The 52241-nt window shown below is 37.9% G+C and overlaps 5 protein-coding genes across 5 annotated transcripts; 2 read left to right on the forward strand and 3 right to left on the reverse strand.

The window, feature by feature from the left end:
- Window positions 1–13075: 13075 nt before the first annotated feature.
- Window positions 13076–15113, reverse strand: mcl1b (MCL1 apoptosis regulator, BCL2 family member b). Its single transcript, XM_079469253.1, has 3 exons — window positions 14411–15113; window positions 13904–14151; window positions 13076–13778 (listed from the first exon to the last, which is right to left on the reverse strand). Exons 1-3 carry the CDS (start codon window positions 14778–14780, stop codon window positions 13662–13664), a joined length of 735 nt encoding a protein of 244 aa, XP_079325379.1. The 5' UTR covers window positions 14781–15113; the 3' UTR covers window positions 13076–13661.
- A 97-nt stretch (window positions 15114–15210) lies between these two features.
- Window positions 15211–21527, reverse strand: ensab (endosulfine alpha b). Its single transcript, XM_079469254.1, has 3 exons — window positions 21339–21527; window positions 19602–19724; window positions 15211–18218 (listed from the first exon to the last, which is right to left on the reverse strand). The coding sequence occupies exons 1-3, from the start codon at window positions 21393–21395 to the stop codon at window positions 18045–18047; spliced, it is 354 nt and encodes a 117-aa protein (XP_079325380.1). The 5' UTR covers window positions 21396–21527; the 3' UTR covers window positions 15211–18044.
- An 853-nt stretch (window positions 21528–22380) lies between these two features.
- Window positions 22381–25319, forward strand: hormad1 (HORMA domain containing 1; the record flags this gene model as incomplete). Its single annotated transcript, XM_079469004.1, has 14 exons — window positions 22381–22413; window positions 22539–22683; window positions 22776–22836; window positions 22909–22945; window positions 23092–23112; window positions 23223–23249; window positions 23393–23460; window positions 23626–23777; window positions 24003–24160; window positions 24286–24372; window positions 24465–24516; window positions 24674–24768; window positions 24842–24922; window positions 25239–25319. 14 exons carry the CDS (start codon window positions 22381–22383, stop codon window positions 25317–25319), a joined length of 1098 nt encoding a protein of 365 aa, XP_079325130.1.
- Window positions 25320–38526: 13207 nt separating this feature from the next.
- On the forward strand, window positions 38527–47418 carry onecutl (one cut domain, family member, like). Its single transcript, XM_079470107.1, has 3 exons — window positions 38527–39013; window positions 39269–40588; window positions 44151–47418. The coding sequence occupies exons 2-3, from the start codon at window positions 39550–39552 to the stop codon at window positions 44459–44461; spliced, it is 1350 nt and encodes a 449-aa protein (XP_079326233.1). The 5' UTR covers window positions 38527–39013; window positions 39269–39549; the 3' UTR covers window positions 44462–47418.
- A 268-nt stretch (window positions 47419–47686) lies between these two features.
- On the reverse strand, window positions 47687–51216 carry LOC306901915 (cathepsin S-like). Its single transcript, XM_079470110.1, has 8 exons — window positions 51011–51216; window positions 50028–50153; window positions 49707–49829; window positions 49070–49222; window positions 48570–48794; window positions 48270–48435; window positions 48078–48180; window positions 47687–47934 (listed from the first exon to the last, which is right to left on the reverse strand). Exons 2-8 carry the CDS (start codon window positions 50145–50147, stop codon window positions 47835–47837), a joined length of 990 nt encoding a protein of 329 aa, XP_079326236.1. The 5' UTR covers window positions 50148–50153; window positions 51011–51216; the 3' UTR covers window positions 47687–47834.
- Window positions 51217–52241: the final 1025 nt, after the last annotated feature.

Raw genomic sequence — 52241 nt, forward strand, 5'->3', positions numbered from 1 at the left:
ACATTTTATTGCACTAAAGTCATCTAATTGTCATAAAGCTCAATGTTTTCAGGATATGACGAAGTGCAATCTTATTACATTGTTATTTGTTTGTAAACATGGTATTTTTCATCATCTCACTTCCTGGGGAGTAATGTTGATGGTGTATTGTTTATTCTCTCTAGGAAAATATTTTTAAGGTAAACACTTCCTCGGAAAGGGAGTGTACAGGGTAAATATTGATATCTTATTGTTTTTACAAATGAAAACAAAAACAGAGCACTCACTCCTGTTAATGTCCTCCTGTAGTACAGGGGGGTTGAATTTGTCAATCTTTGCCTTGTCTGTCCTCCTGGGCAGCTCAGTCAGTTTCCTTTGTTTTGGTTTCTGCCTCACAATTTTAACAGGCTCCTGCACAAACAAAGCCCTCTGGGATTACAGGAACCATATGACATGACAAACATAAGCAAACAACACTATTTATTTAAGGATTGTTGAGAAATCCATATTATTTAAGACATGATTCAATACAGATGTGGTACTTTGCTATGTACCACATCTATACCTTATCTTTACAACAACGACAGTCTAGCGGTTCTATATGCTAACTTAGGGACTAATGTGTGTGACTGGTACTAAAGACTGATTATAGACTCCACAGGAATACCTTATAGGCTTTGGTCACCACTCTGCTCTTTTTGCGTGGTCCATCTTCCTCCTGCTCGCTGTCAGGTTCATCACCTTCATCAATGTCAAAGTCACTGTCCACCTCGTCCTCAGTTTCAGACAGGTCACCCTTATACTCTTCATCACCTGACACCTGCACAAATCACAAGTCACAGGACACAGGTAGCTTAATGTGATTGAAAACTTAAACATATCGTCTTAATTCTTATATATTATAGTATCATACATGCATATTGTATGTATTACACATATATTGTATAACATAGGCCTATGTGTTTTTCATGGTGTCAGTGTATGTATATTTGTTCCTTTCACACATAAGTAGTTGTAGGTACTATCATACATGTAGCCTATATACATGTATAGAATTACACACGTGTTGTTCCAATTACATATATAGATCCATATATGTGTATGTGTTTCTATTATACACATTGGATATGTTATAGGCAAATGTATTAATATCACAAGTCATCTAAATAAAACACAATGACTCATTAGTCTGCAGTGCGTGATATTGTCATGCCAAGACAAAAAATGTGACAGGGCAAATTGTCATAGATAACATTCCACGCGTTCATCGTGATTATGTGCCATTGCTTAACAGCTTGAAGTATTTATTTATTGTGTGTCAATGAAAACTGTGATTACAATCCTCACCTCGTGAAATCCTCCGTAGGTGGTTTTGTAAAACTCATCTTCCTCTTCTGCATCCACCAGTCTGGACATGCGGTTTCCCGCAGTCTTTCGGGGAGCCCTGCTTAAAGTGAAAGCTAAACTCATTCTAACATCAGCTACGTAACGGCAAAAAGCTATATTATTAAAAATAGAACCATGAGAAGTTATAATAAATCAGCGTCTAAAAGGGAACAGAAACCAAATGTTAAAGAATGCAAAGGTGCTGCGTAGCGTCATGAACAGAGCAAATTATTATGTATAATTTGTATAAACGAATAAAGGTTTTTTAATATTATTAGATCACACCAGAATTACAGCTGGTGTGATGATGTCATATCAGACTTGTTAGTCTAATGAGTAATCGATATAGAGATCTTGTTCAGACCAAACTAATGGAACTGCAATTCGCTTCATGGCCGCCAGGTAGAGACAGAAGTCAAGTACAGCTGACAACCTCTGCACTAAAGCAAAAGTAACCCATGCGTTGAAGTGATTGTACAGGTGATTTTATGACACCAGCTGTAAGAGCACAAATACAAACACACCCATAGGTATACGCAGAGAGACTGAAAGCTAGTTTTACAGGAGGGCAACTCATATGTAAACCCAGAGCAGCTGACTGCTTAGCAAACATATAACTTATTTACTACATTGGAAATTGCTGACAATATAATTTACAATGAAATGCATGAAGCCATTTAAAATGCTAAAAAGTCTGTAAAAACAGTCTTATCAAAAGTTTGTAAAAGTCCATAAGGAAACGAATGATCATTGAGATCGATGCACTGCAAGACACTATGTGAAACAATGTATAATCACAAGGAATTGTATAATCTACTCCGATTGTTAAATGTACTGTGTTTGGGAACCAGCTGTGATTAGTGGCAAATAGCCCAAGGGGTCAAGATCACATGGATTCCAAGGTCTTGTATTTGTTTTCCTTTCCCTTGGTGGGAAAGGTTAAAGTACACTTGTGTGTTTGGCCACCCGTGAAGATCTCACACATGCACACACTTGTTGATATATTATTTCAAGAACTTTCCCCTGGGAACCTCACAAAAATATTTTTTCATTTTTCCAACGTCATCATTTAGTAGGTTTTATTCGTTGGTTTATTTTGAGTGCCAGGTACTTTTGGAATGATGTCCACACTGGTTTGCCAACATTGTACAGTTAACCTTCAGCTGAAACCGAAACACACCCACACACAGAGAAAAGTGGTTAAGGTTTACTTCTACGGCCCATTGCTGTACATGCAGGGAATTTTAACAAGTTTATATAGCCTGTAATATAGAGTGCTGGAGTTGGAATATATTTCCTTAATTTATTGTGGACAATACGAGGCTTGTGCTTGGAAGGTAATAAATGCAGTGTTGACAGAATGCGGATGTCCTTGGAACAAAGCTGCAGTGTGTGTTTTGAGCAAACATTAAAAGCCATTCCAGACATTTACATTCATTTGAAAACCAAAGCTAAACATGTGCACACACCCCTGCGCTGTCCTGTACTCTCCCATGCCTAACTATTATTATCCAATAGCAAAGGTTTGAAAGAGCCAAGGGAAATATAATTAAACAATGGTAATTTCTCAAAAGGAAGTAAACTAAATGGTTTAACACCTGCGGTGGTTGGGTGTTTGGACCTGTTTTTATCTTTACTAAAGATCATAGGATTAATCCTTTTTAAAACCTCAGACATTTCTTTTAATTTATGATAAACATGCCTTTTCACCCAAATCACAGATTCTTTGTTCTTTTTTAGTTTGAATAGAACCCCTTTTCATAAATGTGATTTACTACATTAATATGAGGTATATAACAAAAATTAAATAAATATTCTGTCAATGTTGTTGGTGTTTGGAATAAAGTAAACATCTGTGAAGTATTTTTACATAAATGTTATTGATTTGAAATTCTTAATGTTCTTGGTCCACAAGACCCACAAACATTGGAGTAACAAAACATGAATACTGTACAAGTGTTAAAAACTTCAGGGTTTATTCATGATAAAGCATTTGTATTGAGGAAACAGTTGGGTTAAACTTTTTTAGATTATTGCCTTGATAACCAGGGAAGGAAGGTGTTTTGTACTCCCACGCTTAAGTTGATTCATGATAGAGGTGTGCTTTCATGAATTCCGGAGCACACCCACAAGGTTTAATATTTTCCTTACATTGTTTGGAATGTAATGTATTCTCTCAAATATCTTTCTCTCAAATTACAAAATGTTCTGGTTCAGAACAAAAATGTGAAGTTTTTATTGAAGTCTTATCATGTTCTACATAGCTGCCTATAGCTTCTTGAACTATTTCGTAAACAATGAGCAGGTTTCGGCCTTGCTGATTTTGAAACTATGCCCTCAAAGAGCGCTTTGTTTTCCGTCTAGTATTTAGTTTCTTGTTTCTTTGATGTCTGGCATTTCTGTTGTCTCTCTGAGGCTGCCTCACTATCGATGTAGAATACAAAAACATCTGTGAAACTGAGATGGGCCCCGTTCATTCAGAGCGACCTCTAAAAACGTTCTGTTACATTGTAGTAGTATTGTAAGTATTGTATTGTATTGTAGTATTTGGGGAACAAATTCTGCTTGTTTTTGTTTGTAACAAAGCTCAAAGGCTCAATGGTACACAGTGTTATTGGTACCATATGAAATACGTAGTTGTTTGGGCCTCTCTGAACACAGACATTATCCTGTGGGCTACAGTGGGAGAGGACCTCATAGCTCAGGAATGTGAAAACACTGCTGCTGTTAATCGAGCTTTGTGTGGGTGGTTCATCCCGCACAGCTCCCCCAACACGGCCCAGTCTGGCATTGAGACCACACGCCACTGAAACGATAAAGACATGAGATGAAGCGAGATCAGATGAGAGGTGATTCATGCAGATTACAGACTTTAATTTAGAAAACTTGTGTTTGTTCAATAGATCGTGTTCCGGAACATAATCGGAGGGTGTGAGAGGGTGTCAGCTTTTATTATTTTTAATAATACTTTCCAGTTGAACAAGAATATGTGCATGACCCAATTAGCATCACACATTCTGTAAATAACAATGGGACACACATTTTGGTTATGCAACTCAGGTTTTCTGTTCTCATGCCTTTCATATCCGTCCTTTTGCATCAGTGTCTATACGTCAAAAGCATTACATAAGGCCAGGGTTCCTGTTCGGGCATGTTGATGGCCTAAATAAATTCTGACCTGAGAACGGAATGTTCTTGTCTGAGTGAAACCCCGGTGACGCAAGATCTCAGACGTCCAGCCCCCCGCTCACATCATGACCTCTTTTTGTTCTGAAAAGAGAGGGCAAAATAGCCCACTGCCTGCAGAAAACATTCCCGTAAGATTCAGAGTCGACACATGTTTATGACTTCCTTTGGTCTCTCATTAACAAAAGAGGTCACTTTTTTTGTATAGAATAAAAAACTTGATTGACAATAAGAATTAAAGACACATACAAGTTATCCTTGTCTATTTTGTCAATTACATGTATTAAAGGATAGACCTGTATGTCAATGCAGAAAGATTTGAAAGAAATTTTACTAAAAATACAGCCGTGGAAAATATTAAAGAGACTATTGGCATTCCAAATGTTCATTTAATCTGATCTTAAATGTATCGTGGTGTCTGTTGAATTTTAACGAAATCGAACCTCAGGAGTGATATAAATTCATTCAATAGCAATGTGAAAGACGGACAGCAAGACATATGAAAACTGGAATAAAAAATGTGGTCGTCACATGTCATGAATATCATGAAACAGAACCCGTGCCGACAGCTCTCAACAGATACTTTATTAGAACATAAATGATGAGACGGAGCTAAAAATCCCTCGAGGGGGAATAGATGAACAAAATATCAAAACCCCTCATAAAACTAAATGGCAATTTAAAAACTTAACTTAAGACTGCCGAGGGGAACCAAGACGAGGGTAACAACGGTACAGCCAAATACAACAAACACAAGGGCTTTAAATAGGGAAGCAACTAAGGAGAGGTAACGAGGGAATACAGTTGTAGTGTGAAATAATGAATAAGGAAACAAGGGGGCGGGGCAAAGAAAAAAACATTGGGCTGTCATGATCCTTTCTTTCCTGTCAGTATTTTTCTAGTTCTGAGGACAGGATCATGACAGTCACATTAAAAAATAAAATTTGAACTTTTCATAAAAACATCCACAAATATTACTATTGTATTGCTTAAATTGAATTTGAACTTGTTTTCTTTGCAGTATTTGAGGTCTGAAAAAATACAGAGGATCTTTTCTGTTATTTTGACCTGTACCTCCAGTTTTTATTTTCTGCAAAGAAATATATTTTTATTTGAAATTTGGGAGAAGTATTGTAAGTTATTTACTAAATGCAACAGAAATAAATAAATACCTAAACACACTAGTTCATTCTGAAAAATGAAAAAAATATTTTGAAATGGCTGTGGCTGCCACAAAAGTGACATGATAAATAATCCTTTATTGTTTGTTTTCTGATAAAAGCTGATTGAATTGAAACTGAAAGAATCGAACACCCTTTGCAAACATGCTTTAAAAAACATCAGTATACCAAGCAAGCAATAAACTAACTTCAAAAAGCAAGTAAACACTCCAGCAGGGAGGTGACGGTTAAAATGAAATGAACGTGGTTCATTAAAGGAACAGTTTACCTTCAAATCATTTCTGTCATTAATTACACGCCCTCTTGTCATTTCAAACCTGTCTGACTTTCTTTCTTCTGCAGAACACAATTTGGTCCCCATTGACTTGCATTGGTATTTGTCCATATACAATAGATGTCAACGAGGATACATAGCTACCATACCTGGCCAAAGGATATGCGGAAGAAAATTTATTTGAAACCAACTTGGTTGACCAAATGTTGAATGCAGATATAGCAGTAGATAGTCATTCAACCTCAAGAAACAATACCCACATACTTTTATCAGCTATAAAATTAAAGTATCATAGCCAAGGTAATGTTTACTTGCCTATAAAGTTTATGATAAACACACTCTGATATGCTTTTAAGACTTTTTGCTCTTAAGACTTAAGTAAATGTGAGTCAGTTTAAAAACATCTTGAACATATCCCAAGAACTAATTGTTCTTTTTTTCTATTAATGCAATTGTTACCATGTTGAGAAACCAATGTTATCACGCTGTGATGATGTTACAATGTATGTGTTGTATGTAAGATAAAAACTAGAAGAACATGTATGCGTATCAGCATTGTCACGCAGCATGCATGCCCCTCCAGCAAAAAAAGCTTTCTGACTGGAAAATATTTAAAGAGAATGTCTAACACAGGGGCAAAGGTTTACATTCTTTAAATATTTAAAGTTTACCTATCACTTACAGGTTGCTGTTGTTTTGTGAAATCTTTGGGTTAAATCAGCTAGTTTGCTTCTCAGGAAAAATGATCAAACAGGACAAGCTGTGTCATGCAGGAGTTCGCTGCAGGTGACATCACAAGAAATGTTGCACTTTGCTTACACATTGTACTCTTCTGTGGTCTCTGAGTAGCCTATGAATCCTCATGCTTGTTATTAACAATATAAAAATGTTCCATGTAAGAATGAAACCAAACCCCATGCTGAAAGTGAGTTTTGGGAAACAGATATATGATCGACTGAAATAAGAGTCGTCCATGAGAACACAACAGTGAAAAGTTCCCACGTGTTTATAGTTGCACCATTTCACTGTCAAGGTCAGGGTCAATGTCCTGTTGGAGTTGAAGCTCAATGAGATAAACGCCATGTTGCTGTCTTTTAAATGTCCAGTTTGCTATGTTGCTATGTTTCTATGGATAGTTTAAGGGGTCACTGCATGGTCAGAAACCAACATATTTAAGAAAAAAATGAAGAATTCACCTCTTCAGTGTTATTTTCCTATACTAACCCTGCAATAGGAAATCTGATATTGACTTTAGCTGATAAGGTGGCTCATAAAAAACTTGAGGCGAACCTCTGTGACTTGTTGAATACAACCTTGAGGAACTTGTAGAGAAATATGTGTTTATGTACACATTACAGAGAACACAGTCACTAACTACGGTCCATACATATCTGTTGCAACACACTTCTCATTAAGGAAATTAATTTGTGCAGGCATCTGAACCTGTAATAGCTTGTTTTAGGAATGTTCCCTACAACAATAACCAGAAATGTAACAATGACATGAACAAATAAAGTGTCAGTGTTGTATAACCAACAACATTTCAATGCAGAATTCTTGCAGATACATAAAGTTGTGCAGATGAGTAAACAGAGAAAGTGATCAACATTTGGGACCGACGTCTGTGTATAAAAACAAACCGAAATAATTTATCTTGATCTTACCTTTGAGCATAAAGAGTTAAACAGGTTTGGCTTGAGGCCAGGGCTAAAGCTCTAGACTCAGCTCCACCACCGCATTGCTTCAACGTAATAAGTATACAGTATGCAAAGCGATTGTGACAAAGAAAAAACAGATCGGCAACGAGCGCCATTAATTATGGGGTTTCTTTGAAAATGCACTTTATCCACTGTCTAAAACATTAAATCTTTATTATCTGAGCATTCATAAATTAGTCACAGTAAAGTTGCTTCCCTATTTACATTGGTAATTGAACCCATCCAGGAACCAGTATGCTGCAGCAGACTTTCTTTGTTGGAATGCTTGTTTTCTCAACCCTGGCACTTTGCATTTGGTCTACATGAGGGACATCTGAATTCTTTCCTGCATGCTGAAGAGGAACTATAAAACAAGCATATCTGTTTAAGTTCATAAACATAAACTTCCTAGTTAATTTATCCAGGAAGTGTAAAAAACGTTTCGTTACATAGGTGATTTTGCTATGAAAATGATTAGGTCCTATATTTAATCCTATTATTATTATATTTATCTATTAGAAAAAGAAATAAGTAACAAATATTTCCCAACGTGTTAAATCTCCACATATTATCAGTATTATCCATCTTTTTAAAATAGTACTGGAGGATCCATTTCCTCAGAGGACTGTGTTTATTTAATTGTATTTCCCCTTGTACCATGATCTCATCTATTAGAATACAAAAATTTCCAATCGACCATGAATAATAACATGAATATACAATTGTTTTGTTTTTACACAAGTGTCTCTGCCATCCTCATCTTAAACCACAAAATAACCATTAATTACTTTATGTCAAGGAAGCCAAAAATGCATTTGAGAAATTGACTGATACCAGACAATTGGGTGATTTCCTAGAGCTCAGGATTTTTTTAGAGCTGTCTGAATCGAAAACAGCTAGCAATTCCTCTTAATATACACTATAGTGCCATTTTTTATCTCAAAATGCACATTGTCTTGTTTTTTGTATAAGGCGTGTTTGTAAAAAGACTTACTTAAATGTCTTACTTTAACTAAGGCCTAGTCCTGGCTAAATCTAGACCCTGTCTGGTAAACTGCCCTTATATTGTTTCGTTTGTCTCATATAAATCAGGGTGAACGTAACTCATAACAACTTTGATTGGAGGGTTTGGGAAGAGCAGTTCAAAGAACAAAGTACAAACCATTCTTTAATTTTATGATTTTATAACAACAGCTTTCAATGTCTGTTTATGCATTTGTAGGACGCTCAGTGATTTCATTTTCAAATGATATCAAAATATCTGAGATCCGTAATGCACGTGTAAAAAAAGATAGTACATTGGTGTTGGTCATCAGCAAATAATTACAAATAAATAACAAGACTAACTAACTCCTACAGATCTGTTGTAGGTTTTTAGACAAAACTCACAGTAAAACACTTTCAATTGTGCATTGAGCATTGTGAACAGAATGCATGAACCTTGTAGAAATTTTTTTGGTAATGGTAGTGGTTTAAAAAACTTCTAAGGAACTGATCTCTTTTCACCAGAATCAAAAGTGAAACACTCTAGAGAAGGTCTAGATTACACCCTGGTTAAGCAATTGTTTGTGTAGCTTTAAAACTGAAATTATTGTTTTTAAAAGAGACAATGGTATTACTGGCATAGTTTATGTTCCGAGAAAGTACAAAACAGTACAGTCTCATATTTTGGTTTCAGAATAAGTCATCGGGTTGTTTTGACATGGCATGTGAATATCCCTTTGGTCGTGTTACCCTCAAACCTTTTACAGACTAAACATCAGACCAGACTATGTCACCACATAGCACAAGTCTAAACCTGTTACCAAGAAACCACACATTTAAAAAATGACCACTGAGCCAAGTGTTAAAATCTCTTTACAAACATTTTGGTTTCTAAATCTACCTGTAGTCATTCATAATAGCTGTACTATACAGCAGACATTTAAAGTAATGTGGCTATGCAATGTAAACAGCACAGGAGTCCTTTTCAGCATTTGCGCAGGCACTATTGATGTGCAACATTCAACCATTTCCAAAATTACAAATTAATTTAATTTAAAAACCCTAAATTTAGATTTGGCATATTTATCCAAAGATGACCTATATTGCTATACATTACAAAATGTGAGTTTTTTGCACTGTTGTCACATACCAAATGTTGGTACTCTTTACAAAGCCAATGACATTTATGCATTTGAAAACACTTTTATCAACTTCACCATTTACATTTATTCATTTGGCAGACGCTTTTATCCAAAGCGACTTACAAGTAGTTTTTATACAGTGACACATTACTGCAGAGCAATCAGGGGTAAGGTGCCTTGCTCAAGGGCCCTTCAGTCATGACCTGCTGGCACTGAGATTAGAACCTGCAACCTTCTGATCACAAGCCCAACGCTCTAACCGTTAGGCCACAACTGACTGATGTTGCATACAGTTTGTTTCTCCTGTAAGTCAACCTCAAGTCACAGTACAGAGCACTCTAAAAACCTTATGTGCTCATAGTCACACACACACACTCTCTTGAGCAACATAAGTTGTGTCATCCATTGTGTCCAAGTTTCAACACAACAGATCCCGAACATGATTTGATAACTTTTACTCTAAATGAGGAATTCAAAAACCCCCATGAGAGGACAAAGCAAGAGACAATGAAGAAACCAAATATTACCACTAGCATGCCAGTGCCTTGAGAGTCCTACCCCGTTTGTGTAAATAGAACGTAATCCCAAAAACACTTATTGCAAGTAACACAAGTCAGGTGACAGTGAGTTGACACAGTCAGATATCCCTGTAGTCATCTGACTGATGTAAACCATCAGACACGGATTACCATTCAATCCAGAAGGCATGTTTAAAATGCATACAGAACACGGAAACCACACACAAAATGTAGGCCTATACTTACAGGTGTGCTTCATATGGTAATTTTACAATGGCATTGAATGTAAGGTCTGAATCTATTTTATTAAATGTTTCATTAAATCTTGTGTTGTATTTGGATCCATTTATGTTTAGGTGATCGCCTAGACACCTACATCCAATAAATAAATTAATAGGAAAAAATCGAATGTTGATACTTGAGAGTTTTGTTCTATTGTTTAGGTTGGAAAGCAGGTTTGAATCCGGTCTGCATCTGTGTATTTGTTTTTCGGCTGCCATGCTTCCTCTTCCCATTGTACTGCATCATAAAAGCCATTAATAATCAATACAGTACATCTAACAAAGATGTTTCTAATATTACGTGCAATCAGCAAGGGGATTATTATCTTTTTTCCCTTTGCTCAAGTCTACTGTGTGTACATTGTATGTATACTGCAGGTAATGTATACAGCAAATGTAGTATTGTATTATATTGAACTTTAAAACCACATAATCAAAAGCACTTCCTATAAAAAATGTTACTATAAGAATTAATAAAAAGTGCATTAAACATTTTAGATGTGGATTGATGGTGTGTAACAGTTAGCAGAAAACACTTTAGCCAGGCCTGTACAACATAATAAATGCAGGAAACTAAATGCCAAACCAATTACAAATCAAATAGTATTTTCCAGGAAGCTTTAGGTTCCTCAACTTAAGCGAAAGACAGCTCAGAACACATGTTGTCAAATTTACCTGTATTCCAGAGAGTTTAACATGCCTGGCTCAGGTAACCACAGCAGGTGCTGCTGTAGTGAGCTGGAGGATCAGGTGAGGCCCTGTGTGTGTCATTACCATAGTCCTCAATAGACCCCACGGATGGCCTGTAACCAGACACGAAGTCAATCTGAGCAAACAAGCACACTCACACTAACACTGTCTACAGGATAAGCAGAAGAACCAACAACAGGCTACTTTCAAATGAGTCACTAAAACCTTTCAGGACAGACATAGCATTTGAATCTACCTGGTGAGCTAAACAGTAGTATCCCGGGTTCTCTTCTTTTGAAGATGTTTAAAATTCTTTGCTATTAAAATAGATTTTTTACCATTCATCTCAGCACCCTTTCAAACAAAAGCACACACTTGTCAAATCATGATGACATAACTGTGATCTCTTTCTGTTCTCTGACAGATATTCATGGGGTTAGGTTGAGCAGCTCTTATTGGTCCCTCACTGGAGATCACTGGATGTTTGGTTTGAACTTCATGGTACACCAACAGGGAACCCATCAATGAAATGACCTTTCCTTATCGAGGGTATGACACACAAATGCAAAAAGATGTTTCCGTAACGTCCATGCATTATGAAATGGAAATTTCCTGTGTGTTTTTTTTAGGTTACTGGGGAAGTGGACGGACAAAGACTCTTTAGTTGCATATTCATAAAATCAATGATATGATGGTGGAATGAACTTTAGGTCAGACTGCTAGGTTCTCATCCCAAAACCATGCCATTCTGCATTTTTAAGTCATGCTTAGTCACACGCTTGCAAGTATGTGACAGTCATCCTAACAGAAGCTGTCAGTTCCACATTACACCAGCTAATCTACTCCAGGCAAAAGTACAAAATGAGCGTACTTCTTCTAAATAAAGAAAACCATGACATCAATTGAAGACATATTTTCTGGGGACTATTATCTCCAGTATTAAAGTTTTCGTAGGATTCTTTCATCAAGTAGATATTCTGAAGAATGTTGGTTACCAAACAATTTGAGACTAATTTCCGTTGTATGGATACAAAACCACTAAGATATTTCACAAGATATCTCCTTTTGTGTTGCACACAAAGTCATATTCAGGATTTGAATGACATGGTGAATAAATGATAAAATAATTTTAGTTATTGGGTAATCTATCCCTTAATTTTTCAGTTCTCAACAGAACAACCAACTCTAAAAAGCAGTAAAATAAAGCCTTAGACTGCAGTGAATAAGTATAGTGTATGAAATTCCTAATTTAGGATAGTTTACGTTTCTTTTTTTGGTAAAAATACAGATTATAGAAGTGGAACAACCAATGGAGTTTCACTAGTTATCAAATCTTTGTGGTGACTGGGGATGACCTGTAGCATATGAAGAGTTTGCAGGTTTACAATCAAGTATTAATGTCTTCTCGATTATAAATATCTTTATTTGAAGTCCTAAGATGAGAGTGGAGACAAAATGTGACTCTTTGAAATTAGATATGTTCATTTAGCCCTCAATGAACTCTCTGTTACACCTCCTACAGAGAGACCAGGCCATAGTTGATCCTATTTTTCAAAGACTGAGACCTTGCCTTCAAATTAATTTTGAGTTTACATCAAAAAAATTTAATGATACAGAACTTAAAAGCTGCAATACTATAGACTTTGAAGTCATGAGTTATGAACTAATGTATTCTCACATTGGAACCTGGAAAATTATTGATGTGTTCGCATTGCTCTGATGAATTGTGGCTACATGCAAAATAATCAATAAATAAGACATGTGCAATTGTTTAATTTAAGAACAAAAAAGTTGACAAAATGTCAATCTCCAAATAAATGTTTAGCAGCCATAGGTGGTGACTGTTATCATAGTCATAGATTAGAAAAAAAACCACATGACTTAAACAAATCCACCCCATTCCGATAATAAACCTTGTAAAACAAGGTTTAATTATCAGCACGATACAGGAGATGACAGCACCTCAACTATTAATAATTTATAAATGACAGAAAATAATTTATGAACAGAAAATGACCTGATTGGAATGAGGATGTGATTAAAGGAAAGTTAATAGAGCCAATTACACATTTGTTTCTGAAGAATGCTGCCAGTAGTAGGTATATCACTAACAAAATGTTTAAACATGTTTAAAAATGTGTAAACTGCAAACAAGAAAAGTGTAAAGGTATTGGCATGTCAGGAAATAAGATCTGCTTATTTACAACTTTATTTTTTATAAAAAAATAGTCTCTGTGTTGTGATAAAATAATTTTTCTTTATATACAGGATTCTGGACTGCGCCACAGAATTGAACAAAAGTCCTGAATCCTTTTGGATTTGTCCACGAAAAACTGAATGGAATCACCGTATCCAATACGCAAGTGCAGCACCGAAAGTAGCCACACTACCAATGGCCATCAGTGTGTTTCTCACTGCTGCCTCTGTGTCCCGGACATGAAAAAAATCCACAAAGCCATCCTAAAGAAAACAAAACATTCGAAAAGATCAAAAAACAAGTCCAAAAGCAGTTTGTGGATAACATTGGCATGCATATTGCACACATAAACTATTTGTCACCCTCATTTTTAAAATGACAAACTCACCCATGATTTGTTTTTGAGCAGCCAGTCCCTTTGGTCTGACAGAAGATAGGCGGATATATTTTCCCCCACCAGACTCACTAACTCACTCCGTCCACTATCATTCAGATGTTTGCACAGCACAGCCCCAAATGCCAGCAGGCTGGCAATACGACCCCAGTTCGTGATGCCGTCGCTGAAGATCTCCGTAGCCACTTTCGTAACGACGCTCAAATCGTGTGTCTTGTCCACGGCGATACGAGATATCATACCTGAGAGAATCACATGTTAGTGCACATCGACCATAAATGTGCTCGAGACATACATGTTGCATTACGTGGCATACAGTGGCGCAACCTGCCAGGCCAGGTGCGCCTGTGGGGATAGGCTATAGCATACCGCAGATTTTATTTTTATTCAAATCATCTCATTAATTCCTAAACAACATTTACAAAATGAAAAGTAGAAAGAAAACGGAGAACCACTTTATGCCATTTGTTGAAAAAGCGCGAGCACAAATAAAAAAATTACCATTATAAGCTATGTCATGCTTCACAACAAGACTATCCACGACCCTCATCATCGTTGAGACGGCCTGTTTTTTCACACATCCCGAGTGAGAGAGTCCAGCAAATTGTTTTAAGAAACTGTCAATAATTTCTCGCGTGTTCTTAGCCAGGGCTGCGTTGGACGACGTGTAGATATCGATTTCGTCGCAGTCAGAGTCGGGCGTGGACGGTTCCGACCCTTGGAGATCGTAGCCTGACAGCTGGTTCTGATTCGGCCGTTTGCTTGTTGGTAATAAAAGTGGTTTGCGAAACCCGTAGTTAGTGTTAAGAGCTGATATTCCGATATAGGGCCAAAATCCGCCGTTGTTTGAAACTTTACTTCCTGGGTCCATTTTGATAGTTTATATCCGTACTTTTAATCCAGTATCCAAATATATGTGGTGTAAACAGTCGTCCTCCCAAAATTAATCTACACGTAAATGTTCCTCTGTTTCGCTTTCTTATTGCGGAAGTGACTGTAGAAGGGTTCTCGTACATCGTTATATAAATGTAATGAGGGGCGGCACTTCTGCTTTACCAATCAGAACCCGCCCATGTAGAAAACGTCAAAAGCGAAACGCGCTTTCGAAAGCCATTACAGTCCCTCTTTCTTCACGTAAATCACGTATCTCAACTTTAGAGCCCTCAAAGTCGCAACCGAGTCAATGCGAATTTTACATTTGTGCAACAACTACACATATGTAAATGTTTAATAACAAACTTCCCATCATGGTTAAAGGGGAAGCGCGCCCCCCAGTGACAAAACAAGCAAAACGCCTCTTTGCTTTGCTAAGGGAATTGTTTATTTTAGAAAGTCTGACCAACTGCCGATCGCCGTTACGTCACCAGACCACGCATTACACAAAACTACACATTGCATAATAAAATCAACCTATAACAAATAAGTGTTTCTGCTATTAATGTAAAACTTTATTTAAGGATCAGACATTGCTCCAACATTCATTTTAACATCTTTCTATGTAGATCCAATTTTAAGTGGACTTATGACACTTTCCACAAGCAAGACATCTAAAATGGTCATGTATTTAAAACAGGGCACACAAAAACACAAACGCAGTATGTATGTAAATCCTGAACACATGATTTACATCACAACGCATGAATATATTTGTGTGTCATAGAATTGAGATGTTTAGAATTAATATGCAGTTTAAAATTAAATCATGTTGCATTGTGGGAGGTTTTACATGGGGGTTATCAGTACAGAGCTGTCTAAATTAGACCAAAACCTTCTTTATCACAATGCAAGAATCCACAGCCTCCGTATATACAAAAGATTCTCTTTTTAGAACTGATGATATTCTTGTCAATATTTACATTACAAAGTATGAAGAAAAAGCTAGATATAAACAAACAATAATACCAAAGGAAAGATCAAACACAAACTCTGTGAACACTGAGAAGAACATGTTCTAAAGACAACTGAAACACATAATAAAAGACAAAATGCACAAATATGACACTGGACGCACAGTTTAACTATTTACAATTTGGCTGCAGCACATAATAAGATTATCTAGCATTGTGCAATAAAGCTTTCCCTAAAGGAAACATCCACACATATCATCAAGTCACAAACATGAAGTGCAAGACCATATTTCCCTGATGTATTGCCAACTGCCATCAGCACCACAACCTTTATTAAAAAACACATTCAAGTTCTTTGCATGTTAGTTCCCCTTGTAGTGAGTATACACAGATCTTTACTGTATTTTACATGGCTAAACACATTTTTACTTAATTTAAATGAGTGTGTGGTTTTAGAGGGCTCACTTTTTCCATTGCGCTATGCAAATCCTGACTCGCACAATGTTTTAGAATCCACATCTTTCACTGTAGTGTTTAGAAATTCTACCACACCTTTAGGGTTGAGTATAGCTTTTTGTTTTATAGCTGAACCAGCATGTTAAGCATTACAAAGTTACCAATGATTTACAACAACCATCCTAAATCTTTGTTAAACTCTGAAGGTACAAATGCTTACAATTTAAGCCCTCTAGAAAAGGACACTTTATAATGTGAAGAGTCAAGACTATCTCTTTAAATACCACAGAGGACATAAAAATCAGTCGTGTGATGAACATTATCTGAAACTATTCTAAAATCTTATGTCAGTTTTTAACTCTTTCACCACATGATATTAATATGCATGTTAACAACTAAAGGATTCGTGGTATTAATGCAATGCTTGGTTAATATTTTAAAAAGTTATAGCAATTTCTATCATGTAATTCATGGCATTTCTATGACAAGTGAAACACACTATTCTGATCTGAAATACTGCACCAAATGTGCTGCTCATTCTCAATGAGCCCTCATCCCACAATTTTTGGACTACACAGACACATAAGACAAACGGAATGATTGCATCCTGTTATCTCAGTTGATCATGTGCATCACACTAAACAAGCAGAAAATATCACAAAATAATCATACAAAAATCCCATTAATAAATACATTGCTGTTACAGGATAATTGATGCCTAATGGCTGGAATACACTACAAGACTTTTAAAATCAGAACAGATATTTTAAAAACTAGACATCATACTCTTGTAGACTTTTTCAGATAGAAACACATTAATTTATCAAATCTGCAGACTGGCACAGACTTTCTGCAACAAGCTCAGACTGAAGATCTGGGCTAAATCTGAGCAAAAGTCTTGTAGTGTAATTTAGCCTTAAGAGAGTTAATGCGGTAACTACCTTTCATGAACATTCCAATGGTTCAGAGTATCACCAGTTGAACAAGCACAAAACCTTTACGCCAATGTTTTTTGGTTTCAAAAGAAAGACCAATTGTGATGATGCGATCATTCTTGTAATCTTCTTTCATTATCAAGACGCATGCAAAGAGTATTTCTGCTGTTGACTGTTATCTGGAAAGGACAACAATTAGTTTACACTCAAAAACTGTGATAAGTATAATTTAATCATCTTGGTTGAAACAGCTTGCTGGGATCCTTCTATGGGTTAGGTCCTAAAATAGTCAATAATTCCTGTATAAGCAGCTGTATTAGAAGATGAGAGGCAGAAGAGTAGATGAAGTCCCCACCTGCTCTTTACCAATATCGACTTGACCATTTGTAAACAGTTCAAATAAAGAAATTCTTAGAAAACATTCATTCTTTGTCATCAAGTGTCACCGTAAATGATTAGAGGGCCGCTAACATACACCGAGGACCAATGACTCTCAAGTACTATCCATATAAAACAATGCCTCCTAAAACAATTTTAAATTATTTTCAAAAAGAATTTTGTGGTTGATTATTTGACATGTTTAAAAGCATCTAACACATTTTTGTTCTTAATAATCACTGATGTACAGGGTACATAAGTAAAGTGCATCATGCTCCACTGGGGTTTTGCAGTACTGAAGGTATAGTTTCTCCCTACCATATGCGGGACACCGAAGAGGGTAAAAGAGCTGGTTTGGTGAGACCTGCTGAAGTGATACGGAAAACAAAACTCTACACCCAAATTAACACAAATTAGACAAATACTATACAACCAGTCCGGATTAATCTGGTCTGGTGAGGTTTTGGGAAACATTTCGGAAGTTTGGTAATAGGGTTTATTCAAGACCTAAGGGTGCTGTTAGCCAGCCAGTTTACTTGTAACCAATGAGGACTTTCTTTGAGGAAGATCTTGTGGGGTTGGAATGTGATCCCCGGTGACAATGTTCTTGTCTGGACCAGCTGCAGCAGGCAACTGTTTGTTCTTCATCTTTGCCTTTGCCATGTTGTAATCACCTGAGTCAAAATACTTTTGCTGAAAAACAAAAGTAATCACATCAGAACAAACTCATTTTCAACTTTAAAAATCTGATTATTGTTACTTCATAATGGTTCTGTCATGTTTATTCTCTGTACTTTGGTAATTCTGAAAATGACATACACAAACTTTAAGGGATAGTTTACTAAATAATTAGCTGTTAATTTAGCTTATGATGCATATATGAAGGAACACAATGATAACATTGGAGGGCTTCCTGCCACATACAGTTAGGTCCACAAATATTTGCACAGAAGCATATTTATTTGTATTTTAGCTATGTTTCAAAGTGTATTCGAGTTCAAATTGTATTCGAAATTGTGAAGATGTTTTTCTTTACCATGGACAGGATAATGTCATCCTCCACCACTTTGATCTAATATGGACGCCCAGGATTTTTTATGTTGCTGAGCTCAGCAGTGTGTTTTTTTTGTTTTTTCGGAATGTTCCAAATTGTTGATGTGGCTGCTTTAAATGTTCCTGGCGGATCTGATGGATTTGTTGCTTCTTTTGAAATCTAACTGAGATCTGAATCTAACTTGAAATCTGTTTCACTTGCATGGAGATCTACCTGAACCCCATGATGTGGGTTCACAGCAACAGCTTCCAAATGTAAAAGCCACACGTAGAATCAACTCCAGACCTTTAAAATGCTGTGAATAAAACAGCTTTTGATTAAACTGTCCAATTACTTAATTTGCTTCCTTGAAAAAGGAGCATAAAGAGCTGTCATTCCTAAAGTCTTCTGCTAATCTGGATTAGATAAATAAAGCTGAAAGTGTGCACTTTAAGACAATGTCCAAAACTGTAACTTGAATATATTTTGTTACACATTTTAAATTACAAAAAATGTGCTTCTGTCCAAATATTTATGGAACTAACTGTATGTGCGGTAGCAAAATCACAAATATGTACAATGTATGCTACAGTGCATATGCCATTATGCTACAGGAAGCTCCAATATTATCATTATTTTGCCTACAAAAAGCTCAGTAGGTGGTAGTAATTTATCAGAAGCGGGCTTGCCAGCTGGATGAAGCTACACAAGATGAAGAAGCTCATGCTCAGGACCATTTGCCTCAGATTATGGAGATAATCTATAAAATGTTCAGTTTCTTGGACAGTCCGATCATTTCCCTTCATAAGACCTCAATTTATTATCAGGAGACGTGGGACTTCATTTTCTGTTGCCTGCATTTTCATTTTTGACTATTAAAGGGACTGCAGGTGAAAAAAGTTACCTACATCATTGCCTAAGCCTGAGTAAAGTTTTAGCACATTTTTATTTTTGGTTGAACTATCTATTAACTGATTAAATATATTAATAATAACGTTAACATGAAAGTGTATTTGCTATTTGCTATGTTTTTTTGCTCTTACCCCTTTTTGCAGTCTCTTCATCAGAAAGTCAGAGCCACCTGGTTTTTGACCCATCGTTGGATACTTAGCTTTCAATTTGGCCTCCTCTGTCCGCACAGGGTTTGAGTTTGTGTCTTGGGACTCCTGTCAAAGATGCAGTTTTATTGGTAGGTATAAGCACACATCAGTACATACACAGTAATATTCAGAGATGGTTTTGTTAAGCAAATTAAATGAAATGTATATTGCAAATAACTTTCATTTAAGCAACTCAGTTTAAAGACAACATTTTAGACAGGAAGAACAATCAGCATGGTAAATAATAAAAGTAAATGCCATAAGCATTGCCATAATCTAAAACCCCCAATATAAAATACACAACAATAAAACTAAATTCCTTTGAAGGTGTTGTTTTTCCTGCAATTTCCTAAAGGCGTGGTCATTATCAAATATCAGGGCAAAGTACAGAACGTATGATTAGTTAGTACTGCGTTACAACTTTATAAAAACATCTTTAACCTACTGAAGGATAAGCATAAAATGCAATGGTAAACAAGAAAGGACAAGGCTACAAATAGACAAAGCTAATCTGAAGGCCTATATAAAGGGTCTTTCAAATTCTCTCTCATTTTACCTTTCTTACATGGTTGCCTTTGAATTACTTTCTGCTTTGCCCTAAGCTCAGTTGTTGTGTGGTTGTTTGTTTAGACTGAGGGACGAATAAAAACAGAGCCTTTAGAAAGGGCAATGATGTAGACTGCACTGCAGAACATACACCTAAAGATGATTCAGTTGATGACTGCATCACAACACAATAGATCCTTTACTGAATGTTAGGTTGACTAGACCAAAAGACAAATGCATCTACTGTATGCTGAAGGCAATTCACTTGAAAAACTGGTTTTTAAGACCTCACTTGTAGAGCTGCAAAATGAAAAAGTAAGCTATGAGTCTCTTTGAGTCAGATAAATCATAGAACAGCCTTAGATATAATTAAACCAGCTTATAATTCATTAGAAAATTTCACTCTACACCTAAAAGGCGAGGAAAGACTGAGTAAATGTCCAGGGTGGGGTGTTGGAGGGGTAATCGTTGTAGCTGATACATGTTGCATCAAGTATGGCAATTTGCTGATTCACCAAGATCTATATCAAGAAATGTATGAGTAGCTATATTCAACACTACATGAAGAAAACGAATACGAGGCTGATACAGAGTCAAAACTACACCTACAAAGCGCCTCGTGATCCATTTCCTGAACGTAGATGTTATTGGAAACACGCAGTTTCCCACAAAATCTACAATAGTGTATGTAAAATAATGTGATATTTAGCATGTGCACATTCCTTTAACAAACTATCCAGTGATACTGCCTGACAGTTTGGCTTGGCAACTTTGCGGAAATATGACAATGAGCGCCCCAGTTATTTTCTTTTATACCTAACTGACACCATCAGGTTAGGGTAGACGTGACAGAAAGAACCAATCAAAAACAGCCATTTCATGACGTCTGAACTCACTAACGAATCAAGAAGAGGCTCGTGCGTGTGAAATGCTCAACTATCACCTTGTTTAACTCAGGCAGTGACAGTTTAATAATAGTAAAATTGCGAGCAATCCGTGAGATTTATAAACAACAGCAGCGACAAATGGCAAACTTGCGATTTTAATAAGAAATGACAGCACAGTGGGTAACAAAAGCGACGGACACCACAAGAGACTGTTACGAGCGGGGCGCAGCCCCAACCTAATTCCCACCTGAGTCTCGTCCAACTGCTCCGAATGCGTCTCTGCCTCCTGGTTATCTGATGACATGGCTGTTTGTCTTCTGCTGACAAATTTGATAAAGAGTTAAAATGTATTTTTCCTTTCTATCGGAGCCTGATCCGATACACCCACGGTGTTCACTATCAAAATGGCATTCGCTGCAGTGACGCTTCATTGTAGGACGGCCACGTTTAGGGAAGCCAATAGGCATCTGGTTTGAGATTTGATTGACGGATGAATCAGCTAGTAGCTTTTCAAGGATTATATTAAATTGAATATGTGACCAACAATCGTCTACAATGTTTTGCGAGCACACTCCAGTATAAACATGTCTTATAAATAAAAACGTGTATATTAAGTGTCATGTTACAGCCTTGACGGTATTGTTATGGACAAGCTATATTTGAAAAGTAATAACAAGGCTTACTTAAATTTAAGGCATTTATGTTTTAATAACAACACTCCAACAATACTATAATTTTGGTAAACAGTAAACACTCACGGATTAGTGTACCATTGTTACCAAGGTTTGACGGGACTCAAAATAAGAATATTTTATTAATTGTTACAATTATTAATTGTTAATCATATATTGTTTAATTAACATGCGTGGGAACCACATAAGCAATAAAATAAAAATAAAACGTATGCAATAAGATATTTTGCATTTTAATAAAAAGTTAACATAGCTTTCTTTGTGTTTTCCGGCGTGACGTCACGTGGAAAGGAGTTCAAAGCGGGAGTCTCGAGCTCGCGCATCCCACCGGTGTATGACAAAAAGCGAGAGAGAGGAAAACGTTGATATGAGGCAGATCATAACTGATATTGTCAATTAAGAATATATGACTATTTATTACACAATCTAACTGCCCCGCGAAGTCTTTATAGATAATTATTGCTGGTTTGTCATCTCGTAAGATCATTGAAAATCTCGCGCATTTAACGTACTCTGATTTAAAAAATGTGTTCCTGCTGATGCTAACTTTTGTTTTTGTGTCTATTCAGGCGTGGCTGACAATCTGTCACAATCAACATGGCATGTGAACAAAAAATGTGCACTGTTAAGGTAAAGACATTTTAAGTTTACGTTATTACTTGAAGTCTCTTTAGGCATTTTCAGTAAATTTAGCAACACATTTCGCTAGCCTCTCCCTGAGGTGTAAAAACTGCACGTGTTTTTGTGTTTTTCAGAGCTGCCAGATGTTGCCAGCTGTGGTGACAACAGAACATCAATCTCTGGTGCTTGTGAAGAAACTTCTAGCCATTGCTGTCTCAAGCATCACTTACCTGAGAGGTCTTTTCCCAGAAAAGGCCTATGGAAGTAAATATGTTGGAGGTAAAAGTGACTCAAACGTGGACCAAGCAACAGAAATCCATACCCACTAATGGCAAAAGTAGTTGTATTCTTTGCGTGTGTTTTTCCTTTAGAACTAAAAGTCCTGATTCTAAGAGAGCAAAGTTGTCCTGGGGCTCAACAGATTGTGCATTGGTAGGGATTTTATAGGCTTAATATGTGCCATTAAACTAAGAACAGCACAGTATTTCATCTCCACATTTTCAGGTTGCAGGGATGTTTTGATGCACTTCAAAGAGGATATGTAAGTCCGTCATTTTATACTCTTTTATATGTCTACAGTTTTCTATTGTTTCTTTGGTTTTTATGGTCATCATCTCTGTTATTACTACTGTTATTACTATTAATATTTTGACCGTATGCATCTGTTTTTGTTTGTTTGTTTATTAGCTGCGCATGGTTATTCTGTCAGTGAGTATTAACTGAGGGATTCAAAACAGGATGGTTGACTTAAAGTGAATATGGTTGCAGCAGGATAAAAGTTTATGTAACCTTTAAAACATATTTGATATCTCTTGTAGATTTACTGTGATCCAGACAATCCACAGGTGATTGTTTTTAAGTTTCAAATATGATCTCCCTCTCGCTTGATACTGCTTAAAATATACAAATAAAACCACTCAGCGACTAGCCTGTTTTCACTGAAGTATCAAAGACCTGTTTTACTTGATGCTTTTCTTTTGAGTTGCAGAAAGTCACTGAATGTTACCAGTTCAAAATCAAGTACACAGAGAAGGGACCTCAGATGGACTTTGAGAGGTGACATATCAGATATATTTAGATGTGTCTATCCGACTGGTTTGCAAAATCTATTCATAGATAACAGTGTTGTACTGTTTTAAGATCACAAAGCATCAGAATGCATTTTTTGTAATAGCATAAATTGTTTTTTTGTGCTTTTGAAAACATGCTCTGTGTTTCCAGCAAAAATGGTCAGAGTATGACTACAATGGCCTGTGACAACACACAGAAATCTAGCACGCTGCTTGTGCGCAAACTTTACATGCTCATGCAGAATCTCGGCCCGTTGCCTGACAACGTCTGCCTCAACATGAAACTCTTTTACAATGATCATGGTAAATCTAAGCCTGCTTTATGCTACAGACCATGTTTTCACAATTTCTCGTATATTGTGTAATAGCATGCAATACTTGTCTTATGTAAATATCAGTTAAATGTTGTTCCGTCAGTTAGTGTTACTTGGTGTCAAAATGAACACATACAACACCCGACCTCTCCAGCCTTTCATTTGGAAGACAAACAAATAGTCCCACTGCACACTCATGTCATTTCTGTTGAAGTGACCCCTCAGGAGTATCAGCCACCTGGCTTTAAGGAAGACGACAGCGGGACATTGGTATTTGAGAGGGAACCAGTGAATCTGACCATGGGAGAGGTGGTCACACCTTTTCACAGCCTTAGAATGAACGTCACGACTGAGCGAAAGAGACTTGAGCCGGTGGGATAGGAGAGCAGCCAGACACAATTGATCTGTCTGGACTTAAGATATCACATCAATGATGTAAACCAGTGTTGTTAGTGACAGCCCCAACATCAAATACATGTGTTTGTATGTGTAAACAGGTAGATGCTGACGACGATGTGGCGGTGTGTACCAAATGGTCTTTGAAGTTTGAGGATGAAGTGATGTCTGAAACCTCTGTTCTGCAGGTTGGCTAGAAAGGATTCATTTATTTCCTATCTTTGTTGGTTTACCTCTATAACATCTTAGTTTTATCTTAGATTGCCTTTTCTGCTTACAGGAGCACATGATGAAAGAGAATGTCATCACTGATGCTGGTGTTGAAAACTCAGGTAGATGATACACTTTGGCATGAAACTCTTAGCAACAGATGCAAAAACCACAATATGATGTATCTTCATCCGTGTTGCTCTAAACCAATGTGACTGTCTGTTTTACATGATGCATATGTTGGTTTGGGTGCAACAACCATTGGTCTGTAATTTACAGAGGCTCAAGAAAGCTCACAACAGGCTCAAAGAAATAACAAAGTGGTACTTACAACAAGTAGATTGGCAACACAGCAGAACACACCGCATGGACAGGTAGTTCACTAGTCTTCTGTCTTAGCATGTGTGTGCGAGGAGGTAGTGTACAATTATATGATTTGTGTTTCAGCTGGACAATCTAGTAAAAAAAACTGCTGATCTTAGGATGGACAAAAGGAAGACCCGGAGTGGACGCATCTTCGAGCCTCGGGTAGAATATTAAATTAATATTAACTTGACGCTTTTTTTCAACAATTTTCTTCATAATAATATGCAACAATAATATGTTTATTTAAAGTAAATATAGCATAGGCATTTGCTTGTTTTCATTACATAAATACATTTTAAAAGTTAAGCCTTATTTGTACAGTGTCATTATTATCATGTGAGGAAAGTGTTGTGTACTGCCAGAAAAGTGTTATGTAAACAGATGTGGTCATGACTTTTAAATCAGGTTGTGATCATAGCATTCTTGTTTTGATGAACTGTAGTGCACCACACCAAAAAAAAACTTTTTCTCTCTGTAGATCTCAAAGTTTGAGTTCCCATTAAGCCAAGATCCTCAGCCATCTGCACCGAAGAGACGCAAATTCAGTGTACCGAAATAATACTAATGAAACATGTACAGTACATACAGCAACATACTATCACATACTTGATGGTTTGCAGTTTTATTTGTTGGATCTTTTCAGTTGTCAAAATGCTTTGCACAAGGTTAAGATTTATAGTTAAAGTAAACGTGACAAGATGAGTGCACAAAATCGTATGTTTCACCTTTTGTTATTAATGGTGATTGTCTATCTGATAAATTTGAATAAAGTCATAACTGAGCTTGAAGTGCCAGAAGAGTGCATTGCTAGATTTTAGTCACAGCAGCCAACTTGTAAAGTTTCTATTAGCCCACCAGATGGCAGCACATTACATTAATCCTGTTACAACTGGATTGAAATAAGATTCTAATAGAATAAAAATCATATGTATTAAAATCAGACAATCTTGTTAGCTGACAGATAAATGTAAAAAATATGAATTGGACATCTTTGAATATGTTTCTAGAGGAACACACAAATTAGACTTTTAAAGCTAATTAAAAATGTTACCATTCCTCACTCGCCGCTAGATATTTGTCATTTGTTTCATTGTCCATGTGTAATAAGAAGTTGGCAAAAGACAAATGTGTTTCTTTTCCATATCTGAAACTCACTTCCAGATCTGTAATTTCATGTTTTGGCTGTGAAACAGTCTTTTGGACCTGATCTGTCTCTTTGATCTGTGACTTTAGAAGCTCCTATGAGAGATTAGAGCACTTGCATACTCCTGCTGCTGTTGTTGTGGACCTAAAGCTGCTAGAGTTAAGATTTTAGTTTGTTGCTTTGTGTGAGAGATGTTAATATGAATCCTGCCTTAACTCATGGAGATGTATTGCTGGGCAGAGGAGGGAGTTGAACTTGGGTTCAGACCAACAATTGAATTGTGTAAAAACTGTCCTAGCTACTGTCAGGCTGTGTATGTATGGGGGGGGGGGATATTAACCCTGAGGGCTTCTGAGAGGGGGAGCTTTGGACATTTAGCAGGGGACTGTGATCCCCTGACCTTGCCAGAAGGGTAGAAAATGTTTTGCTGCTGATTAGCAATTCTTCAGCTTAGCAACAAATCCTTTCAGCATACTTTTTACATTTTGAAAAGAAAACCAACAAATGGGCTCAGACAGGATAAAGTTTTATATATATTTCTTAATTACAAAAGAGTGTTTAGTTGTAATCAAAAGTCGAAATACAAAATATGTATTTTTTGTTCATTGGAGCAATCATATCATTGCCATATATTTTTTAAATATTATACTCTGAAATATAAAATTATTATTCTAATTATTAAGCTGTTGATCATACCCATTTTACCATATAATGATTTCTATATTGATTCACCATATTCTTTCCAAAACTAGAGATAAAATGCATCATGGGTCATCTAATTCTGGGCTTGGCGTCTCTCAACATGACAGAGTGTTTTACACATGTGTTCCTTCTGAAAAAGCAGTAGTGTACACTTGACCTTGGGCTGGATGTATGTGCCAGGGAGCTGCGGACCATCACTCCTGTCAGTGTCTGACCTTGGGCTGTAGTTACAGACTTGGCACTGACTAATTTCAGTGCTGGACTTCATATCGACACTGCAATCGCTAATATGTTGGATGATAAATAACTATTGACTGTGAAGTGAATGAGCTCCTGGACAGGAGTGGCTCACTAACGTGGACATTGAGCTGAATACAGAAGCTGCCCACCCACAGATCCAGGAGTGAGTTTCATTGTACAGTACAACTTGATAATACAAATTTTTGGGGTCTGTCATTATTCACCAAATTGAGTAACTCTATATGGAAAGCTTAACAAAGTTTCTAAAGTTTGAGATATTCACATGTAAATTCCACAGCACAATCATTGACTCATAGATAACAAACACACAAGTGCTTATGTAATCTGGCCTAAGGTGAAACTTGCATATCCATTTACACAGCTAGAAACTCAGTCTGTTTGTGATCAACATCATCTATGATTAATCCAAGTGCTTCCAGAACAAACTGAACGCAATCAAAAGCTATTATTTAAGACGTAGGCGAGTAATATCTCATATTGGAGAGCCAAGTACTTAAGAATAAAGTCTAGGCACCGCAGCTGACAAATTTTGTGAATCCGAAATCACAAAAGACACAGCTTGTATTAAGATGCAGCATGCACGTCTGCTCCAAAGTTTTGAGGTGTGCTGCCAAGTTCACTCCAGGCTCTCACTCTCACAACATATGCAAGAGCGCTGGAGGCAGAGAACATTTCCCTCAATCATTCCTCTCTCCCACATGCCCAGCCCCAACGCGGCTGACTTCTGCCCCAGTAGCTCCTGCGCCTCTCCGAGTGGATGTGTTTTCATCTCGAAGGGATGCGAGGGCAGCTCCTCCTCACACAACCTCTCCGTGGAGCATACTGTAGATTTACATTTGTACCGCTGCACAGAGCTTGGTACTGCATAAACAAAAAAGTTAAAGCGGCTTGAGTCTCCAGAGATCATGGCCTCCCCAATGACACATCATTTTTTGATAAGGCTGTAAATAAGCACATGTTTGTTATTTCATGTATTGGCATTATCAGTTAATTTATTTTATATTTATTTTACAATTATGTATGATAATATTTTATTGTATATTAATCTATTTTAATGCAACTCAACAGTTATTTTCTTGTGTTGTATCTTCATTTGCAATTTTAAAACTTAATCTTGTAGACCTATAAGGCCCTGTCCACACGATCACGGGTATTTTTCTATGCGGTTTGGCCGTTCGTCCACACGCAAACGCAGCACCAGGTCACTCAAGCTGAACTTTTTTGAAAACTCTGGCAAGGGTTAAGATCTTTTAGAAAACGTTGACGCAGGAAAGCGTGCAGCTATCGCCTTTGTTTGACGTCAGATTCCAGGCCTCTGATTGGCCAACACTGCTTTATGGTTATGATTATATCGCCACCTGTTGGTTCGAATGTTTTTGACGGTTTCGGGTTTTTTTGTGTGGACGCGGGTGTTTTTTAAACGAAGAAGGAAAAACTCTGTTTATAAATGCCCGAGTACAGACTAGGCCTAAGTAAGTTTATCACACTTTATAGTAATATAGACTTAAACTTAAACTTACAGTGCACTGGGGTGTTTTGGGGAGGAGAGAGGCAAAAAGATAGATGTAACCGACATCTCAATCATTTGAGTAATTTTTCTGAGCATTGGCCATAAGCAAGGAAAGGGCCTTTGTCCTTGGCTCTGCTTTCATTTCCAGCACTGCAGGAATTGTGATGACTGTGCCTCGGGGCAACAGAGGCACCTTAAGGAGCCCCACCTTTAAATCCAGTGTGCTGTGACTCCAACCGTGACCCCTAGCTGGAGGGATCCCTCAGGCCAGATTTAAACGAGCTCCCGCAGGTCCTTCACCAAGCCTCGCTCTTCTTCACAAGCGTTTGCTGAATCGCTGCAGCCTGCCTTTCTGGTTGTTCTGATTTGTGTCAAAGAAATTGTTAAAGGAAATGGTATCGCATAAGGCAAATGGTGTGTGGCTGATCGCATATGCAGAGGAGGAGATGTGTGGGAAAATCAGATGCGACATTTAGAGTGCTGGAGAAACTGCCATGCGCTGTGGATCCCGTCAGCTGGCTGTAGAATTGCTTGGAATTCTGGACAATGACAGGCCACACGCTGACTCTCCATTGTGTTCAAGAGTGGCTTTCTGTTCGAAATGGAACTCTAGATTTTCCTTTTCAAGTGTGAACGAAAAGTGTTTTTCCTCGTCCTTTTCCTCCCCTCTCACTATCATTACCACTATTACGGAGGCCATGAGAGATGCAAGGCAAAAGAGGCCTACGATATCAGTATTGATCCACACCCGTCACCACACAGAGAAAAAAACTGGGTTCAGGGGCTGCACAATTCAGACTGGACAGTGCGATCGATAGGATGCTCTATCAGCCGTTTCCATGGCAACTCGCCGAGCAAGGACAGAGCCCCGCCGTTTATTTACACCTGTCTCCTACTCCCAGCCACCTTGTGCTAGTCACTGCCAAGCCTGTGCAGGTTAAAGTGCAATCCGTGAACAGTGAGTATTATTTGTATGCATTGTGTGAAAACCATATTTTAATCACTTTATCAAATCGAAAGTATAATTTTCAATTGCTTTCTGAAAAAGCATACTGTATGATTTTGAAGCCGTACTCTATTTGAGTTTCATCGGCCACTATTTGCCTGTGTTCTTTACACAAGTGTACAGGCTTTACTTTGCGTTGACCCCAATTTACAGGTCAAGCAAACATGTTCAATGCTGTGGCTGTTAACTTGATGAGGTCATAAAAGAGAGCGAGCTAAAGCTTTTTTCAATGAGTGAATGAGTGAGCAAAACACTACAACAAAGAGAGGATCAGCAGACAATTTAAGAAGCCATAGAACTTGACATTCAACATAACATTCAAGGAAGCAAACATGAAATAACATGCAGAAGTGTATAATTAACCTGGTTATGTTGCCTCTTTTAAAGATTTACATCTTTAAAATGCATTATTCTATTTGAAGATGTTGTGTTGGAGACACACACAAAAGCTTTAGTTTACTGGGATTGTGTGTTTTGAGCGGTGACGCAGAGATATCGACGGACTAAGATCTCTAGCCTCTGCAATGTGTATGTTTGAGTCTGTCTAAATGTTTGAGCATTGCAGGGTCCATTTTGAACTCCCTTTGGCTGCGCCGAGAATTGAGGTGAGCCCCATAACCTTACATGCATACACTGCACGGACGGTCAGTGCATTCCCTACCCCCTTCAATCAATGGTAGTTTCATGTGGCCTCTGAGCCCTGCAGTGACGTGTGCATGTGTGTGCATGAGTGACCTATTGATTTATTGACTGTCTGGCTCAGCCCGACCCATGCTACTGGACAGCCTGGAGCTGTGGACCATTGGACCTATGCTAGCCCTGCAGTTGCCGGGGTCTGTACACACTGATTTAACTGTAAGATAACCCGCCGCACTATAAACACTCAGTGTTATGCTATGCAGCACATAATGGTGACTGCAATATTAAACAGCGGAGGTTCCCATAAGAAAAATCAGATGAGATCTGGGTACTATTTCTTTCATTTGATTTTCTTTAAATCTCTATAATTCTTTCTCTTATAGACACTAATGAGATTAAATGGAGAGCAAATGGAAACTTTTGTATTTCTCTGCAGATGCAGGAGAGCCAGAATTCTTAATGAGTGCTCAATGTCACAAACACAATGTCACAAAAAATATTTGCAAAGGCAGATAAATAGATAAATTCAGATAAATACAAACGCTATAATAATAATAATTATAATGTATAATAATAATAATAATAATACATTTTTATATCTCAATATAAATGTTAACATTTCTTATAAAATGTACACAAATACAACACATTTTTGCATATACAATCTAGGAGGCAGATTTGATGGACTTCAATAATTTAGAGATCCTCAATAATATTGGTTTATTATTGCAGATTTAGAAAATCTGAGCTAAAACATTTATGAGATTTTTGCCTCTTTTTCTCAGGAAAAGTATCTGAGATGCAGGAGACTTAATACAATTTTTCCATTTACTCTCCATTATGTCTAGGGGAGAGAACTGTGATTTTTCTTTCTTATGGGACACCACAGGTAACTTTGCCACAGTGCTTACATATCGAAGCTTAAACATAAATCAATGAATCAATGTGTAGGCTACCCTAAATACACTTTCCAAAAGCAATTATAAAGTGCATATATGTAATAAAAGTATACAGGGCCTAAAAGGTGTCCAATCAAGCCGTCATCTCTCACATGGTGTGGGGTCTGTGTGCACCAGGCATTCAGGACCATTTTCTTCCCTTCTTGTTTTTCCTAATGCTCTTATCCACACCAGGCTATTTACCTCACCGCAAGCTCCACACTTTCTTTTAAACTTACATGTATACATACGACACCCCCTGAGGAGGCAAGAGAGTGGCGAGTGTCCAGCTGTCCCCCACCCCATCGCCTGCCTTTTCACTGGTCAGTGTAGGCAGATTGAGGGGCCTAAGGGAGTGTGTGTGTGTGTGTGTGTGTGTGTGTGTTTGTCTTAGGGGAGGTACCATTAGCACAGAACTAGCAGCTGCCCTGAAATAAGGGATTTAGTGTCACTGACCTGGCCATAGTGACCAGCTGAGGGTCACTCATCTGCCCTCCTTCGGGCACGTGCTGACCAACCATCTGTGTGTGTGTGTGTTCAGAGCAGTCTTTTCTATAGGATTTTATCAAAGGAGCGACAGTTGCTTGATCTTTGAGCATTTTTTCGACAGAGCAGGTGGCATGTTTGATTTTTATCTGTATACATCATAAACATTTTTGTTTAATATCTGTTTCATGAAAAGACTGTGTACATCAGATGTCATCAGATCTTAATTTAGCCCTCATGTGTCATTCATGCTGAGATGCTTTGTGTTCAGGAATCAGAAATTATGATTCAGCTCCCCCTGGGTGATGTCATGTACCGTAAGTGCGTGCATGTTATCATATTTTACTGCCAGAAATAGAGGTAAATCTTTTTGGTCTTTTTCGTCCCTCCAAAGTTCTGCATGACACAGATTAAACACTGCACCCGCAGGCTCCCATCCATTTCTATCATCCATCCCACGCTCCTATTCCTCCACCCCCTTTTTCATAACCCTACCACCCTGACGTGCTGCCTCGGACTGTTTAAGGTGATTGGATCGTGCCCATCCTCCCTTCTTGGTCAGCTGAGGTCAGAGGTCAGTGACCTTTGCTTGATTGGGCGAAATGGAATGGTCATCGTTGCCCTTTGTTGTCATTCAAGGGATAACAAAGGAAGAGATTTCACCATCAAGAGCGCACGTGCACAGAAGAATGTCATTTATTTATCCCAGAATAACTTTGACGTTTTTGTGCTGAGGTGCTCATTATACTTCTGTGGTTCTTGTGCATCCACATCTGCTGAAAGTCAAGCACATAAACTTACAGCGTGTCTACAGCTGATGTGACTGGCGCGATGCGGCACGACAAAAGAGTAAGACATAAGAAACACATTAGAATCCATTATAATTTTACATTTGTTCACACATGGATGCGGTGCGTCTGGTGTAGATACAGTGTTAGATGCGCTTGTACTCCAAATGAATATAGTTTATGGCATAACTTTTTTTAAATGTGTTAAATCACTGGGAATATAGATTAGGGGTTGTTAGATTGTGTGTAATATCTGTGATAGCCCCTGGTCTTTGACCTCTGACTAGCAGGCCTCCGTTGCTAGGTGACTGGAGCATTTCGGATGGATGTTCGGGTTGTGGGGTGACGGTCTAAAGGAGGGGGTCACGGGTAGTGGTCACTCTAAACCTCCCAAGGGACACCCACACACACGCCACAGAGAAAGCTGTGCACTGAAACACAAGCTTGCATCAGCGCCAGAAATATGATAGGCCTTCTGCCATATCAGAGTTTTCTGGAACATGGCACTTAGGTTTTTTCAATTAGTCATTAATAATTCTAAGCATGTTAATAAGCCACATGTGAATGGGTAAGGCAACGCTGCGTGTTGTAAAATAAATACGCTTTTTTTTAACCTCAAAAATCACAGCATAACATGCAAATCGTTATAGTGGTGGTATTGGTGGTGGAGGGGAGTCAACCACATGGAAACCTAACAGCACCTTCGCTGTGCATAGATTATAAAGATGCATCGGTGAAGGGCAAGTCTGCAGGTCTTTAGACTATCAGCTTTGTAAGGCCACTCAGTGTTTGTGTGTGTTTAATGTTTTTCCCCAAACACTTTCTTCTGTGAACACTTTCTTCCTTTGCCATATCTCTCTTTCCACCATATTGGATGGAAGGCCATTTGTATTAAAAGACCTTACCCTGCAGCAGGGAACACACATACTCACCAAGATATATTTTTACTTTGGGTGCTGATGTTGGAATACAAAACTATGGCTATGTGTTTTGTAACGAGAAAAGCAATCATCTCCTTCGTGTTCGCAGAAAACTTGTAATAAACTAAATGACATTTTGTGAACTATTTCTTTTCAAACATTTTCCACTGTGGAGCCCTTTAAAATGCCAATAGACTTTGAATGTTTTGTTGTTGACATAACTAAATTATAAAATCACATACATTTTCATGCAAAAATAATTGTATGTATTTCACTATAGCTTCCACTTAAATGTGTGCATGTGTCTCAAATAGAGAGGGGAGGGAGGCTGAGATGGTATCAATCGCCAGGCCATTGAACGTATTGATTAGTTACCTTTCTTATTAACATGCTGATTAAAAAGAGCAGAGACAGAAACAGAGTCTAGCCACACACGCGCTGAAACAGGGAAGACACCACATCACTGGACAGAGAAGAAGCAGTATAAACTCGAAAAATCGCATGGATGTAGTGGGGGTGACGGGACATGGAGGGATTCACAAAATGGAAAAAGAACAGTGGGTCTTCTATGGTTTGGAGAACACGTGATGAAAAGAAGATAAGATGGAGGATGTGGATCCATGTACCTTCACACCCGCATGGAACGAAGAGAGAAAGCGAAATGGGGGAAAAATGAAAGAGAGGGGCATGGAAAAGGATGCTAACCGACTGCACCACAAAGCCTCCACCCACCCACAGAGCTTCTATTAAACTGGATATACCATTGCCAAGAACACAGGCTTGTAAACCCATAAACAATGCTGTGAGACCCTCCAATCACACTTCTATACAGATGAGGATGCGTGACCGTTTTCCATGGACCAAAGAGCAGATCATTGTTTTGCATTGATGTTTGCATCATGTGTATTTAATTTGCTAATTTCTACAGGTTTTAATGCACGTGAGTGGAAGTGCACCGGTGTCTTTGTGTGCTTTAGTTAGAATTAGGGAGTCATGGAAATGTATAGACAGAATAATAAGCAATGTCAGGTGTTTGTGTTATTTGGAGTCAAGAGGCAAGATTTTTAGCATTGTTTGACTGCAATTGTTTGATAATTTGCTGTTGACAGTCATTTCCAAATCTTCTTTTATTTGGAAAAGGCTTGACAGTCCAAAGAGTTTTTTTTAAACAAAATTTTATGACATTTATCTGCTAAAGTATTTTAAAAACATCATACATTTTTTAAATCTTCTTTTTTGTTCATAACAAATTGATCCGAATCAATTCATCTTGTTATACGTAATGTCGCTCAAATCTGACTGCAATGCTATACTTTGTTGTCAAATTCGTTTGTCAAATTTAATGATCTCCAATCGAATTTAACTGCTGTGTCGCTTTGATTGCTACTTTATATTAAACATTAGAATACGATTGCTTATAATTCACAGTGGTAATGGTAGATTGCCATCCTGCATGTTGGCAGCACGCCCACATTTTCCAATCAATAAACAGAACCAAAAACACGTGCGTGCGCCAATTTGAATGCGGTTGAACAGTTGCTGTGGTACAAAGGTTACATCGTAAAATCATAGAAAATATTTTCCTTTAACACTAAAGTTGAGTTTGAGAATGTGACTAGTGAAACGTTATTTAAAGCTATAAATGATCGTGACCTTGACAGTATAGGCCTAATTCAGCAGATTCCCGAGTACAGCGGTTTTAATATTTGTGAGAAATCTCTTTCAGAAAATGTTCTATACAGTTTTCTTACACCTTTATATAAAAACGTATATCTTTATATTTAATTCTTATCAATGCAGGATTTTAGTGCATAATTCCGATTCATTCTTTTTTGCACCGAACAGCACTGTCTTAGTCTTACATGGTCAATGTATTTACAGCAGTGTATTGGGCCTACAAACATAAATAGCTTATTATTTTTGGATAACAAAAAAAGTTATACGCGCATTAACAGGCACACCCGAATATAAGGACACTGACAGTGTGATTATGTGTGACTTGCCTTTGGGTTTGGTGTAATTTCACGCAGACTTTGTTACAAATTATTAAAAGAAAAAGAAAATTTTATTTTTACATTCTGTCCATCCAAACAGCCACTTTAATGTTTAAACATATTCTTCAAAACACAAGATACATTATAACAGAACAATTTAAAGGCAGAAACGTGGTTACAGATATGAAATAATTGGTTGCATTATGACTTTTTAATAGCTTGTTAAAATACTCCTGCATAAAGTAAAAATAAATCAATTAAATAAAAATGTAAAATGCCATTTAAAAATATATTATTGATAACATATACTTATTATTGTAATTTAAGAAGATTTGTATTTAAAGAATGCTGCAGTAGAGTCCTCTTACAGTATTAGAGTTTTACCAGTTTTATTTTAATGTGTTCTTTTCCATGGACCTCTGAGAGGTTCGGTCATGTTAATTGAGTTATTGACTTTCTTTATCGATCGACTTCTGTTTTATTATTCACAATGCCCTCTGTTATTTTGAACGAAATTCATTTGTTTTAAAATATTTGTATTTAAAGATATTTTCTTACACCTTTATATAAAGCGGTGGGGTGTATTAGGCCTATTTTAATGAAACTATGAATTTAGTATTGATGATATGTTTCAGAATCTAAAATAATAAAATTGATACTAAATATTTACCATTAAAATAGTTTGCACAGGAGAAAACAAACACTCGCATAATATCTTAATTACTTCTGTAAGTCTGTGTAAACAGCGTAGCTCATATTTTGGTGACCTAAAGAATATTTCTAAAATAGATTAAATCGGATCAATTTATATAGCAGGAGTTGAATAATTGTAGGCCAATAGCCACAAAATATGTATTGTTTTTTAATAATATTATTGTTATTTTTTACAATATTTATTTAAAAAATGTATAAACTTTTGCAGGACGCATCTGTGCAGATAGTAGTAGTGCTGCGTTGCAGATTTAACAGTTGTTTTTCATTTATATATATTACTAATCAGTTTAAATAAGGATTATACATATAAATATAGGGTTAAATACTTTTTGTAAATACAATACAATAAGACTAAAATATCTGCGAGGACAGCACAAATAAGGGATAAGCCTGGACACAGTATTCTTTTACCTCGTTGCTACAATAAATGTATAAAACAATCTAATTTAATACAATTTTGCCATGGTAACAATGCTACAAGCCTTTAGAAACACGGATTTGTATCAACAGATTGCAATTTTTTATTGTTGTTCCTAAAATATTTCTAAAAGAAAACTACAAAGAAGTGTATTTCTAAAAGATGACATTATGAATATAGTGCAACTAAACAAAAAATATTATTTTGTAAGCTGTGCAGTTTTTCGGGATTTAAATAAATTCTTAGTTCCCAGACATTAAGGATTAAATAATAGGTGCTAAGCAAAACATATTTGGATCACAGAGATAACTTAAATGTTGCCTTTTAAAGTAGAAATGTACTTCCATCGTTGTTCTTTCTCTGCAGCTATGTCATTTAATTTATTCAGTTTTGCACATCCAATAATTTTGTGATACTCAATGATAGGCTATGAGCGTCTCAGACAACACATGAAAAGGAGTTAAAATAAGTATACATTAACATCTAATGTTAGAATATTTCTAGTTGGCTCTGTGCATTTAGACTCATGTACCTACAGGCCTCTTGATACACGCCACTCGGGAGGATTACGTGGCTGACCAAAGGCTCAAAGAACTCAATAGACAGCTATAAATAATTTACTAACTCACTGGCCGCTGTTTAGATTTCCACGGCTTGTTTTGAACACTTTTTGATCATTGATATGTGTCGTAAAAATGAGAGAAGAAAATCTAGGTGAGAAAAGAATATTCTGCAGTGCTGCAGTGGACTTGTAGCTCCTCATTTAGCCCGACAGAATATTCGCCACGAACGGAGTTTAGAATTGTAAATATAATAATGAAAAATAATTATAAATACGAATATTTATAATACTATAAAAATCTTCCTGGTGCTCTACAATAAATGACATCAGAATGGAACGTCATTGTGACAAATTAATGATGTTGATCTTTAATGCCTATTGTTAGCTGTTATTCTATTTTCTGTTGTTGCTGTTGCTGCTATTAATACCTCCCATGAGTCCCATCTCAAATTTATGTGACGCTATGTGACAAAATTACATTTTATATTTTTTAAAGCCATTTTTTAAAACCCATTAAAACCACCACCTTGTAAAACCTTAAACATTTTTTATTTGAATTATAAACGTTGTGAACGGTGCGAAGTTCCCTCTCAATTTTAGTCGTTTTATTTGAGTGTTCCATCTTCACTCGAGCTCTCCAGCCGCAGTGAGTGAACTTTCACCTCGACCCTCAAACAAACCTTTTTTGCTGTAAGAGCTGACCATTTTACCTCCAGTCACACACGCCACAAACGCACACACACATGCACACGCACAGCCCTCCCTCCCCCAGCCTTGCGCGGCGCGGATCGATAGTGTAGCATCTGCTGCTGGAAGACAGCGGTCCCACATCGCACTGGAATATTTTTCAAGCGCTAGAATTGCACGTCTCTAAAAATTAAACTGACAGACAGATGTGATTAATATTCCAAGTTTCAAACACCTCCTTCCCGAATCACCTCCCCGTTTTTTGTCCCCACGTAGCCCTCTCTCTCTCTCTGACACATGAACGCCTCTGGTTTAAATGGGAAAATGGCAGAAGTGTAATTTTGTTGTTTATTAGGTCGTGTGCTTTAAGAAAGGTCGCGTGAATTTTCAGAAAGAGGGTCATAGGTGCGCAATGACGAGAACAAGCATATTGATCTCGTTTAGCACTTCTGTGATTGAGTAGGAAACTCTTATGTTAATTGTCCACTACACTGTAAACTGACAACTGATAAGAACCTCTCTCTGTCACTGCGCTTAGTTGCTTCAATTAATTGCCTTTAGCTTGGGAAAATAAAAACGCAGTTAGTCCCAAATAAATGCTTTGCCTTTGTAATGGGATTAAACCGAGCTCTAGGTCATTTTTTCTGTACATTTTCAAAAATCTAAGATTAATCCTGATAAATATTTAAAAGCCCTTTAAGGGTCATACAATAACACAAAATACCATGCACAGAATATAAATACATTTATATACCCAGAATGTGTTGAAATATTTGATCATTGGGAAGACAGATCATCATGTTTTAATCAGCAGATCAACACAACACTCCTGACAAACATCTGAATAAAACTCGTGAATTTAGATAAATTGTTTTTGTGTGTGTCATCTCACTGGCCCCACCTAAGACAATGGACTCTTGAGGTCCGCAGGAGGGAAGGAGTTAACGAGGGTTGTAAATTCACCCCACATCTGTCAGATTTTAAGAGTGTGACGTACGGAGAGGGGGAGCTGGGGGAAGAGAGAGAGCAGAGAAAGAGTTGGGGCCGAGATCGATGAGGATACAGAAGGAGGAGAAGGGCAAAACCACAGAGATAATGACAGCGAGGAAGCGCGATGTTCATACACAGATCGGCGCTCGTTTCTGAAACGGTTAGAGCATAACAAATTCCGGACGTCTGACCAAACGACTATTGCACGGCCTTTCGCGTCATTTCGGTTGCATCCAGGTCCAGCGAGAGTCAAGCGGATAACGGGAGTGACGGAGGACGCACCGGAGCGATCCATCGCTTTCTTCACCACTAAAAATGTGTTGATGACACGCAAAAGTCGCCGTTACCCAAAATCGATTGTTGTGTGATTCTAAAAGTGGGATTTGTGCAGGTGTGAGAATAAACCATCCCATTATCGGCTTTTGATTGTGTTTTTTGGGAGGGTGCCACGGCTGTTTTGCTTCTGGCCATCCAGCCGTACGCAGCGTTGTGAGGTAAGCAATACCAACTTAATTCTTTAAAACCCGCTACGTGGAGTGATGCGATATTGTTAAGTTAAATACAAAATAATTGAATATGCTGCAATAATATTGTATGATATTTGCTTATTAGTTATTATCATGGTTTGAGAATGAATCTTTACAACTGTTTGATAATAAATAAAGAATATTCAAGAATAAATTAAAAAGACCTAAATAAATCATCCACAATCAAATAAGTAATTATGGTCCTTTTCTGTTTTTTTCAAGCTTGTGTCATCCAAGAATAGACGCACAGGAATAAATACAGATGCATTAATGGAGCACAGACTATGTTCAATTGACCCAAAATGGTGCTGTTGTGATGTAATGTCTCTGAAATTACACTGATCTGTCATATTTCAATTGTAAACAGCATAATTTAAAACACAGGATCTGTGTGTTTTAATATAATACAAGAAAAAAACATTCTAGTCCCTTATAAAAGCAACACATAAAAATAAATTCGGGACAGGAGAAGTGGAGTGAGGCAATCCTTCAGTGATAAAGACATGGATGCTAATATGGGTGAGATGTCTGTACACAGCCATGTGGAGCTGGCACACAGTCAAGACAGCCGTGCCATGCTGCACTCTCGGGATCTCGCGGCCGCCTTTCCACGTCCCTCTTTGGGAGGCCTGTCCATGGGCCTAGAGTCTGAGCACCAGAGCACCGGGTACGACCACAGCATGACCACACTGGGGTACAGCAGGGATGCGGCGACCAGCTGTGGTAGCACCTATACCACTCTGACACCCCTTCAGCCCTTTGATGACAAATTCCACCATCATCACCACCACCCCTGCCTGCCCGTCAGCAATGTAATTGGCAGCTTCACTCTCATGCGAGAAGATCGAGGTCTGGGGGGAAACTACTACACCCCATATGGAAAAGACTTTGGGATAGGGCAGGGTCTGTCTCCACCACTGGGCAGTGCAGGCCTGGAGACTGCCATGCATGGCTATAGCAGCTTGGGCAGTCAGAATGGACACGGTAGCCAGATGCTAACAGGTGGCCATGAGGTCCATATGGGCACTAATGGTGGCAACATGTGTCGAACAGCACCAGACTTTGGGAGGGAGATGTCACCCCCCTCTCTGGGGGGCGAGCATGGGGTCAGCCACCAGCTAAACAAAATGGAAGCCCATCAGCACACTCCCACCTACCACCACCATATATACAACCAAAGCTATCAGCACCATCTCACCAGCCAACAGGCCTCCAAGCTCGGAGATCTGGCCTCTTCCTCCCCGTCCTCTTCCGGCTCAATCCTGGGCAGAGAGGGTATTCTGCAAGGCTCTCAGAATGCAGGAGAGGAGATCAACACCAAAGATGTGGCTCAGAGAATCATAACAGAATTAAAGAGGTACAGCATCCCACAAGCCATCTTTGCAGAGAGAGTTCTGTGCAGGTCTCAAGGCACTCTGTCAGACCTGCTCAGGAACCCCAAACCTTGGGGGAAACTCAAATCTGGCCGTGAGACCTTCAAGAGGATGTCCCGCTGGCTGCAGGAGCCAGAGTTTCAGAGGATGGCCTCTTTACGCCTGGAAGGTAAAACCCCTGTTTAAGATGTTTTTTTTGCAAAATGGTTACGATACATGTGGGGTAGAATTGATCAAAACAATAACAATAATAATACGTACTACTAACAAAGCAAATTTTTGGTCAATTCATCCATAATCCATCAATAGCATTTATGACCAAATACTGTTAAAATTATATAATTATAAAAAACTGGCAGTTCAATTGCTTGTTATACATCTTGTTGTTAATGTGAAAAATGAACAACATTTATATTCACAAGTAAGAAAAGTCACGACATACCCGGCACAGATTAACGTTACAATATTTTGACATTAAAGAGGCCGAAACTCTAACTGTTGTCCAAAGCACACAAAGAGATCAAGAGAGAATAACAGTAACATGAGAATAGACGAAGGTGGGGGGGGTGGCGATGCAGGGATGGGGCGGTTTTCAAAATGTCGGCTGGCGTGCTGCAGCAGCCACTGAGGATTGTGGGGTGGGAGACAAACATAGACACGCAGATTCTCCGAAATCTTTCTGAATCCCAAGCGATCAATCACCTAAGCATGAAATATGCTTCGAAATGAATTATTCTGCTTGCATTACCACTACAGATATTGATTGGTGACCACTGTGCCCTCAGTCGTAGGGGTGTTCCATGCAACGAAATACACAGAATCAATCAATGCCCCGATGGTCAGAGTGATGCTGCGTCCTTCTTTTGTTTTGCGGTAGTCGCTGTTTGGAAATTTTTTGTAATTGGATTAAATGTTCATTTAGCATATTAAGCTCTGCTACAACAACGTAAACTCTGTTTTTGTTTTCTTAAACCTGTAGAAAATGTCCCTCAAGGGGTTTTGGTTTATTTTGATGCATAATTCAAGCCTTTTTAGTGTTATTTATTATTTCATATCTGTGCACCGCATATTTCAGATTAGGAATTTTTCTGTTAGCCAGATAGTGTTTTTGAGTTTTCTTGAGGTTATTCTCACAGCTTCGAGCCAAAACACACATGCACAAAGTGGACACCTCTGTATTTCCCTATATAACCCACTTTCCATGAGTGTTGACTTTTCTCACCATGCCCTTTGTTTAATTACTAGCTAGTATTGATTTCCTTGGGAAAGCAACGCAGAAGGCTCCAGCACACACCTCCTGTGAATAAGACGGCATGAGCAAACATTAGAATGCATACAGCTACACGCCTCCTCTTTCGAGTTTAACTTACAGACACATTTAATGACAATTAAACTTGAGCAGTGATTTGAATCAGGCATTTATACAACACATGTTTGTACTTTTCCATTTGAAATATGTTGAGATTAAAAACAAACATGACATTTTCTCAACAGTCTTTCAGGCATAGCAAAGAGGTCTTGCAGTCACTCACAGCATTTGTTACTATAAAGCCATATTGTAGTTTTCTATTATGTTGACTACATTTTTTGAATTAGATTTTTCTTACTTCAATAATTACTTTTTGGAACTATTTTCTACGGTATCCTGAGTTGTCTTTCTTTTTCTAAGTCTGTTTTCTCCAACTCTTTTGTGTGGATGTATTGTATCTGTTGTGTTTTTCGCAAACCGGCTAAGCTTTGATTGTGAGAGAAAGAGAGAGATGAGCAGTCAGAATTGCAGTCGCAGGGCAGGGTAAAGATCATTACTCTAAACCTCAGCACTCGGACAGTACTGGGATTTCTACACACAAGCACTGAAGCCTAAAGCTCTTGTCTTAAAGAATCAGAGAGATACGATCGGCTTAAAAAACCACAGGCCGTCACATTCAGAACGCAAAATTAAAATCTTCTCAGCTATTTTAAATGAAAAATAGCACGGATGAATTTAGATTTCCCCCCTGCCACTTGCAGAATAAAAATAAACGCTGGAAGGTCCCCTTTTATCCGGCACTAAAGGGGTTAAAACTCCTCTATAGGTCGGGCAGTCTGAGCAGCACAGATTTAATCAATAATTTCTATCAGCCCCTGGCCGAAAAAATATCAGCAGGGGGTGGAGTAGGCAGGGAGCGGGGCTGGGGGAGAGGGGGGTTATAGGCAATCGGGGGGTGGGGTGGTTTATGAAAAAGCCTTTCGATCACGTTTTAGTTACATGAGACAAGTGGTATACATCATGATTAGGGTCTGCTCCCACGATTATAAGAATTCTATGGGGGGTGTTTATGTCTGGAAGTGTGCTACAGAGCGCTGGATTTATAGCATGGTCATTTCTACCTTCCTGTACCTTTTACATATGATTACAACATCGGGGAGCATTTAGTTAATGGTTGTCGCTGTAGTGGTGGATTGAGAGGAAGTACAGAGGGGTAAAATGCTGACATGAGTACTGTACTATATGTGGATAATGGCGTTGTTATCAGATGACTATTAAAACAGCACTTTTAAAGCAGACTGTTGCATACTGTGTGATATTACTGATATGCATTTTGATGTGAGCACAGCAGTCTTTAAATCTTTGTCTGTTTGTGTGAATCTATTGCATTTGATATACATCATCACTGTTCAGCACATATACAGTCCTTTATCACTTTATCTCCCTTATCCTGAATTTCCATTCAGGGATCAATAAAGTACATTTATCTATCTATCAAGTTGGCAATCGCCTGATAGAGATTCTGGTTTTCAGGAAATTATCATAAATAACAATAATTTTAGAAATATTCTTAAATGATCCTTAAGTGTGTTCAATTTAACTGTAAATTTTAATATAAATTATACGATGAAATCATCATGAATAGCTGCATTCAACAGTTAATGCAAAATAAAGTGATTTTTAAATCCTGTACTGTTTTTGTTATAATCATCCCTAAACTTGCTGAATCTAACATGAAGTTTGCAAATCTTTAATATTTAAGATAATTTTTAGCTTTTGGCCTAATATTAGAGTCTGCTTTTTACAATTTGAAATCTTTTTTTCTCAAATGTTTTTTTAAAGACAGACAAATTGTCGCCTTGGAATTATAAGGCTCTATCTGCAAGTTTTTGCATTTCATTTTACATAAACCCTTTTTGTTTTCTAAAAAATTTCCTAAAATGTACGCAACTTAAAGAAAAACATCACATAATGTAAATAAGTTTACACAAAATAGAAACATGTGAATAACTCAATTTTAGCAAAAATGTCAGATAGAGCCTTATAATTTAAATGTGACAACATGTTAATCCTTTCATGCATAGAGGTCACTACAGTGTGTTTTTAAACTAAACTAAACTAAACCAAAAACATATATTGTTCACTCAGGTGGACACCTGAAAATATATGGAACAATTCAAATCTTGTTTTTATTCCCTAAGAGCAACATAAATCCTGACTCAGGTTGTCATCATTCATCAGTCATCACTTTAAAACCCTTTTTAGTTTTTTTTTGCAAAGGCTAGATTGATTGATTTATTTTAGTTCTGATGTTGTCTGTTCTTAATATACTCTTTAAGCCACTGATGTACATTTGGTTCTTGTATGATAAATTGCTTGTCAAGTCCCTCCTTTTAAGTCACTTTCGATAAAAGATTAACTTTGGAAAACCCTCAGGCCTCGTTTATTTTCTAACACTCTCTATTTTTGTCTCTCGTTTAAGCTTGTAAGCGTAAGGAACAGGAGCAGTCTAAGCTAGAGAGGAACCAGGGGCCCAAGCGTACCCGCCTGGTCTTCACAGACCTACAGCGTCGCACTCTTTTGGCAATTTTCAGAGAGAATCACAGACCTACCAAAGACCTGCAGATCACCATCTCCCAGCAGCTGGGCCTTGAGCTCTCCACCGTAAGCAACTTCTTTATGAATGCACGTCGCAGAAACGTCAACCGCTGGATCGAAGAGGGCCGTCCGTCCTCCACCGGCTCGTCAGGGTCCAGCACGGCATCTCCAGCTGTGACCTGCTCCACGGCATGATGGGAAACAAAGCGTTTCTGCTCTGCACAGCACAGGTTCACCTGTAGCTGAAAGAGTTTTAGATTTTTATCAAGGGTGTTTTTATATAGAAATCAACAGCAGATGAAACCAAAGATGAAGTCTTTACAAGGGTCCAGAGGTGTCTAGAGAAGACTGGGTTTGATTGTAGTTTTAGTGTTGATTATTTTAGCTTTAATATTTCAGCCCAACGCATTAGGGCTCCTGAAATCATTCACAGATCGACTGACTTTCGGTGAATTATGAAAAGGTTATGAATAGATATTCAGTTGGCTTGTTTATTATTTCATTATCCATTTCAACATCGAAAATCAGTGCAAGATCTAAATGTGTCTGGATTTTCTTTGTTGATGGTTACCCATGAACAAATCCGTGGGAATTTCTAGGTTCTCAAGAGAGCCTTTATTTTCAGCAAATGGACAATTATGACCAAAGAACCAAAGAAGGATGCAAATGAATCTTTCAACGATTCTTTAATGGCAAAAAGCTACCGGACAAAGAACCTGCAGCTAAAACCAAAATATGAAACATTTTCCAGAGCGTGTTTTCTTTTTATACTTAAAATCTTGCTCGATCATTGCAAACAGCCAAGCCACAGCTCATAGTCCACTTGTCAGAAAAGGCAACAACTACAGTCTCAGCACAGGATGGAATCGCTGCCTCTCAAACAATGAGGTTGAACTAAAGACACATTGGTGGGGGAGGGGCAGCAGAGACATTATTTGCAACGGCCTTTAAACTTTATTGATCGATCAGTGAACCTACGTGAGTTTCTGCTTATAGAATTGGCTGCGGGAGGAATCCAGAAAGCTCTCCTTGCATCATAAAGCAGCAGACATCTACAATTTCCAACCTCTGAGCTCTTAGATGTCACACAGAGGATGGCAAAAAAATTCCCGATTTTATTTTGAACGATTTTCAAGCACACAAGCTGGCCGATGGCTGTTTGTCCTGGAAATCTCCGGAACACAGATGAATACTAAACACAATTGACAAGCTTGACTTGAACATGAACTGAGAACCACGTTGTGTATTTATAATAATTATTTATGTATTTATTTCCAATGATCTAACTATTTATTTTATTTATTTGCTAGTTACCATCAGTATTTATTTCTCTCAGTGTTGTTTGTGTATGAAAATGACCCTCAGATTGGGGTCCCAATACCAAAGATGAAGATATGTCCTCCCTGAATGTCCACCATCTCCTGATCGCTGTGTTAGTGTCTTGATAGCCAGGCTAGTTTAAATCTATGGTTCATAGTTCACATTTTCTGCATGTCTAGACCTTTTACTTCACAGCCTGAAGAGAACGAGAGTTTAGGCGATTCTATATTAATTCATTCAGGCTAAGCGCCGGGTGCGAATGTTTAGCTGTGATCATCCACATTTACTGTATGCCTCTCGGGGTGGGCTGTGTTAGGCCTTGAGGGAGAGATCGTCCCTTTTTTTAATGCTTTCTCATTCCCCTGTGTTTAACCTTTGCAGGGCATGTAGTGAGGCCCCTGCATAGCACGCACTTGAAAGAGGGCCCATGAAAGAGGCCATCGACTTTTGCCGACTTCAAAGGGGCCCTTTTTATCCATGTCCTCTTGGAGACTGGGGCCGGCGCACGGCACTTGGTCGGACCCATGGGCTTAGGGCATTCACAGGAGGGAGGGCAGATCAGAGACTAGCTGCATTACCAAATCACGGCAAGGAAGGGGAGGGGTGGGGAGTTTGGGGCGGGAATTAAAGTTTAATGAGCAACAATTGCAAGCATGCTGTGAGCAAGACAGAAACTGTCAGCATGTGTGCCTCTTCAGGTCACCTTGTTGCAGTTGGTGGTTTGCCCGTCTTGTTTTTCTCCTTAGACATTGAATGCTTTAGATAATTATAATTTCAAACATTACAGTGGTAGATGGTTAGAGATTACATGACAACATGTAGTGTCCTGAAGGTTACTTGCAATTGCAATTCAGAGCCAGCACGTCGTAGAAGACGATTCTAACATCATTTGGACTTCGGCGCCCCCTGGCGGACGCTTTCCACACTTCTTTTTTCAGATATCTGTCAACAGAGGCACAATGAAAAAAATGTAAACAAAGAAAACACAATCTTCTTGTTGTGTTTGTTAATCTTCGGATAATTTTTTAATATGACTCCTCTGCCCAGCGGTCGTTGTATCACACAGAGTAACTACAGATAGTGTTCCCTTACAAAAAGTCCTGCCGGATTCCTTTAGGATTTTTGTATGGGTTGTGTTCTGCCATATAGATTCATTTCAGTATCCCACCAATAACAACTTGTTTTACCAAACAGCTCTAATTTCATCTACCTCAACTGTGTGCAACGTGTTGTGAGAAGTAACTACCAAAGAGCCCATCCATTCAGGGAGCGTCTGCGTGTTTCTAAGTTTTTATAGCCAAATGTGCTGGAATCAATCCGTGAACACAACAAATCACAGCCCTAACTGCAGGCAGAAATAACAGTGTGTGTGTGAGAGAGAGAGAGAGAGAGAGAGGGGTGTGTGTGTGCGTGTGTGTGCAAAGAAATACATTTATCAATATTTATAAAGACCAAATGGGAATGACAATCGAAGCAAGAAAGGAGGTCTTGCTGACCTTATGATTGCTTATCCCTTCAAAAACAAAACAGGATAAAATACCAAAAAAAGTGTTACCATGTAAAAACAGCAAGGGTAGATACCAAAATAAATGTTAAATATGTCTGTCTCTACAAATGTGATGCAATGATATTTTCTGTCATCAGAGTCGCTCAACATCATAGATATTCCAATTCAACAACTCTGTAATTGGATCACATAACAGAGAATTCACTACCCCCTTGAACAGGCAAAGACATTATATATGATATTTTTGGTGTCTGGAGATCAGTTTATATAAACAGACTGAAAAGTAGCATTTATTTTGTTTTGTTAATAAACCCATCATTCATCTACAATCATTCTACTGGTGTGAACATTTGTCTCATCCTAAGCAAGTCTCTCCTTGTGTTACCTTATGAATGTGGCTAATCAACCAAAGGTGTAAAAAAGTCAATCATAACTGGACATTGTGTGCTGATCTTGAAAAATCCTTTAATACCTCATGTGAAACTGTTTGTTGTGATGTTGCACTGAATAAAACCAAGTCATTTGTAAAATTATTGAACATAGTGAAAGTGTTCTGTATTCTCAAAGCTTAAGGACAAGACTAAGAAAACAACTCAAATTACATATTTATTTTGTAAGATAGTCATTAAACCTACAACGGTTTCTAAAAAGACAGATTTAAAACACTTCATATTTAAAACACATTAACAAAAAGTTATACAGTAACACTTTTGATCTTTACACATTCAAGCAATATTTGAGTTACATAACCGGATAGCAGGCATATGAGGCAATGCCACACATGTTGTTCTGATTCCTGGCTATACGAATGTAGCCACCATCTCCAAACTGTGTGCCCCAGCTATATATAAAAAAGAACAAAATTACAAATAATCCATATTTAAAATCACCTTTGTGTGAAATTGATTACGGTTTGATGTAATGCTTAAACATAGCACTAGAAAGTAAAAATAGTTTCCCAGCAACTGGTCATTCTGATCTCACCTGTTTTTTACCAACCAATAGTCTTTTCCATCCAGTGTTCCATAACCCACAACCAGCACGGCATGGTTCACTTTTTTGGTACATGTTGCATCATTGTAAACTCCTGAAAACAGACCGATGTGAGCAGATCACAATATCCATCAATAGATCTTTATAACTATTAACTTTATGAGTTCACAGAGAGACACATACCACTGCGATACATGATAAACTGAGGTCTGGTAGCATCGATAGCCACTGAAATGGGCCCAACTAGGGCGACAGTCTGTTTCAGGTCATCCTCATCTCCCTGACGGACAAAATAGTACCTAGTGCAGTTTGCTACATGCTGGGATGGATTGTATCTGCACTGCATTTGCTGTAGGACACATGTATTAATTAGATTACATTACACCCATAATAGTGGAGTAGAACATTGCAGCATTAGAAAAAACAAACTAAACAAATGTAAACACAGTGATGTAAAGACACACAATCAGCATCAGATCTTACCACTCCTTCATAAGGATAAGATGTCTCCGGGTCTATTCCACCATTATCAATTACGTACTGGAAGGCTCCACTCATAAAACCACCATTGCAACCCTTGTTGCCATATTTGGAGGAACAATCCACCAAGTTCTGAGGACTGAGGTCCATCAGCTTTCCTGTTGTCTTCTTCAGTTGACCCTCAAGAGCCCCGACAGAGCTGAACGCCCAACATGAACCACACGCACCCTAAGAGCAGAGAGAAGCACATAAGAAAAGAAACCGCACTTGTTTAATATTCGATCATGACCAGACTTGAATTTGAGGGGCGGACAAATTTGACTATCATGAAAGCTATATTTTATTTTGAACGAAGCTTCCCATTTCAAAATACTCGAGTAGGTTTTTAAAAACAGGAAGTAGGAAGTGGGGGAAAATAGTTCTCTGGCAAAGGCAATGGTCGATTCACTTATGACTCAGCATGTGCAAAGAAAAACAGAACGTTAAAAACTGTCTAATCATACCTGCATCTTCACACTGGACACATATCCCTTCTCTCTCCAGTCAACATTGTCTGGGACTGGATCCCCAGAAGAGCTCACAAATTTAGCTGTTTGCCTTCTGAAGCCAGGAGGAACACGGGTCACAGCTAACGTTTGCAGGATCTCGTCTGTTGTCTGCATGTTTCAACAATGCACAAAAAGAAAACTGAACATTTTAAGATAAAGCGAGCAATTTCATGTTCACAGGCTGTAATGGGGCTGTGTGATATTGAGTAAAAATGTGATTCGATACGATATTTATTTTTCTAAAATCAATTTAAACGGTTTTAACTAACATTCATTTCAATTTTTTTAGGAAAAAGGCATCACTACAACTTCTGAAAGTGAACAGCCATGTTTTACTGTTGCATTAAACAAATCTGACATTTTGTAAACTAACAAAAACAAATATCGCTCCGTGACGCGGATTGTTAATTGACTTGAGTCAGAGTACGCGCAAGCTATCATGCGCATGCTAATCCCAACTAACATCCGCGTGCCAGATAGATACGATCCGCACAAACCTAAAACTTTGACCGAAGAATTAAATAGCTCATCTATCGCGATAAACACGTGCGATATTTCGAGGCTATACGTGAGAGTTGAAAAAGAGCCTTACCAAGTCACCCATGTGGTTCATGCCCAAATCATATGTATGCATGCCCATGGAGGCCTCCAGGTTGTGGAGGGTGATAAGCTGAAGGTTTCTCTCCCACAACTCTCTTCTGCCCAGTTCCTCAACCTGCCATTACAGGATTACAGCAATATTCATTAATGTTGTACATATTTGTTAAAGACAATATGTATAAGCCTTAAGATACTTGCATTCTAACATCTTCACTAAAACAAACGTCAATGAAGAAAGTTAATTTAGCTTATCATTGAACAACAAACATGCAACACCCAGACAAAAGTGTTGTTTGCAAGCCAAAGTTCTCACCTCGCTGGAGTAATATTTCCCATGCATCTTCTTCCACATCTCCCAGTGCTGGTCTAGTTGCGAGTCGAAATGGGCCAATGCTGTGCCACAAAACACAACAAACAGCAAGCTCCCCAACATGTTTACCTGCCAAGCACACAACACCGTAAATATACCATTAAACACTTATTTTGCTCTCAGTCTTCGTTGCCAGACAGAAAAGAGGAAGTGAATTCAGTGAACAAACTGTAAGACTTTAAGCAGGTCTTTACAAATTATAAAATAGCCTTTTCTCAATCGTAGATCTTTGGAACGAACCACACCTGCTTCAACCCCTGCTTAATTTTTCGTATCATACAGAAACTGGCTAAATGAAGTGAAAGTAACAAAACTACACCATAAGGGAAGTAAAACTGTTGTGTCATTGGAAAATGTCGTGCATGAAAATCTAAGCAATAAATCACGTTTAAAGACAACAAGGTCTTTACTCGGTGGCACTGCAACAAGTATGGATTTGTTTCACGACGGCATCATTGAGAGGACCAAACCCCACCGACACTAAAAATACCCCCTTTTCACAACAACAGTTAGTACAACATATAGAAAAGTGAACATTCAAACAGATAGACAAAGCAAACAAAATGGCAGGTTAAACAATCCATTGAATGAGGACAAACAAAACAATGCGATAACGGGCTGATGAGGAAGTATCGGCGTTAAACCAACACGGACGTTTGATCGACTTCACTTGATCCTTCATTACACAAATATATTATGGCTTTATTTCTTTGATGATGTAACGTTACTCTTGTACACAGCTACTGAAGACGTTTTAAAAACAACTTCGAATGACGTTATGAGTGATCATAAAAGTTCTCATAACACAACTAGTCACTCCCTAAATAAAAACCGAAAGAAACCACAGGCAACGAAAAGAAAAGCCAAATATTGATGAAACGTATTTCATATTAAAACGAAAAAGAAATGTGTCGTGTTTGTCTCACCTGTGCACTCTCGTTAGGCTGCACGTCTGCTGTCGGCAGATGAAGGTCGTCTGTACGTTCCTGGTTGCTTCGCTTTTATTTTGTTCAATCACGTGTTAATCTCTGGCTATTGTCAAATTGCAAAGTCGTCTTTGCTTACTTTTAGTTTCACCCGGTTACATGATGTAACCACGCCAATAAACCGATGTATTTCGTTTAATTTCTTTATAAATCAAATATTTTAATGAATTAATAAATCAATATTTAAGGCACGTCCCCGATGTAGCCCACTTTTATACATTTATCAAGCTAATAAAGCAAAATCATATCAAAGCGTATCAATAGTTTATATCAACCACCTTTTATAGCAGAGAAACTATTTTACTTTAAAACTGTAAGGAGTCTGGTGGCAAACAAAGCAGACGCTATCAGATGGTTTTGACCTTAACCCCTGATACAATACAACACTGTTCTTAGAAATCACTACCCTGTACATATTTTTTAATAAATAATATATTTATATGCGTTAAATATATTGGCATTTTATCATATTACACAATGCAGAAGAGCATACAGGAAACAGGAAGACAGGCATGCTAACTTGTGGTTAAACAGCTTCATCTGAGCAGAAAAACTCATCATAGTTACAACACCTTCGGTTTGGAAATGATGCCAGTTGTCGGCCTTTTAGTATGAACAGGCAACATAATGTATTGCCTTAGATGCACATGATGGCATTTTTGATTTCACCACAAATCACAACTTAGTTAAAGAAGCGCATTGGCTGTCTATAGATCTGTTCAATTTGTATGTGCATGCAATGTTTATAGAACATTATATCATATATCAGTGTTCAGATATATAATAATTGTATACATTCCTATTACATTCCTATATTGGTAAATTTCAATATTGTAAAAATGTATTGAGGATCCAGATAAGCCGTTGGTCATGCATTAGACGTACATTGTGCAATCATCCTGCAAGTACACAAACAAGCACATTATATGCAGAATTGAAAGTGTAGTGCTCAGCACGAACCATTTAATTTAGCTTGCCAACGTGTTTTTATTTACTGTATAGCATAACATTTTATGCCATGGAATACTTTTTAAGGAGGTTGGTGTCCAATGGCCTCATCATATGCCACGATCAGTTCTTCCTTACATATAATAAAACGTAATTATTAACATGGTTAATTCTTTTAAAGATTTGTTTAAAACTCTGTAACCAACTTGCATACATTCGAAAC

Source organism: Barbatula barbatula, assembly GCF_947034865.1.
Source record: "Barbatula barbatula genome assembly, chromosome: 12".
NCBI classification, from domain to species: domain Eukaryota; kingdom Metazoa; phylum Chordata; class Actinopteri; order Cypriniformes; family Nemacheilidae; genus Barbatula; species Barbatula barbatula.

What these genes read in the sequence shown, in the direction of transcription:
- onecutl (XM_079470107.1), top strand. Translation starts at nt 39,550, where the DNA reads ATGGATGCTAATATGGGTGAGATGTCTGTACACAGCCATGTGGAGCTG. An exon ending in GGCCTCTTTACGCCTGGAAG is followed by an intron (nt 40,589 to 44,150) that starts GTAAAACCCCTG and finishes CTCTCGTTTAAG; the next exon opens with CTTGTAAGCGTAAGGAACAG.
- ensab (XM_079469254.1), bottom strand. Translation starts at nt 21,395, where the DNA reads ATGTCATCAGATAACCAGGAGGCAGAGACGCATTCGGAGCAGTTGGAC. An exon ending in AGCAGTTGGACGAGACTCAG is followed by an intron (nt 19,725 to 21,338) that starts GTGGGAATTAGG and finishes CATCTTTGACAG; the next exon opens with GAGTCCCAAGACACAAACTC. An exon ending in TGAAGAGACTGCAAAAAGGG is followed by an intron (nt 18,219 to 19,601) that starts GTAAGAGCAAAA and finishes TTTGTTTTTCAG; the next exon opens with CAAAAGTATTTTGACTCAGG.
- LOC306901915 (XM_079470110.1), bottom strand. Translation starts at nt 50,147, where the DNA reads ATGTTGGGGAGCTTGCTGTTTGTTGTGTTTTGTGGCACAGCATTGGCC. An exon ending in TGAACCACATGGGTGACTTG is followed by an intron (nt 49,223 to 49,706) that starts GTAAGGCTCTTT and finishes TGAAACATGCAG; the next exon opens with ACAACAGACGAGATCCTGCA. An exon ending in GTTTATCATGTATCGCAGTG is followed by an intron (nt 48,181 to 48,269) that starts GTATGTGTCTCT and finishes GTCTGTTTTCAG; the next exon opens with GAGTTTACAATGATGCAACA.
- mcl1b (XM_079469253.1), bottom strand. Translation starts at nt 14,780, where the DNA reads ATGGACCCAGGAAGTAAAGTTTCAAACAACGGCGGATTTTGGCCCTAT. An exon ending in GCATGACATAGCTTATAATG is followed by an intron (nt 14,152 to 14,410) that starts GTAATTTTTTTA and finishes TGATTCTCTCAG; the next exon opens with GTATGATATCTCGTATCGCC. An exon ending in TGCTCAAAAACAAATCATGG is followed by an intron (nt 13,779 to 13,903) that starts GTGAGTTTGTCA and finishes TGTTTTCTTTAG; the next exon opens with GATGGCTTTGTGGATTTTTT.